At 37.4% G+C, this 68,586-nt stretch overlaps 9 protein-coding genes, 2 long non-coding RNA genes and 1 other non-coding gene across 21 annotated transcripts; 2 read left to right on the forward strand and 10 right to left on the reverse strand.

The window, feature by feature from the left end:
- Nucleotides 1-7,799: 7,799 nt before the first annotated feature.
- On the reverse strand, nt 7,800-9,502 carry LOC117618664. 4 transcript variants are annotated; one of them, XR_004584481.1, is made up of 5 exons: nt 9,181-9,502; nt 8,994-9,068; nt 8,808-8,902; nt 8,354-8,550; nt 7,800-8,249 (listed from the first exon to the last, which is right to left on the reverse strand). It is a non-coding gene; the product is annotated as an uncharacterized LOC117618664 (long non-coding RNA). The 4 variants fall into 4 exon arrangements; XR_004584483.1 differs by having other exon boundaries at nt 8,994-9,073; XR_004584484.1 differs by having other exon boundaries at nt 8,994-9,093.
- A 197-nt stretch (nt 9,503-9,699) lies between these two features.
- LOC117618157 (putative disease resistance protein RGA3) lies at nt 9,700-11,983 on the reverse strand. The gene is made up of 2 exons (XM_034347767.1): nt 9,842-11,983; nt 9,700-9,741 (listed from the first exon to the last, which is right to left on the reverse strand). The coding sequence occupies exons 1-2, from the start codon at nt 11,981-11,983 to the stop codon at nt 9,700-9,702; spliced, it is 2,184 nt and encodes a 727-aa protein (XP_034203658.1).
- A 381-nt stretch (nt 11,984-12,364) lies between these two features.
- Nucleotides 12,365-13,870, reverse strand: LOC117618665 (putative disease resistance protein RGA3). The gene is made up of 2 exons (XM_034348336.1): nt 12,492-13,870; nt 12,365-12,445 (listed from the first exon to the last, which is right to left on the reverse strand). Exon 1 carries the CDS (start codon nt 13,709-13,711, stop codon nt 12,503-12,505), a length of 1,209 nt encoding a protein of 402 aa, XP_034204227.1. The 5' UTR covers nt 13,712-13,870; the 3' UTR covers nt 12,365-12,445; nt 12,492-12,502.
- Nucleotides 13,871-15,954: 2,084 nt separating this feature from the next.
- Nucleotides 15,955-16,533, reverse strand: LOC117617949. The gene is made up of 2 exons (XR_004584460.1): nt 16,463-16,533; nt 15,955-16,396 (listed from the first exon to the last, which is right to left on the reverse strand). It is a non-coding gene; the product is annotated as an uncharacterized LOC117617949 (long non-coding RNA).
- Nucleotides 16,534-16,535: 2 nt separating this feature from the next.
- On the reverse strand, nt 16,536-22,888 carry LOC117617948 (putative disease resistance protein RGA3). 5 transcript variants are annotated; one of them, XM_034347586.1, is made up of 6 exons: nt 21,609-22,888; nt 18,545-21,037; nt 18,219-18,358; nt 18,031-18,105; nt 17,580-17,668; nt 16,536-16,709 (listed from the first exon to the last, which is right to left on the reverse strand). In XM_034347586.1, the coding sequence occupies exons 1-2, from the start codon at nt 22,746-22,748 to the stop codon at nt 19,763-19,765; spliced, it is 2,415 nt and encodes an 804-aa protein (XP_034203477.1). In that variant the 5' UTR covers nt 22,749-22,888; the 3' UTR covers nt 16,536-16,709; nt 17,580-17,668; nt 18,031-18,105; nt 18,219-18,358; nt 18,545-19,762. The 5 variants fall into 5 exon arrangements, with proteins under 5 accessions (XP_034203477.1, XP_034203479.1, XP_034203475.1 ...); XM_034347588.1 differs by having other exon boundaries at nt 18,031-18,110; XM_034347584.1 differs by lacking the exons at nt 16,536-16,709; nt 17,580-17,668 and adding an exon at nt 17,813-17,907 and having other exon boundaries at nt 18,219-18,339.
- LOC117618158 (putative disease resistance protein At4g19050) lies at nt 16,577-19,712 on the reverse strand. Its single transcript, XM_034347768.1, has 3 exons — nt 18,545-19,712; nt 18,031-18,110; nt 16,577-16,747 (listed from the first exon to the last, which is right to left on the reverse strand). The coding sequence occupies exons 1-3, from the start codon at nt 19,710-19,712 to the stop codon at nt 16,577-16,579; spliced, it is 1,419 nt and encodes a 472-aa protein (XP_034203659.1).
- A 5,293-nt stretch (nt 22,889-28,181) lies between the features above and the next one.
- Nucleotides 28,182-31,566, reverse strand: LOC117619951 (haloacid dehalogenase-like hydrolase domain-containing protein Sgpp). The gene is made up of 5 exons (XM_034350029.1): nt 31,281-31,566; nt 29,462-29,576; nt 29,222-29,376; nt 28,660-28,921; nt 28,182-28,555 (listed from the first exon to the last, which is right to left on the reverse strand). The coding sequence occupies exons 1-5, from the start codon at nt 31,448-31,450 to the stop codon at nt 28,382-28,384; spliced, it is 876 nt and encodes a 291-aa protein (XP_034205920.1). The 5' UTR covers nt 31,451-31,566; the 3' UTR covers nt 28,182-28,381.
- A 1,046-nt stretch (nt 31,567-32,612) lies between these two features.
- Nucleotides 32,613-35,502, reverse strand: LOC117618159 (endoglucanase 14-like). The gene is made up of 6 exons (XM_034347769.1): nt 35,299-35,502; nt 34,671-35,084; nt 34,272-34,358; nt 33,970-34,122; nt 33,503-33,784; nt 32,613-32,940 (listed from the first exon to the last, which is right to left on the reverse strand). Exons 1-6 carry the CDS (start codon nt 35,500-35,502, stop codon nt 32,623-32,625), a joined length of 1,458 nt encoding a protein of 485 aa, XP_034203660.1. The 3' UTR covers nt 32,613-32,622.
- Nucleotides 35,503-37,245: 1,743 nt separating this feature from the next.
- Nucleotides 37,246-37,319, forward strand: TRNAV-CAC. The gene has a single exon. It is a non-coding gene; the product is annotated as a tRNA-Val (tRNA).
- A 54-nt stretch (nt 37,320-37,373) lies between these two features.
- LOC117619948 (riboflavin biosynthesis protein PYRD, chloroplastic) lies at nt 37,374-40,597 on the forward strand. 2 transcript variants are annotated; one of them, XM_034350025.1, is made up of 4 exons: nt 37,374-37,526; nt 38,043-38,587; nt 39,190-39,488; nt 39,724-40,597. In XM_034350025.1, the coding sequence occupies exons 2-4, from the start codon at nt 38,219-38,221 to the stop codon at nt 40,334-40,336; spliced, it is 1,281 nt and encodes a 426-aa protein (XP_034205916.1). In that variant the 5' UTR covers nt 37,374-37,526; nt 38,043-38,218; the 3' UTR covers nt 40,337-40,597. The 2 variants fall into 2 exon arrangements, with proteins under 2 accessions (XP_034205916.1, XP_034205917.1); XM_034350026.1 differs by having other exon boundaries at nt 39,727-40,597.
- A 561-nt stretch (nt 40,598-41,158) lies between these two features.
- Nucleotides 41,159-53,234, reverse strand: LOC117619952 (DNA replication ATP-dependent helicase/nuclease JHS1). The gene is made up of 34 exons (XM_034350030.1): nt 52,708-53,234; nt 52,283-52,450; nt 51,983-52,207; nt 51,582-51,644; nt 51,147-51,311; nt 51,011-51,052; nt 50,866-50,927; nt 50,080-50,212; nt 49,879-49,989; nt 49,655-49,751; nt 49,382-49,464; nt 49,185-49,250; nt 48,603-48,758; nt 48,036-48,091; nt 47,872-47,929; nt 47,647-47,757; nt 47,497-47,553; nt 47,242-47,376; nt 46,898-47,146; nt 45,803-45,877; nt 45,516-45,637; nt 45,326-45,398; nt 45,125-45,229; nt 44,811-44,978; nt 44,379-44,448; nt 44,144-44,295; nt 43,689-43,766; nt 43,497-43,589; nt 43,269-43,406; nt 42,587-42,626; nt 42,408-42,481; nt 42,136-42,273; nt 41,739-41,858; nt 41,159-41,417 (listed from the first exon to the last, which is right to left on the reverse strand). The coding sequence occupies exons 1-34, from the start codon at nt 53,164-53,166 to the stop codon at nt 41,259-41,261; spliced, it is 4,101 nt and encodes a 1,366-aa protein (XP_034205921.1). The 5' UTR covers nt 53,167-53,234; the 3' UTR covers nt 41,159-41,258.
- Nucleotides 53,235-59,581: 6,347 nt separating this feature from the next.
- Nucleotides 59,582-62,673, reverse strand: LOC117619949 (sister chromatid cohesion protein DCC1-like). 2 transcript variants are annotated; one of them, XM_034350028.1, is made up of 4 exons: nt 62,409-62,673; nt 60,974-61,163; nt 59,924-60,853; nt 59,582-59,807 (listed from the first exon to the last, which is right to left on the reverse strand). In XM_034350028.1, exons 2-4 carry the CDS (start codon nt 61,132-61,134, stop codon nt 59,705-59,707), a joined length of 1,194 nt encoding a protein of 397 aa, XP_034205919.1. In that variant the 5' UTR covers nt 61,135-61,163; nt 62,409-62,673; the 3' UTR covers nt 59,582-59,704. The 2 variants fall into 2 exon arrangements, with proteins under 2 accessions (XP_034205919.1, XP_034205918.1); XM_034350027.1 differs by having other exon boundaries at nt 60,974-61,397.
- Nucleotides 62,674-68,586: the final 5,913 nt, after the last annotated feature.

The raw sequence follows: 68,586 nt of genomic DNA on the forward strand, positions 1-68,586 counted from the left end.
AGCGTGTAATCTTTAATTTGCAGAGGGATGAGAGGCCATGTGTAACAGAAATCAACTATAGACTATTGCAATCTTGTACCGTCAGGTTCTTAAGAGATGTTGTGAGTAGCCCATCAGGCAAATAAGCAAGAATAGGACACTTGGAAATACGTACCGACTCAAGAAATGTACAAGAGCCAACTACATCAAGAGCAATATGAGTTAGCTCCTGACAATCTTCTATCTCCAAGTATGCAAGATTCTTGTTGTTTTTTAGCATCCCTTCTGGTAGAGAAATAAGTCCGCTTATCTTCTTTATTGTGAGCCAAGTAAGAGTGGTCAGCTTATTGCTTATGTTTGCTATTGGCATGCAGCTGCCCATGGAATCTATGACCAACTCCTTGAGAGATGGAAAATGGCTGGGAGCACTTCTCAATTTATCACAATTCCACAAATGCAGCTTCTCGAGGCAAGGAAACACCACTATCCCACTTTCCGACTATTCAGTTAGGTTCCTGGCATTAGAAATAGATAACCTTTTCAATGCAGGAAACGAACTACTCATGATCCATGATGGACATGAAGTTGGAAAAACTTAAAGCTTCTAGTTTACTAGGGTGTGGTTGAAGGCCTTCTAGTACCTCTTCATCATTGATGATGCTTGACCTGTCCTGCTCCCATGCAAACTTTAAATTGCGTACGTTTTGTTAGAGTTTTAGGATCTGAGTATGAGATTTTGAGAGAAGAGAGAAGAGAATGTATGAAGAACTGATGAAGAATATAACCGTTAGCACAGTACCAGCTGGATGCAATTCATCAAAGCAATCTCAGCCATTCACTATCTAACCAATCAAGCTAAGACACCTGGACTAAGTATAAAGAAATACAAATGAGCAGAAAAACAGAACTCTTAATCCTGAAATCAACTTAAGCACTTATAATTCAACACTCCCATTTAAGTCTTGAGGTGATTTCACTCCAAGCATGCCTCTGAGATAATTGAATCTGTCTTTGGCCAGAGATTTGGTAAAAATGTCAGCCAATTGTTCATTTGTGGGACAATATTCCAGATTGATTACTCCTTCTTGCAATGCATCCTTGATGAAGTGATACCTCCTGTCAATATGCTTTGTCTTCTGGTGGAATACAGGGTTTTTAGTGATTGCAATTGCTGAGATATTATCACAATGCAATGGAGTAGCTTCAGTTTGAAGCTCTCCAAAATCCTCTAGCACAAATCGAAGCCAAATAGCTTGAGTAGTAGCTTCAGCTGCACTGATGTACTCAGCTTCTGTAGTAGACAGTGCAACACAGTTCTGTTTCACTGAGGCCCAAGAAAATACCCCACTTCCAAAACTAAAAGCATACCCTGATGTGCTCTTGCAATCACCAACTGATCCTCCCCAATCACTGTCACAGTAGCCAATTAGAATTGAACTTTTGCCTTTCACATATTCAAGACCATAGTCCAGAGTTCCTTTGATGTATCTCAAAACTCTTTTAGCTGTTCCATAGTGTCTATTTGTAGGACAGTGCATGAATCTAGCTAGCAAACTTGAGGCATACATAATGTCTGGTCTTGTAGCAGTTAAGTACAGCAAGCTACCAACAATGCTTCTGTATTGTTCTTCATTTGCAGCTCCACTCCCATCATCCTTAGCTAGTTTCTCAGTGGCAACAAGAGGTGTTGTCACAGATTTGCACTCAGTCAAACCAAACTTGCTCAACAAGGTGCTAGCATATTTCTTTTGATGTAGAAATATACTAGACTCTGTCTGAACAACTCCCATGCCAAGGAAATGATGAAGTAAGCCCAAATCAGTCATCTCATACTTAGCCATCATGTCTTCTTTGAATTCAGCCAACAATGCTTGACTGCTCCCTGTGTACACTATGTCATCTACATAGATAGACACAATTAGAATCTCCTTATCTCCCCTCACTTTGGTATACAAGGTTGCTTCACTTAAGCTTTTCACAAAACCACATTGAGTGAAGTAGTTGTCATCTTTCCATACCAAGCCCTTGGGGCTTGCTTCAGACCATAAAGAGCTTTATGCAGACGATAAACCTTGTCTTCTTTGCCTTTAATTACAAAACCTTCAGGCTGATTGACATAAACTTCCTCTTGCAACACACCATTAAGGAAAGCAGATTTCACATCAAGCTGGAACAATTTCCAACCCTTTTTAGCTGCTAGAGCAATAAGTGTTCTAATGGTGTCCAATCTGGCTACAGGTGCATAAGTCTCATTATAATCCAGTCCAGGCTTCTGAGCATACCCCTTAGCCACTAATCTTGCTTTATTCTTTTGCACAGAGCCATCCAAATTCAGCTTTGTCTTGTACACCCACTTAACTCCAATCACTGGTTTTTCAGTTGGTCTATCTACCAATTCCCATGTTTCATTCTTTTCAATCATCTGCAGTTCATCTTCCATAGCCTTAAGCCAAGATTCATCCTGAGCAGCATCAGCATATTTTTCTGGTTCCATGATACACAAGTTACACTGAGCTAGAACATCATCTAGCCTTCTCCATTTTAGAGGGGTGTGATCATAAGCTTGAGTTCTCCTTTCTTCACTGCTTATATCACCTGGAGTTGATGAAGTGCTCTCTTGCATATCCAAAGTTTGAGGTGTACCAGTAGAGTTCTCATTAGAACTGTCAGATTTCAAATCCAAGTCTACTTGGTTTTCAATTGAGTATGTTGTCATAACTGAACCATTTTTGTCTGTCCAATGCCAAGCATTTTCTTCATCAAATGTCACATCCCTTGACAGTAAAAGCTTGTTAGAAACAGGATCAAAAACTCTATATCCTTTTTCACAAGTTGCATATCCCACAAACACTCCCTTTGTACTCTTAGGTTCCAGCTTGTGTCTCAATTCAGTTGGCACATGAACATAACACAGAGAACCAAACACTTTCAAGTGTGCAATTCCAGGCTTCCTTCCACTATATGCTTCGAATGGAGTAATGTTGTTGAGAGCTTTGGTAGGACATCTGTTCAGCAAATAGACAGCTGTATGCACAGCTTCTGTCCATAGGAAATAAGGCATTCCCTTCTCATGTAACATTGATTTTGCCATCTCAATGACAGTTCTATTCTTCCTCTCAACTACTCCATTCTGCTGAGGAGTATAGGCCATTGTAAGCTGCCTTTGAATGCCATTAGCTTCACAGAACTCCAAAAAATCAGTAGACAGAAACTCTCCACCCCTGTCACTTCTTATGCACTGCACCTTGTGTCCAGTTTGTAATTCAGTCATGGACTTGAACTTCTTGAAACAATAGAAGGCTTCTGACTTGTTTCTCAAGAAGTATACCCAAATCATTCTTGTGAAATCATCTATAATCAGCATGAAATATCTGTTCCTTGCAACAGACTCATTTCTCATGGGACCACAGAGATCCACATGTACTAGCTCTAGTACTTTGCTTGCTCTTTGAGCTTGATCTTTTGGAAAAACATTTCTGTGCTGTTTTCCAAATTGGCACCCTTCACACACACCACTTTGTTCTTCCAATTGTGGTAAACCATGTACCATTTCTTTATCCCTTAGCTGCTTCAATCCTCCAAAATTCAGATGACCAAGTCTCTTGTGCCAAATCCATGGGGATTGAAGAAAACTAGTCTTCATTAGTAACTGTTTTTCAGCTAGAAAAGAGACAGGATAGCATCTGTTACTCTTCATTTCCACCTTTGTGATGAGATAATCCATGGATGGGCTATCAAATACCCTGCACATTCCTTCTCCAAACACCAGACAGTACCCATGTTCATCCATCTGCCCAACACTTAGCAGATTTTCTTTCAATCCTGGCAGGTACATTACTTCTCTGATGTATTTCCTGCCCTTTGCTGTATCAATACTCAGTGAACCAATACCAGCTACACTCACTAGTGCACCAGTTGGCATTTGTACTCTCCCAGCTACATTAGTTCTCACATCAACCAGTAATTCTAAATTTCCTGTCATATGATTGCTGCAGCCACTATCAATATACCATTCATTGGCTTTGATCTCAGTGGTTGAGCAATTTGCATAAAACAGGTTTCCTGTTACCTCCATTTGATTTACACAATTAGCCTTCTGCACATTTTTGCTCACTGTACAGTCTCTAGCAAGATGTCCAAATCTGTCACAGTTATAGCATTTTGGTTTTCCCTTATACCTGCACTCACCAAAGTGATGCTTTGAACACACCTTGCATTGAGGCTTTGTGTTTTCCTGATTTGAGAACTGAGTTGAAGTGTGGTTCTGTGCAGAATAATTATTCTGCTGTGACTTGTCTTTTGCCTCCCATGACTTCCCTTTAGAATTCCAGCTTTTCTGTGACTTAGATGAACCAGATTGAGAAGTGTTTTTGTTCTGACCCTTTGCATTCACAGTGAATGAGGCAAATGCCTTCTCAGCTGTATCAACACTATGCATTTCAAGCCTTTGCTCCTGACTCTTCAAAATTGCAATTACTTCTTGCAAATCCACAGTTTCTAGTGTCTTTGTGTTTTCAATCACAATGCATATAGGGTCATACTTCTTACTTAGACTAATTAACACCTTCTGAACCTGCCTCTCGTTTGACAGAACTTCACCAAATGTTTTCATTTGGTTAATCAATTCAGTTAGTCTAGTAAGATATTCAGATAAGGTTTCACTATCACGCATCCTAGTGTATTCAAATTCACGTCTAAGATTTTGAAGCTTTACCGATCTAACATGCTCTCCACCATGATATTCTGAATATAGCAGATTCCAAGCCATCTTTGCAGAGTCAGCATTTGCAATTCTGGGAAAAATCTGATCAGAAACAGCATTTTGAATGATACCCAAGGCCTTCGCATCCTTCATGAGAATCGCAACCGTTTTCTCATCAATTTCTTCTTCTGAACAATCCTTAGATTCCTTCTTCGTTTGTGAATCTGGGATTAAAAAACCATTCTCTACCAAACCCCATAAACCATATGATCTGAATATGGTTACCATCTTAATCCTCCAAAATTCATAGTTCTCACCTCATAAAATAGGGATTCTAGCCTATGAACTTCCAGATCCAGCCATTACGAATTTCAGATTCACCTGAAACAAGATGTTTTCAGATTCGACCCTTAATCGAGCTCAGTCAGCTTCATGAGCTTAGAATGAGCTCACCTCGATCGAATTTCTTCACAGAACAACGCCCAGCTTTTAGATAATCAAACTAGCTCTGAGGCCATGTTAGAGTTTTAGGATCTGAGTATGAGATTTTGAGAGAAGAGAGAAGAGAGAAGAGAATGTATGAAGAACTGATGAAATCCAAGTCTGCTCTACTATACGTGTAGTAGAGAGAACATTCTCATTAGCTCAGTGATTAGTACAATAACACACTCCTGGTGTGAGAAGAATATAACCGTTAGCATAGTACCAACTGGATGCAATTCATCAAAGCAATCTCAGGCATTCACTATCAAACCAATCAAGCTATGACACCTGGACTAAGTATAAAGAAATACAAATGAGCAGAAAAACAGAACTCTTAATCCTGAAATCAACTTAAGCACTTATAATTCAACATATCCACTAATTTTGCTTTCTTGGCTTCTTCTCCATCTCTCACGTGCTCTAGGTTATAGATAGATAATTGGCCTTTTAACAGGTTTAAGCCAGCCAACTCCTCTATTCCACGACCTGTCTCCTTACCCACAACAAAAAATTTTAATGTTCGGAGATTAGTCAAACGCCCTATCCCAGCTGGAAATTTCCTACCAATATCCTGATAAAAATAAACATGTCTCAAGTTTATCAAATCTTGCAGTTCCTTTGGATACTCTTCGAGCTTAGCCATGTACAGTCATAGTGTTTGTAGATTATAAAGCTTTCCAATGGATTTGGGTAATGCCTTGATCTTTGTATTGGAAACATCCAAATACCTCAAGTGTTTCAACATTTCAATTGAAATGGGCAACTCCTCAATATCAGCTTTAGATAAGTTTAAGACACGCAAACCTCTAAAGTTCGATAAGATATCACCAAGACCTTCAACATCCAAGAAAAGTGAGCGTAATTTATGAGCACTTCTTTCTGGAACTCTTTGCAGCACTGAGGTAGGAATATGTGTCATATGTCGAGTCTCATTGGAGTTATTGCTCTTCAGTTTTGACACATGTTCTGCGAGATCATGCACAAGGTCGTGCATCTTGCACATTATAATTCTACCATCATCATACTTTTTAACATCTTGAAAGAAAGAGTTGTGCTATAGAATATTAAAATATTCATTTCCTATATCCTCCATCTCTAGATTACGTCTGTTGGGAGGAGAAGGGTAAAGCAATCCTTGAGCCATCCAAAGGTTGATCAAGTCATTCTTTTCAATTTGAAAATCTTTGACAAACAATGAGCAATATGCAAAATATTGTTTTAAAGATGGTGATTTCAATTCATCAAAACTCAACTTCAAAACCGACAAGATTCTTTCTTCTCCTTCCGATAAATCCCATATTCTACTTTCTAGAATTCACCGTCACCGTATGAAATAAAGCAATGTTTTGTTACAAATTGAAACGAAACAAAATTATAAGACAGTGTTTTAGTTATAAATACAGTGGCATATAGTAAGTATTACGGTACAAAACTATAAGTTATAAGTAGAGAATCCGAATTTTTTCCAACTGAATTATTTGTTAACACGAAAATCGAACTTGAAATCTTAATCCTTTACCTCAATTGGGTCTAATTTAATGCTTATTCAATGGTGAAAACACTTCTTGCTACTATAATAAAACTACTATATTAGAGCCAAAACTCATGCCTTAGGCCATCTTCAGTTATAGGGCTAAATGTCGTCTAGGGCTAAATATTTAGCCATCCAAAATATTAATTTTTTAAAGATAGTATAGGGCTAAAATTTTTCATCTCCAGCCATGCAGGGTAATATTTTAGGGTCCTTTATATTTTATTATTTTGAGAAAAACTATGGTACAACACTCATACATTCCACAACTATGTATTGTTTAATTTAATTAAACTACTATTTAGAGACAATATTCCATGACCAATAATTTTTTATAATTTTTTTTTAAACAACACTTGAAAACATTTAAAAAGGTGACCACATTTATTTATTATTATTTTTTAAAAGGATGAGTTTCAATGGTCTGACCTCTAACTATCACGACCAGTAATTTTTTATAATTTTTTTACAAATTGAAAATATTTGAAAAGGTGATCACATTTTTTTTTTTTTTAAAAGGTTGGGTTTCAATAATCTGACTTCCAATGGTTATGACCAATAATTTTTTTAAAATAATGTTTCTTAAACAACACGAATTGAAAACATTTAAAAAGGCTTTTAAAAATATATCGATGAAGTCATTGCTTTTATTGTTGGCTGTTGGATATGCATTCGCACGAGATGATTCGTGTTGTTGCCGACACTTAATAATTTATCTTCTTCAAAAGCACACACATGAACCCTAAAGCTGGGCCAAATGTGACCCAGTTGGAGGGCAAAATGGCTAAATTTGGCCAAAATTTTGTTTAGCCCATGATTGGAGATGAGTTTTGTATTATTTTGTAGTTATATTTGGGATATATAGGGCTAAATGTAATCTAGAACTAAATATTTAGCCCTTCAAATGAAAGGATGGTATAGTTGTTTTGTCCATTTGTGATTAACAAATGGTCTTTGTATATATGTCACCCAAATACATAAACTAAATGCAAGGGAATTGTATCATAACTGGTTAAAAATATTTATTCATAAATTGAAGGTATTAAGTTTAATTACACTTTTTTTAGAATCGCTTTGTATTAAAAAAAATATATATACATGAACTAAATGAGCGGTTTATCACGAGGATCTTAATTATTATCAAATTCCTGAATTTTACAAGAAACTTACATTGTGAATTTACTTTAACCACCAGGACCTGCAACTAAATATAATCCCATCCCACCTTGCTGCTTGCCAATTCCAAACAATCAATTTCACATTTGAAAAATTTTCTCGTTATGGCCCTCAATTTCACTAATTAAGCGTATTATCTCAAAATTTACAACGAACAAATAAATTCCACTGGGGGTGTCCGAATGACTAAGCAGTACAGGAACAGAAATAGAAAAGCTTATGTGATTGCCATTTCAAGTTGCAACTGTTGTTACTCCGCCTTCCTCTCAATCTCTTCCAGTGCTTCCCACAATTTTGGGTCCTCAAAGTCTCTTCAATAACGAAGGCCACTACTGGCATTCCAGCTGCTACTCCAGCTTTCACCCCTGAAACAGAATCCTTAACAACCAAAAACAGAACACAGATGAGTGCAAGGCATATCAAAAACTTACTGGAGAATGCTGTTGTTAGTATTGCAAAGCACACAGTTCTGAGAGCCGAACCTCAAATGCGAAAGGGTCAGGAAATGGTTTCGCTCCATCACATTCATCTCCAACAACAACAAATTCAAAAAAATTCAAGAGCTCCACCATTTGGCCTTGGAGCATTTGTCCCTGCAGTCTGTATCAAGCCTTGATTTTCAATCCATTGGTGCAACTTGTGGAGGTCCTTAACAGGTTCTACTTGTTCAGATGCCAATCTAATCTCATTGGATAAGAGAAAATGAAACAGATTAAGCTATTTTTGAATACCTTCACAACACAAAAGCAACCAACAACCTTACTTTTTCTAGACAGAATCAATCCTATAAAGCTGTTAGAAAGGGAGAGGATCTAGAATTAACTAATAAATTGAAAGAAAAACAAAAACAAAAAAAGCAGTTCTCATGAATTACTGCACCCTAATATAATATCTGAGCATCATCTTCAAAACAGAAAACCATCTGGTGGAAAGTACCTGGACTCTGTTTGTTCCCATTATAAAAAACGCTCCTTCAGGTAACAAATAAAAAACCCACCTCGAAATTATGCCAAAATAACGATAGACCCTACCTGCAGAAGCAACATCATAGACAGAGAGTAAACTTATGAGAAAAAAGAACAACAGAGGCTATACAACGACATAATAATATGAATTCCACACCTGTAGGCTGTAGGCTGCAGGCTGTAGGCTGTAGGGAAGGGACACCTTTTCTTCAATCAACTCTCCACACCAACACTTGTCTCAAGGGAAAAAGAAATGACTTGAGTTGAATGCCAGAGGAAAAGAAAATGTGATATATGGGAGAAAAGAGTTTTATTCTTTTTAGAGAATGAAAAAAGAATGATACCTTTAGAAGCAGAGTCACTCACTAACTTGAGTTGAGGATCATTTTCTCAACAACAATTCACACCACTTTCAACTATTTCGCATTTCAGGATGATATTTTCTCAGACTATTGAATCTGGTAGCTACAACTGTATGTAGTCAACTAGAGATTTAAACATAAATATTAGAAATCATTATGTCGTAACGGGGAAAGAATTAGGATCATTATGTCATAACATTCACTGTATGTTATGAAAAAAAGAAGAAAAAAGAAACATAACAAATAATTAAGTTAAATGTACAATTGATTTAAGAGCCAAAAACAATAAAAGGAAAAGGAAAAACATACCCTCTAGTGGAATATGAGAAATCTTGGGCCACTCTGAGCCGTTCTCCTTGTTGCATCTCTCTTTTAGAAGGGGACAATCCAAAATGAATATGTATTTTAATTTGGTGAGACATTGCATAGCTTCTAGTGTAGGTAGATACATCATATTCTCGCAACAACATATATCCAAGTACTCAAGAGATGTAAGGTTTCTCAACCACTCTGGAAGAGCCTCCGTTCCGTCAAAGCATTGCACTTGGAGACATGTTAGAGAAGTCAAGTGTTGAATTTGTTCGGGCAGAGACTTGAGCTTAGGCCAACCCCATAACTTCAATGTTTCAAGTTGTGATGTAACCTGAAAAGCAGGGAATGAATCAAGCTCCTTCCAAAAGCCACCGATTTCCAATGTCTTCAAGTGGGTGAGGCAGGATGTTATTGCTAACCCATTGGGTAGACTTTTCAATCCATCGCAACAAAATATCTTCAATTCATGGAGGTTTGTGAGGTTGTCTAAACTTGGAATAGATTCTACATTCGGCAACTTGCTTATTTTCAACACCTCAAGAGAAGAACAGGATTCTAGCCTTATTGGCAAACTTGTCAATCCGGGGGAATCTGCAATTATCAATTCACGAAGGCATGTGAAGTCGAGTAAACTTGGAACAGACTCTGGTTTCCTGTTGCAACAAAATATAGACAACTTCCGGAGTGATGGGGGGCTGTGAATCAAAACGGATGTTAGCATATCACAATTTGATATTGCCAACTCCTGAAGAGAGATATAATAATCTAACCCACTCGGTAGACTTGACAACTCCTGACAGCCTGTAATCTCTAATTTGCAGAGGGATGGGAGGGCCTGTGTAACTGGAAGCAACTGTATACCATTGCAATTTTGTACAACCAGTTTCTTAAGAGATGTTGTGAGTAGCCCATCCGGCAAATAAGCAAGAATAGGACAATTGGAAATACGCACTGACTCAAGAAGTGCGCAAGAGCAAACTACATCAGGAGAAGCAATACGAGTTAGCTCTTGACAATCTCCTATCCCCAAGTATGTAAGATTCTTGTTGTTTTTTAGCATCCCTTCTGGCAGAGAAACAAGTCCGCTTATCTTCCTTATTGTGAGCGAAGTAAGAGTGGTCAGCTTATTGCTTATGTTTGCTATTGGCATGCCGCTAACCATGGAATGTATCTCCAACGTCTTGAGAGATGGGAAATGGCTAGGAGCACTTCTCAATTTATCACAATTCTTCAAAACCAGCTCCTCGAGGCATGGGAAGACCACTATCCCACTTTCTAGCCATTCAGTTAGGTTCCTAGCATTGTAAATCTTTAAACTTTTCAATACAGGAAACGAACTACTCATGATCCATGATGGACATTTATCGCCCATGAAGTTGAAAAATTCTAACAATTCTAGTTTACTAGGGTGTGGTTGAAGGCCTTCTAGTACCTCTTCATCATTGGTTATGCTTGACCTATCCTCTGCCCACTGAAACGTTAACTTGCTTATGTTTGTCTTCTTCACTAATTTTGCTTTCTTGGCTTCTTCTCCATCCCTCACGCGCTCTAGATTATTGATACATAATAGGCCTTTTAACAGGTTTAACCTAGCCAGCTCCTCTATTCCACGACCTGTCTCCTTACCCACCGTGAAATATTGTAATGTTCGGAGATTGGTCAATCGCCCCATCCCTGCGGGAAATTTCATACCATGCGGATAAAAATAAATATGTCTCAAGTTTATCAAATTTTGCAGTTCTTTTGGAAGCTCTTCAAGGTTGACCCCTTCCATTCTTAATGTTTGTAGATTATAAAGCTTTCCAATGGATTTGGGGAGTGCTTTGATCTTTGTATAGGAAACATCAAGATACCTCAAGTGTTTCAACTTTCCAATAGCAATTGGCAACTCCTTAATATCAGCTAGATATAAATTTAAGACACGCAAACCTCTAAAGTTCGGTAAGAAATCACCAAGAACTTCTACATTCCAGAAAAGTGAGCGCAATTTATGAGCACCTCTTTCTAGAACTCCTTGTAGCACTGAGGTAGGAATATGTGCCATATGTCGAGTCTCATTGGAGTCATTACTCTTCGTTTTTGACACAAGTTCTGCGAGATCATGCACAAGGTCGTGCATTTTGCAACTTGTAATATTACCATACCAATCCTTTTCAACGTCTTGAAAGAAAGAGTTGTTCAATAGAATATTAAAATATTCATTTCCTATATCCTCCATCTCTAGATTACGTCTGTTGGGAGGAGAAGGGTAAAGCAATCCTTGAGCCATCCAAAGTTGGATCAAGTCATCCTTTTCAATTCTGAAATCTTTGACAAACATTGAGCAATATGCAAAACACTGTTTCAAATATGGTGATTTCAATTTATCAAAACTCAACTTCAAAACTGACAAGATTCTTTCTTCTCCTTCTGGTAAATCCCATATTCTACTTTCTAGAATTGACCGCCATCCATCAATATCTTGAGAACGCATCATATTTCCCAAAACCTAGTGTACATGAGTTTGAATTTGTATTAAATGATAATGAAGTAAATTAACAATAATAACATTATAAAACGGATCCTTAAAATAGTCATCATGCACCCCTCACTTAATATATTCTCAGCATATGCAATCAGTATTCCTATTAGGTCAGTTTAGTACATAATTAATATAAAGCTACCATAAAATTTCAATATATTTGTTCCATATACAAAAGAAAAAAAAATGATATAGATCTAATACTAATGCATGCATAAATCATGAAATTTCACTTAGAACCCCTGAATTTTAGGATAATAACAGCTAGAGCCACATGTTTCATTTATTGCAATCACACCCCCTAAATCTAATTAGATTAAAGAAAAAAAACCCCAACAAAATCAGGCACTACCCCCAACCAAACCCTTCAGCCACAACCCCATCCAAGCCCATCCTCAATCCATCCCCAACTAACCTCCCCGACCAAAAATCCCACCCAACCATTCCGGCGTACCACCAAGCTCTTGTGGGTTAGAGGTTTATAAATGAAGAACAGAAAAGAACAAGAAGAATGCATGCAAAAAGTACTTCAACACATACCTTTGCCACTAATGGTACACCTGCACACGTTTTGGCAATCTCCCTTCCGATTCTCTCTTGATCTTCAGTCAAAACAACACTCGTATCTAGAAACGCTTTATACTTCAATATGCACCAGCATTGATCCTCCGATAATTTTCCCAGAACACATGTAGGAAGTGTTTGTACAATTGATGAAACACTCACATTGCGAGTAGTGACAAGGATTTTGCTTGCTTTAGTGCTTGTAGCATTCAACAAGCAACTCATCAAATCGTCCCATTTGTTACGATCGTCGTTCCAAACATCGTCAAGCACGAGAAGATATGTCTTCCCTTTCAAATCTTCTTGCAGGTTTTCACATATTGTTGCTTTACCCTTTATCCCAGCTTTCTCTGGTTTAAGACATTCCAAGATCTCGCTTAAAATCTTTTTGACTTCAAAAGGAGTAGATACACATACCCATATTTTTTGATCGAAGTGTCTACCTATCTCAGGATTATTATATACGGATTTAGCCAAAGTTGTCTTGCCCAAGCCTCCCATCCCCACAATGGCCATAACAGAAAGACAATTCTCTTGGTTCTTGCCAGAGTTGATCAGGGTTGTAACTATGTCCGACGCAACCTCCTTCCTTCCAACAATGTACTTTTCATCTTGATCAAAGTTTGAGACGGTTTCCCTGTCAAGTCCTCCAATATCATGAGATGTTGCATTGACCAATGTTGACCTATCAACCAGTCCAATACTAGCTGCCTCATTCTTCAGGTTTGCCAAAGATGCATTGATGTTTTTAATTTTATGTGCCATTTTGCGACGAAATGCAATGGGATTGTGGCGTGAAAAGAAGTTGAGCACCTTTTTCTTGATCTGGTTTTGGATCTCCACTTTCCGCCGGAGAAGTTCGTATTCATATTCATCCAACACATCATCAGCTTCATGAGCTATGCCTTCCAGATCCTTCACCCACATCTCCACCCTCTCACCCCGAACTTGTAAATGTTGTGCATCTCTTAGCATGGCTTCCAACTTGAATAATGAGTCTCGTAGAGTTGTTAGCTCTCCTTTGAATCCCCAGAGAAGATTGAGTTCTTGCTCTGCAAGTGAAGCCACCCTCGTCAGAATTCCCTCAGCACCAAAAGTAAGAAACTCTGCAGCCATATTTTCTTTCAGTGTTGCTCAAGACAGAGAGCAGAATGCTTAGTTTGGGTTAGAAAAGTAGAGCAAAATTGAGGACGCAATGTATCTTTGAGAAGGTTGTGAGGGATTTGTAGACAAGAAGGTGCGCATATGGCTGGCGTAAAAAGCTATAATAATTGAGGAGAGCACCAAGTGCTGTCGGTTGGATTATCAGGGTTGTTTGGAATACTTTTGAAAAAATAATAATGAGAATCGGCACCAAGTCATTCTTTATCCCACTCCAGTCCAAAACCAAAAAGTCACAAGAAATTAAAAAATTTATAATGACGACGTGGCGGGGACCTCGGATTTGATGAGACATTAGGCTACTGCTAATTACTTTTCTTGTGTCCGTAGACGCTTTTTGATTAATCGATGACATTGTCGTTGTTGAGAAATAATCAAAGAAAGTTGTTAATAGCTCATCAAATTTGCACGTCATTAGGTTCCATGAGGAGCGCCTTGCCCTTAAACAATTATTAAAAGATGCTAAGTGCTTAATAATCTTTTTGAAGCAGTCAAAGTTGGACAAACATTATTTTAACTCTATGTTCAAGAGGGCCTTGGACAATTATTTTGAATTTCGATTCTTGAATAAAATTTTAATGCAAAGTCCTTTATAATGAATACACGTCAACGTATGAAATAAAGCAATGTTATGTTACAAATTGAAACGAAACAAAATTATAAGACAGTGTTTTAGTTATAAATACAGTGGCATATAGTAAGTATTACGGTACAAAACTATAAGTTATAAGTAGAGAATCCGAATTTTTTCCAACTGAATTATTTGTTAACACGAAAATCGAACTTGGAATCTTTATCCTTTACCTCAATTGGGTCTAATTTAATGCTTATTCAATGGTGAAAACACTTCTTGCTACTATAATAATACTACTATATTAGAGCCAAGACTCATGCCTTAGGCTATCTTCAGTTATAGGGCTAAATGTCGTCTAGGGCTAAATATTTAGCCCTCCAAAATATTAATTTTTTAAAGATAGTATAGGGCTAAATTTTTTCATCTCCAGCCATGCAGGGTAATATTTTAGGGTCCTTTATATTTTATTATTTTGAGAAAAACTATGGTACAACACTCATGCATTCCACAACTATGTATTGTTTAATTTAATTAAACTACTATTTAGAGACAATATTCCATGACCAATAATTTTTTATAATTTTTTTTTAAACAACACTTGAAAACATTTAAAAAGGTGAACACATTTATTTATTATTATTTTTTAAAAGGATGAGTTTCAATGGTCTGACCTCCAACGATCATGACCAGTAATTTTTTATAATTTTTTTACAAATTGAAAATATTTGAAAAGGTGATCACATTTTTAAAAAAAAAGAAAAAAAGATTGGGTTTCAATAGTCTGACTTCCAATGGTCATGACCAATAATTTTTTTAAATAAATGTTTCTTAAACAACACGAATTGAAAACATTTAAAAAGGCTTTTAAAAATATATCGATAAAGTCATCATTTTTATTGTTGGCTGTTGGATATGCATTTGCACGAGATGATTCGTGTTGTTGCCCACACTTAATAATTTATCTTCTTCAAAAGCACACATGAACCCTAAAGCTGGGCCAAATGTGACCCAGTTGGAGGGCAAAATGGCTAAATTTGGCCAAAATTTTGTTTTGCCCATGATTGGAGATGAGTTTTGCATTATTTTGTAGCTATATTTGGGATATATAGGGCTAAATGTAATCCATGAATAAATATTTAGCCCTCCAAAATATTAATTTTTTAAAAATAGTACAGGGATAAATTGAGATACTTAAATACAAATCGAATCTAAATTTAAAAACTAATAAAACGATTAATCCTAATAATAAATTAGGAGAGCGCCAAGTGCTGTCCGTTGGGCTACTGATCCCACGATGATTGTGTGGAATTATTGCATGTAATAATTGTGTGTGGAATACTTTTGAAAAAAAAAAAAAAAAATTGTGCATGGAATAATTGTGGATAGATATCCTTGTGCTTAGATTCTGGATAAGGTTGTGGACGGGCTTAAAATGAAAGGATGGTATAGTTGTTTTGTCCATTTGTGATTAACAAATGTTCTTTGTATATTGTCATCCAAATACATAAACTAAATGCAAGGGAATTGTATCATAACTGGTTAAAAATATCTATTCATAAATTGAAGGTATTAAGTTTAATTATACTTTTTTTAGAATCGCTTTGTATTTAAAAAAAAAAATACATGAACTAAATGAATGGTTTATCACGAGGATCTTAATTATGATCAAATTCCCGAATTTTACAGGAAACTTACATTGTGAATTTACTTTAACCACCAGGACCTACAACTAAGTATAATCTCATCCCACCTTGCTGCTTGCCAATTCCAAACAATCAATTTCACATCTGTAAAATTTTCTCGTTATGGCCCTCAATTTCACTAATTAAGCGTATTATCTCAAAATTTACAACGAACAAATAAATTCCACTGGGGGTGTCCGAATGACTAAGCAGTACAGGAACAGAAATAGAAAAGCTTATGTGATTGCCATTTCAAGTTGCAACTGTTGTTACTCCGCCTTCCTCTCAATCTCTTCCAGTGCTTCCCACAATTTTGGGTCCTCAAAGTCTCTTCAATAACGAAGGCCACTACTGGCATTCCAGCTGCTACTCCAGCTTTCACCCCTGAAACAGAATCCTTAACAACCAAAAACAGAACACAGATGAGTGCAAGGCATATCAAAAACTTACTGGAGAATGCTGTTGTTAGTATTGCAAAGCACACAGTTCTGAGAGCCGAACCTCAAATGCCAAAGGGTCAGAAATGGTTTCGCTCCATCACATTCATCTCCAACAACAACAAATTCAAAAAAATTCAAGAGCTCCACCATTTGGCCTTGGAGCATTTGTCCCTGCAGTCTGTATCAAGCCTTGATTTTCAATCCATTGGTGCAACTTGTGGAGGTCCTTAACAGGTTCTACTTGTTCAGATGCCAATCTAATCTCATTGGATAAGAGAAAATGAAACAGATTAAGCTGATAAGAAAAGCATATAATTGATATAATTGAAAAGCATTTTTTTTTTTTCCCCCAAAAACTGATACCACATTATGTCCAAATCAATGGGGTATGTGATTAATCTACTGATAAGAAAAGACGACCCCCTGTTATTAATACCACATTATGTCCAAATCAATGGGGTGTGTGATTAATCTAAAACGTCACAAATTTTGTCTAGCTTAAAACAAAATAAAAAAGCTTCTGATTTTGTTGCATAGCAGTTTACTTGAGTTGCACATTCTAAAACAAGAAATTCTTAGCAATCTGATGTGTAACATAAATACGAAATACGTAAAAAATTAAAAATAAGAATAAAAAGAGTTGATTTTTCCACTTCTCTTTTGTTCACTTGGATGCTGATTCTTGGATTTACACTTTTAAAAAAACAAAATTGAAGTGGACAAAAAGGGAGTGCGAAAATCAGCAGCCAAAAAAAGGGAAAGAGAGTGGAGCAATGGGATAGGATGCTGGTTCTTGGGTTGTTGGGCTTGGTGCTTTAAATGTTAGGAAGCTCACACCCATGTTAAATTTTAAATAAATTTTTAGTTTTCTTTGGACACAGAATTTGACAAATTAAAATACAATATATAATGAATGTTTCCATTACTAATATGAAAATTCCACACTTATTAGGCTTTATAGGTTCCTTAAAAATTAGTGTTAGTCATAGTGGACCGGTGATCTGTTTCTTTGATCGGGCCTGAATTTCACATACGTAAAAGATGTTCCATAACAGCAAGCCTAAAGAGGAAACAAATTTGTGTATTCTTTTTCCTTAAAATTTAAAAATACAGAGTGGAACGTATACCTGTAGAAATTGGAGAGCTTTTGAATACCTTCACAACACAAGAGCAACCAACAACCTTACTTTTTCTAGAAAGAATCAATCCTATAAAGCTGTTAGAAAGGGAGAGGATCTAGAATTAAATAATAAATTGAAAGAAAAACAAGAACAAAAAAAGCAGTTCTCATGAATTACTGCACCCTAATATAATATATGAGCATCATCTTCAACACAGAAAACCATCTGGTGGAAAGTACCTAGACTCTGTTTGCTCCCATTACAAAAAATGCTCCTTCAGGTAACAAATGAAAAACCCACCTCCAAATTATGCCAAAATAACAATAGACCCTACCTGCAGAAGCAACATCATAGACAGAGAGTAAACTTATGAGAAAAAAGAACAACAGAGGCTAGGGAGTTGCTTGTATCAAATACTAATTATAAATACAACGACATAATAATATGAATTCCACACCTGTAGGCTGTAGGCTGTAGGCTGTAGGCTGTGGGGAAGGGACACCTTTTCTTCAATCAACTCTCCACACCAACACTTGTCTAAAGGGAAAAAGCAACTGACTTGAGTTGAATGCCAGAGCAAAAGAAAATGTGATATATGGGAAAAAAGAGTTCTATTCTTTTTAGAGAATGAAAAAAGAATGATACCTTTAGAAGCAGAGTCACTCACTAACTTGAGTTGAGGATCATTTTCTCAACAACAATTCACACCACTTTCAACTATTTCGCATTTCAGGATGATACTTTCTCAGACTATTGAATCCGGTAGCTAAACGGTATGAGGTCAACTAGAGATTTAAACATAAATATTAGAAATCATTATGTCGTAACGGGGAAAGAATTAGGATCATTATGTCATAACATTCACTGTATGTTATGAAAAAAAGAAGAAAAAAGAAACATAACAAATAATTAAGTTAAATGTACAATTGATTTAAGAGCCAAAAACAATAAAAGGAAAAGGAAAAACATACCCTCTATTAGTGGAATATGAGAAATCTTGGGCCACTCTGAGCCGTTCTCCTTGTTGCATCTCTCTTTTAGAAGGGGACAAGCCAAAATGAATATGCGTTTTAATTTGGTGAGACATTGCATAGCTTCTAGTGTAGGTAGATACATCATATTCTTGCAACCACGTATATCCAAGTACTTAAGAGATGTAAGGTTTCTCAACCACTCTGGAAGAGCCTCCATTCCGTCAAAAGATTCCACTTCGAGACATGTTAGAGAAGTCAAGTGTTGAATTTGTTCGGGCAGAGACTTGAGCTTAGGCCAACCCCATAACTTCAATGTTTCAAGTTGTGATGTAACCTGAAAAGCAGGGAATGAATCAAGCTCCTTCCAAAAGCCACCGATTTCCAATGTCTTCAAGTGGGTGAGGCAGGATGTTATTGCTAACCCATTGGGTAGACTTTTCAATCCATCGCAACAAAATATCTTCAATTCATGGAGGTTTGTGAGGTTGTCTAAACTTGGAATAGATTCTACATTCGGCAACTTGCTTATTTTCAACACCTCAAGAGAAGAACAGGATTCTAGCCTTATTGGCAAACTTGTCAATCCGGGGGAATCTGCAATTATCAATTCACGAAGGCATGTGAAGTCGAGTAAACTTGGAACAGACTCTGGTTTCCTGTTGCAACAAAATATAGACAACTTCCGGAGTGATGGGGGGCTGTGAATCAAAACGGATGTTAGCATATCACAATTTGATATTGCCAACTCCTGAAGAGAGATATAATAATCTAACCCACTCGGTAGACTTGACAACTCCTGACAGCCTGTAATCTCTAATTTGCAGAGGGATGGGAGGGCCTGTGTAACTGGAAGCAACTGTATACCATTGCAATTTTGTACAACCAGTTTCTTAAGAGATGTTGTGAGTAGCCCATCCGGCAAATAAGCAAGAATAGGACAATTGGAAATACGCACTGACTCAAGAAGTGCGCAAGAGCAAACTACATCAGGAGAAGCAATACGAGTTAGCTCTTGACAATCTCCTATCCCCAAGTATGTAAGATTCTTGTTGTTTTTTAGCATCCCTTCTGGCAGAGAAACAAGTCCGCTTATCTTCCTTATTGTGAGCGAAGTAAGAGTGGTCAGCTTATTGCTTATGTTTGCTATTGGCATGCCGCTACCCATGGAATGTATCTTCAACGTCTTGAGAGATGGGAAATGGCTAGGAGCACTTCTCAATTTATCACAATTCTCAAAACCAGCTCCTCGAGGCAAGGAAAGACCACTATCCCACTTTCTAGCCATTCAGTTAGGTTCCTAGCATTGTAAATCTTTAACCTTTTCAATACAGGAAACGAACTACTCATGATCCATGATGGACATTTATCGCCCATGAAGTTGAAAAATTCTAAAAATTCTAGTTTACTAGGGTGTGGTTGAAGGCCTTCTAGTACCTCTTCATCATTGGTTATGCTTGACCTATCCCCTGCCCACTGAAACTTTAACTTGCTTATGTTTGTCTTCTTCACTAATTTTGCTTTCATGGCTTCTTCTCCATCCCTCACGCGCTCTAGATTATAGATACATAATAGGCCTTTTAACAGGTTTAACCTAGCCAGCTCCTCTATTCCACGACCTGTCTCCTTACCCACCGTGAAATATTGTAATGTTCGGAGATTGGTCAATCGCCCCATCCCTGCGGGAAATTTCATACCATGCGGATAAAAATAAATATGTCTCAAGTTTATCAAATTTTGCAGTTCTTTTGGAAACTCTTCAAGGTTGCCCCCTTCCATTCTTAATGTTTGTAGATTATAAAGCTTTCCAATGGATTTGGGGAGTGCTTTGATCTTTGTATAGGAAACATCCAGATATCTCAAGTGTTTCAGCTTTCCAATAGCAATTGGCAACTCCTCAATATCAGCTTCATATAATTTTAAGACACGCAAACCTCTAAAGTTCAGTAAGAAATCACCAAGAACTTCTACATTCAAGAAAAGTGAGCGCAATTTATGAGCACCTCTTTCTAGAACTCCTTGTAGCACTGAGGTAGGAATATGTGCCATATGTCGAGTCTCATTGGAGTCATTACTCTTCGTTTTTGACACAAGTTCTGCGAGATCATGCACAAGGTCGTGCATTTTGCAACTTGTAATATTACCATACCAATCCTTTTCAACGTCTTGAAAGAAAGAGTTGTTCAATAGAATATTAAAATATTCATTTCCTATATCCTCCATCTCTAGATTACGTCTGTTGGGAGGAGAAGGGTAAAGCAATCCTTGAGCCATCCAAAGTTGGATCAAGTCATCCTTTTCAATTTCGAAATCTTTGACAAACATTGAGCAATATGCAAAACATTGTTTCAAATATGGTGATTTCAATTTATCAAAACTCAACTTCAAAACTGACAAGATTCTTTCTTCTCCTTCTGGTAAATCCCATATTCTACTTTCTAGAATTGACCGCCATCCATCAATATCTTGAGAACGCATCATATTTCCCAAAACCTAGTGTACATGAGTTTGAATTTGTATTAAATGATAATGAAGTAAATTAACAATAATAACATTATAAAACGGATCCTTAAAATAGTCATCATGCACCCCTCACTTAATATATTCTCAGCATATGCAATCAGTATTCCTATTAGGTCAGTTTAGTACATAATTAATATAAAGCTACCATAAAATTTCAATATATTTGTTCCATATACAAAAGAAAAAAAATGATATAGATCTAATACTAATGCATGCATAAATCATGAAATTTTACTTAGAACCCCTGAATTTTAGCATAATTACAGCTAGAGCCACATGTTTCATTTATTGCAATCACACCCCCTAAATCTAATTAGATTAAAGAAAAAACCCCCAACAAAATCAGGCACTACCCCCAACCAAACCCTTCAGCCACAACCCCATCCAAGCCCATCCTCAATCCATCCCCACCTAACCTCCCCGACCAAAAATCCCACCCAACCACCCCGGCGTACCACCAAGCTCTTGTGGGTTAGAGGTTTATAAATGAAGAACAGAAAAGAACAAGAAGAATGCATGCAAAAAGTACTTCAACACATACCTTTGCCACTAATGGTACACCTGCACACGTTTTGGCAATCTCCCTTCCGATTCTCTCTTGATCTTCAGTCAAAACAACACTCGTATCTAGAAACGCTTTATACTTCAATATGCACCAGCATTCATCCTCCGATAATTTTCCCAGAACACATGTAGGAAGTGTTTGTACAATTGATGAAACACTCACATTGCGAGTAGTGACAAGGATTTTGCTTGCTTTAGTGCTTGTAGCATTCAACAAGCAACTCATCAAATCGTCCCATTTGTTACGATCGTCGTTCCAAACATCGTCAAGCACGAGAAGATATGTCTTCCCTTTCAAATCTTCTTGCAGGTTTTCACATATTGTTGCTTTACCCTTTATCCCAGCTTTCTCTGGTTTAAGACATTCCAAGATCTCGCTTAAAATCTTTTTGACTTCAAAAGGAGCAGATACACATACCCATATTTTTTGATCGAAGTGTCTACCTATCTCAGGATTATTATATACGGATTTAGCCAAAGTTGTCTTGCCCAAGCCTCCCATCCCCACAATGGCCATAACAGAAAGACAATTCTCTTGGTTCTTGCCAGAGTTGATCAGGGTTGTAACTATGTCCGACGCAACCTCCTTCCTTCCAACAATGTACTTTTCATCTTGATCAAAGTTTGAGACGGTTTCCCTGTCAAGTCCTCCAATATCATGAGATGTTGCATTGACCAATGTTGACCTATCAACCAGTCCTATACTAGCTGCCTCATTCTTCAGGTTTGCCAAAGATGCATTGATGTTTTTAATTTTATGTGCCATTTTGCGACGAAATGCAATGGGATTGTGGCGTGAAAAGAAGTTGAGCACCTTTTTCTTGATCTGGTTTTGGATCTCCACTTTCCGCCGGAGAAGTTCATATTCATATTCATCCAACACATCATCAGCTTCATGAGCTATGCCTTCCAGATCCTTCACCCACATCTCCACCCTCTCACCCCGAACTTGTAAATGTTGTGCATCTCTGAGCATAGCTTCCAACTTGAATAATGAGTCTCGTAGAGTTGTTAGCTCTCCTTTGAATCCCCAGAGAAGACTGAGTTCTTGCTCTGCAAGTGAAGCCACCCTCGTCAGAATTCCCTCAGCACCAAAAGTAAGAAACTCTGCAGCCATATTTTCTTTCAGTGTTGCTCAAAACTGAGAACGGAATGCTTAGTTTGGGTTAGAAAGGTAGAGTAAGATTGTATCTCTGAAAAGGTTGTGAGGGATTTTTGGACGGAAACGCGTGTGATTGGAGGAACTTATACAGAAATGTCATATGGCTGGCGTCAAAAGCTAACAATAATTTTATGGAATTATTGCATGTAATAAATGTGGATTGAATACTTTTTAAAAAAGGCTTTTTATCACAAATGGTCCTTCAGGTTTATAAAATTATCACAAATCGTCCTTCAAGTTTTTTTGTGACACTAATAGTCCTTCAGGTTATCATTTACCCATCAAAATGGTCATTCTGTCAGTTTCTGTCAAAACTGACGTTAAATTCATGTGCTCAGCTTGCTTTTGAAATGATAATCTCATCTTTTCCACTCAACCTTCAACCAAACTCAACTGTCAGAACCCTTTCCCTCTATTTCCTCATGGTCCTTCTAGTTTGGCGCCCCTGTAATATATAACCAATCTTAAAAAGTAAACTTTTGAAGAAATTGAAACAAACCATGCTCAAGAGCAAGACCAATGGAGAACTGCAGAGAAAGACCAAACTCATGGATCAATATGAAAAATATAAGTCCTGCAAATTCATTATCAATGGCACATCAAATACAGAGTCTTCAAAAAAGTATTGAACCACATCAGTACTCAAAAAACCAGTGCACCACATCAGTACTCAAAAAACCAGTGCACCACATCAGTACTCAAAAAACCAGTCCTAACACAATATATCAAAATGAACTTCCCAAATCCTAACACAATACATCGAAATGAACTTCCCACACAATACATCAAAATGAACTTCCCATAAATATATCAAAATGAACTTTCAAGTCCTAACTCAAACTCTCCATGGTCTTCCTCTTTTTGCTGGAGACTTAAGTCTTTTTTGCTGGGTTGGTGTCGTGCCTTAGTTTGATGAAGAAGGTTGTGAAAGAGGAGGCTGTGAACCCACTGTTGGTACCGATGCATGAGATTGTGCAGTTGTTATCCTGTTATGGCCTCCTCTTGCCACCTAAACATATTACTACACTAGTAAAACGCCAAAGAAAATGATATCATATTTTGACCATAGAAAATGACATATGAAAGTGAAAGAACCTTTAACTTTTGTTTCCTTTGCCTAATTGGCTTATCTTTGGGGTCTTTTCGGCCAATTTGAAGCTGCAAATAAAATCTCAACATTATTATGAATTATATATAAGGTCCCACCTGTTTATACCTTTTTATATTGGAATGAAATATGCAAAGGAATTTTATACCTGTTTGGTAGCTGCATTTGTGCTAGAGGTCCCACATGTTTTCTTATTGTGTCCGTCCTGGCCACATTTGCTGCATTTGAATCTGTCATAAACCCATTTTCTCAGTCTATTTCTTGATGTTGCAGTTGGTGGCTCTCCTTGCTCTCTGACACGTTTCTTTTTAGGTCTCCCAACTTGCTTCTTATATAAAGGAGGCAACAATGGGTTAGGATCATGTCTTTGCCATTGATCTATGCTGGGCATTGGTGATATAATAGGGTTATAAGACTTCAAATAAGCATTTTTTCTGTAACATTCATCTACATAGTCAAAAGGGTCTTGCCTTCTCCTACCAATGCAAGCGATTGCATGAGAACATGGGATCCCACAAAGATCTCATCTCATACAAGAGCATGATCTTGTTCCAAGATCTACAGCATATTGTCCCCCTTCCATATTTGTCACTTGGTACTTCATATCCCCAGATAATATTGGAATGCAGTACCCAGACTCAACCTTGTTTTTTTCAACAATTTTTTCAATCCTTGGTCCCACTGACTTTTTCCATTTAAATGCAGCAACCCTCATATTTGCCATTCTCACCATGAGATTGGTCCTTATACTCTCAAGCATTTGAAGAATTGGCTTGTACCTTGCCTTCACTATGGAAGAATTAAAGGCCTCACACAGGTTTTTTAACAACATATCACACTTATAATGGGCTTTAAAGTGTGATCTACTCCAGTGTTGGGCTGGCTTTGGATGCAGCCACTTCCAAGCTGCTTCACTTTCCATCTTCATCCTTTCCATTTGACATTTCCACCAAGGGATTGTTGTTGCCCTAGCTGCATCCCACAAAATTTGCTTCAATGTTAATCCAGGATGTGATCCCTTAAAGTTGTTGTAGAAATGCCTCACGCAGTGTCTATGTTCTGCATTGGGTATCAACTCAGCAATTGCAATGCTTAAACCTTTTTGTTTGTCCGATATAAAAGCGTAAGTATGGCCATTTTCAATCCTTAAATCCCTTATCAAATGTTGGATGAACCATACCCAAGTTTCCTTATTCTCAATCTCCACAATTGCATAAGCTATAGGAAACATTCCATTGTTCCCATCCAATCCAACTGCTGCCAATAATTGTCCAGGATGTGGTCCCTTAATAAAAGCTCCATCCATACCTATTAGAGGCCTACATCCTTCTATAAACCCTCTCTTGCAAGCATCCAAACATATGTACAGCCTATGAAATCTTCTTTGATCACCATCCATTTTTGTTTTAAGCACCACTGTGCTTCCTGGATTTGCTTTCTTCAATTCCTCACAATAGTCATGCAATTTGTGGAATTGATCCACAAAATCACACTTGTTCAATGTACATGCCTTCTTCCTAGCTCTATAGATTTGTTGGGAAGAAGGTTCTAACCCAAAATCCCTCTGAATTGCAGCTGTAAATCCCTTTACAGACCAATCAGGATCTGCCCTTAACTCATTGGAATATTTCTGAGCCATAAAGGTTGAATTCATCCAAAACAACTTCTGGTCAACTGAACAATCATGCTCCAAATTCATTGTTTTAATCACCAAGGTTGGTGACTCATCAATTCTTGATGCATATATTACAAATGGACATCCTTCCTCACATGCAGCCCTCACCCTATTCTTGTCATTCTTCTTAAACCAAAATTTTCTTCCTAACTTGCAACCATAATGAATCACAGCCTCTTTGAATTGACTTTTGTTGGGAAAGTGCATACCAATATCAAAGCTTGGATTCCTCAACATAGACTCTCTCCTCCATTGTCAATAGTTAGGAACTACTTTGGTCTTTTTCTTCTTGCTACTAACTTCATCATCCACATCAGATTCATCGTACCCATGTTTGCTATGAAAATCCTCAGAGTTTTCCACATGATCTGAAATCTCCCCTGCAAAACCCATCTCTTCAGGCTCCTCTTCAATCAAATTATCTATATTTTCCTCAAACATATTATTATCGATCTCAATCTCTCCAGCTTCTCCTATTTGCTCATAGTCATTGTCTATGAAGTCCATATCCAATGGATCTTCCTCATCTTCATCTTGTTCCTCTTCAACCTCACTGTCGTTTTGCCCCTCATATTGTACCTCAAAAGCCTCATTTTCCCCCTCAGTAGGTAGGTCCCCAAGCTGCCATTGATTTCTGCTTGAATTCTCTTGTTGTCTTTTAAAGGTATCAAGGTTGTCATCATTCCAATCAATAAACAAACCATCCCAATTCAAAGATTGGGCCACATGAATCTCTTGCACCAATGGTATTTCGTTATCAACAGTGTTTATAGGCATACAAGGTTGACTTGCTGGTTGTTGTCTAACTACATACAAAGGCATATTTCTACTCCTAGGCATGGCTGCAACCATCTTCAACACGTGCTCATCATTTTCTAGGATTTTAAAATCCTCATTGTCCACCTTGTAAAAAAAAAACTAACTCATTCCTTTCATATCCTAATTGTTCTACAATCCCCACAAGCTCAATCCATGACATTTTATTTCCATCTACGTGGTCAAGAAACACAACCTCTCCTCCTACATATTCATCAATGCCTTCCCCTTTAATCAGTTTGCCTCCATGGTGAATCTCAAGACTAAATTTATCAGGATCTGCCAAGAAGAAATAATTAATCAATGCCAAAAGCCTTCTTTTAACTTAATTATCTTTTATTTTTATTTTTAAAATCAGCATCACATACCTAAAAAAATAAGGTAAAAACAGACCTAACAATTAAGTAATAAATAATACATAACTCAACTACTATTAAACAAAGTAGTAGTACACGACATATTTCAACAATTCTCAAACCAATAAAACAAACATGGTCCACACCAAAGATAAAGCCAAACTGAAAAACATAAAGATATCATTGACAAATATAAAAAGTTTAAAAATATTGCACAATCAAAATACAACCACATGTTTCACAAAACAAAACAAAACAACCACATTTGCAGACAAGCTGTAGTTTACACTTTAACAAAGATTAAAAAACTAACCTGTATACTTTGGCTGTTTCCCCCCCTTTCGAAAGAACTCCTCGGACTCATCCATCTAGTCACTTTTGTAAGAAGAATAATGTGTATTTGACTCTTACGAACCCAGATATTTCTTTTGCAGACCCGCTTTATCAATTAAAAACCCAAAAACCTTAATTGTGTAAGGCCCCGAGGATGAAATGGAGGGAAAATGTTATATATGCAGTTTAGAGCGCCAAAATGGAAGGCCCGATGAAGAAATGGAGGGAAAGGGTTATGTCAATTGGGTTTGGTCGAAGGTTGAGTGGAATGATGCGATTATCATTTCAAACGGCAGGCTGAGCACGTGACTTTAACGTAAGTTTTGACAGAAACTAACAGAAGGACCATTTTGATGGGTAGATGTTAACCTAAAGGACTATTAGTGACACAAAAAAACCTGAAGGACGATTCGTGATAATTTTATAAACCTGAAGGACCATTTGTGATAAAAAGCCTTTAAAAAATTATAAAAAAATTTGTGTATAGAATAATTGTGGATAGATATCCTCGGTACTTTAGATTCTGGATAAGGTTGTAATAGTTATTTTGTCCATTCTTTTGTGATTAACGAATTTTCCTGGTACGTATGTCACCCATATATATAAACTAAATGTAAAGAGTTTATAGCCCAACTGATTAAAATATTTACATGCATTTAAGATTCTAAGTTTGATTATCCCTTCCTCAATATCACTTTGTATAAAAATTAAAATTAAAATTAACAAAAATATATAAACTAAATGAACAATTCATCGTGATAATCTTAATTATGACCAAATCGTGAATTTTACAGGTAACTTATCTTGTGATTTACTTTAACCACCATGACCTGCAACTAAATATAATCTCATCCCACCTTGCTGCCTGCCAGTTCCAAACAATCAATTTCACATCTGTAAAATCGGTGCTCTATAAATAATTGCTGCAACTGCCAACAAACAAATGGAAATGGGACCACCCGTAATAATTTTCTCGTTATGGCCCTCCTTGTAAATGTAAAGAATTCTTTTGGAAATCAAAAAATAAATAAGGGCAATTTTGTCTATTTTGGCTTCTTTTAAAAATTTTCTCTCTCCTTTGGTTTTTTCCAAAGTCTCCCTTAAGAGTATTATCTCAAAATTTACAACTAACAAAGAATAGGATAACAATTTCCACCGGGATGTCCAAATGCCTGAGCACTGCACAGGAACAGAAGTAGAAAATGGCTATTTATCTTGAAATTTACGATGGATTGCCATTTCACACCTTTTGCTACTTATTATTCTCATATGTGATTGCCATTTCAAGTTGCAACTGTTGTTACATTGCCTTCCTCTCAAACTCTTCCAGTGCTTCCCACAATTTTGGGTCCTCAAAGTCTTTAATAACAAAGGCTGCTCCGGCATTAATCAATGATATCTCAGGATTCCTTGTGCCTAAGGCCACTACTGGCATTCCAGCTGCTACACCCGCCTTCACCCCTGAAACAGAATCCTTAACAACCAAAAACAGAACACAGATGACTGCAAGGCATATCAAAATTTTCATGGAGAATGCTATTGCGAATGTTGGAAAGCACAGAATTCTGAGAGCCGAACCTCAAAGGCGAAAGCATGCTTGTGTGACACCTGAAGTGCTTGGAGAGCCTTCAAGTAAGGGTCAGGAAATGGTTTTGCTCGATCACATTCATCTCCAATAACAACAATTTCAAAAAAATTCGAGAGCTCCACCGTTGATATTAATAGCTCGCCATTTGGTCTTGGAGCATTTGTTACTGCAGCCCGTTTCAAGCCTTGATTTTCAATCCATTGGCGCAACTTGTGGAGGCCCTTAACAGGTTCTAAGTGTTCAGATGCCAATCTGCATATATCACTTAGTAAATCAAGATCAGACCTGGTCTCAATGGATAAGAGAAAATGAAACAGATCAAGCATTGTTTTTCAGAAATATAGGGTCGTCGCCCTGGTCCTTTCCATTCACAATTTGTATTGACAGAAAACTATACTGGAACACTTAAGATTGGGTATATAGTCAAAAACCATATTTCCAAAAATTGATAAGAAAACATAACCCCCTATTAGTAATACCACAGCACTATGTACTGACAATATGAAATGAAGCATACAGTTCCTTCAGTTCGTGACAGTTTTTAGAAGTTACCTTCGAAACATGGCTTCCTTATCTTCAAAAAAATTTATTGCTCTTTGGATATCCCACTCAGGAAAGAGGATACTACAAAGTTTCTCATTATGCATTCCACTTAAATTGTCACTGAAGAATTCCTCAGTGATAGGAACCCCACCATTAAAGCCTACCTGTGGTACACCAATGCATGAGTCTTGGAAGATGCTAAATGAGAGAGAGAGAGAGAGAGAGAGAGAGAGAGAGAGAGAGGTATACTTCTTGAAGCATTTCACGGAAAGCATAATAATGGAGCGGATCCGAATCACACAATGTTCCATCAATATCAAATAGAATTGCTTCAAGAGGAGCGAGAAAAGCTAGAGAAGATTTTCTGTCATCACATAATGGGAGATGATTAAGGCCAGAAATAGAAAAACAAGAATGAAAATATAAAGAAAATGAAATTAAGATGCTTGTCTAGTGGTTGGTGCAGAATGAGCAGCATTGCTTGGGGTACTAGTAAACATTCCTTTCTGTTTAGATATATTACAGTTAAAAAATTTTGAACTGCTCAATAAAGCAACCGTGAAATTTCTTGTAAATTATGTTGACATTTGAAAAAAATGCATCCACAAGTATCTCCAATACAATTATGACTATTGTACATAGGATAAAGGATAAAGGATATATGATATATGATATATGATATCAGGAGAGGCTAATAGTAAAATAAGGACGAAGAAGACCCAGTTTTAACAAAGATCATAAAGAGCTTTGGATCTTTTGTTCCACTCAACCTTTTCTCTAGTCTCTGGTCTCAGCTATACTCAACTTTTGCTATGTCTATGTCTAAGTTGGCAAAGTATAGCTCATAACAAAATGACCAGATAAAACACAACTTTTTTAAGTTAGGATTATGCCTTAGACCCAAGAGCAGAGTCTGAAGGGGTTACAATCCTATGAATGGCAAGAAGTGGACATCTTTGTTCAGACAGGATAAGGATCAAACTTCTTAAACTATCCACCATATCAATCATGTAATTTTATACATCCCAAGCCTCCCCATAGTGCAAAAAATAACTTCACATTTAAGGGTCTGCAGTTATACTTCAATTATATCAGTTTTGTGAGTCCAAAATATGATTAGGCAATAAGCACACTGCAACATTTATGCCAAATCTGAATCAAGGTCTCACTCGTGCTAGATCCATACATAACAAATGGAAAAAAAAAAAACATTGAGTTCAGAGATGGAAAACCTTTGAATTGCTTAAACAACACCATCCACAAAGAAAAAAGGGATGTTTTAGTCAGACAGAACTTTTCCTAAAGTTGAGAAGAGCACATTTCAATTTTAGATGCAGTTTGCAAATGCTGACAACAGTTTAAACACATAAAGGTCTACATTTTGTTCATCGCCTGCACTCATTTTGGCCAAGGAACATTGAAATCATTCATTTTTCAACTACACGTCAATTGATGTCTAGCTATGAAGACTATGATCAGCTACCTAAATATTGATGAGGCATGTGAGTCACCCTGGAAAAGGCTGATGCAACCTCTCCGCTAAGAAATTTGCCAATGTACCCCAATATATTATTCTGAAGAAAGAAAAAGGAAGGACTTTCATAAACATTAAATGCATACGAACAAGGCTATTCTCAACCATATCTGGTTTTTAAGATTGGAATTCAAACTAATTCATTCAAATTAAGCTCATCATAATCTAAGGCTACTAAGTCAAGGACGAACCTAGGGACCCCTTTTTGCCTAAAACAGCTAGAAAGGAAAAAGAAAACGAAATGTTAATAAATTATGAACAAGGACTGCAATGCTTCCCAAAAATTCACATTTTGCCCTCAACCCCTATCATTTGAATAATCAAGATTATTATTTTCCTATGCTGATGCATACGAACAAGACCATTCTCAAATTTCCTTGAAGAAAAAACAAGAGGGCCAGCAGATTATGCTTTGCAGAATAAATTTTGATAGCAGACAATTACCAATTGACAGTTTATATGTGCACTAAAGAACAATGAACATTGAAACGAACAAAATTCATTATGCCCAAGAAATTAAATCAAATTAAATACCTCTCAATTGGGTGAGCATTAGATGAAACGGAAGCCCTTGAAACAAAGGCAGAGCCTAATTGAGTGAGGTTTTGTCTGTGAACTGTAGATTTCTGCAAATGGGTTTTGGGGAAGTGGTCAGAGAAGAAGCGGCGATACTGAAGAAGATGAGAAGAAGCAAGAGTATGCATAGTACGGAATGTGGGCAGTGAGAGAGAAAAACGAGTGATGCTACTCTATGCGAATGTCTCTCTCTCTCTCTTGGAAATGGAATGGTCTGCTTTCTTTCGGCTATGCTGTGGCCTCTCCAGTTTTATATAAGATTTTAAGAAAAATTAGGTTTTAGTCATAATTAACTTTATTAATTAGTTTGTACGATATTGGATATTTTGGTTTTAGTTTTAATACCTAGGAAAAAACTACTATTTTGGATTAGCCCAAAGAGAGGCCCAGATTCGTTGGGCCAGATAAAAAATAACAACTGATAAGACAATTTTACCCTTCTGGTACAATTCTACAATGGCACATGAAGTAATTTTAGGGTTGTTGGATGTCCTTTTGGTAAAATTAGGTGGCTTTGGTTTTATATTAATTAAGCAAAATTAATTATCTTTCTTCCAAATTAGTTAAGTTTTTTATGGGTTAAAACTAAAGAGCCCAAGATTTTATTAATGTCATTTTCTCATATTTTTCTTTTTTCATACTTCCCAACCCAAATTTTTTTATCACAGGTTGTTACTCAACTTTTCAGAAGTTCTCATTTCAGTCCTATTAGAATCAATCAATAAGTCCTTATTAATTATTTTGGATGAATCTAGAGGTTACGTGTTCGCAATGGTATTAGAAATTATTCAAAAATAAACTATTTAATCAGCTTGTAGCCAAAAAATAAAATAAAAAGACTATTTGTCATAAAAAGCCAAAAAATAATTAAGTACATGGTGTTTTGTTTCTTGTTAGGTGTTTTTTTTTTTTTTTTTAATAAAATAATTAAGAACGTCAATATATAAAGGGTAATGATTTCCCCACTCCAATTTTATCCACTTACACTCCTTTTTTAGTTATAAAATGGAGTGTAAGTGGATAAAATTAGAGTGGGGAAATCACCACTCTATATAAAGTAAGTTATTAGAAAAGACGAGATGACACATGATATATGTGTCGGTATTAAGATGTTGGGAAACAAGTAACGGACATAAACCACACAAGATATAATTTAAGCCACAGGGCTTACATTGACGTGTAAAGTATTAGCCTAAAACCTTAAACTAAAATGTGGCATAAATATAAGATGCGTCTGTTTCAGTCTTTTACTTGGGCATATATATACAGACACACAAAATTTTAGTCGTATGTATTTGACTCAAGCGAGTTTAGCGAGAACGCCAACAAGTGGAGCTGTGGAAACAGTTGCTGGTTCAGCCATTTGGTAGTTTGATCTTGAATCTGTGTAAGCATCATTCTCGTCCGGGCCTCCGACAATTGCTCCATCCACTACATTAGGGTTTGGTGAGTTGTTGTTGAACCATGAGTCGAAGCCACCTTTGCATGAAACAGGAGCTGCATCTTTCTTGATGGAGACAATGGATGCTGCTCTGTGGTGCACTTGAGTTGGATATTTTGTCCCAAATCCAACCATGAAACTTATGCCACCGGGGTTTGAACCCAAGATATAGTCCACCTAGTAAAATGACGAAAATAATACAGTTAACTTAAGAATATACTATATGTGGGCCATGCTAATATAATCGGGATTCATTTGTATTAGAGAAGTGGTTAGTAATGTGGTCAGTAAATATAGTCAAAATAGAAGCACTCAATTCCTTTTTTCTTTTTATGTTTCATATTATTAGGGGCTGGTTTTTATGCTTGATTTCCTCTCATTATGATGGAAGATAATTGTACATAAAAAAAGAGATTATACCAAAACAAAAAGGAAGAAATAAATGCAATTTCTCTTTAGATGGAAGTAGAAAAGTAAATGCAAATCGTATTGACTTTTAAATGAGATCTATTACTGGAAATTAAATATACCTAAAAATCTGGACCCCAAAAAAAAAAAAACAAAACAACCCGTACACAACTGCATTATAGGAAGACGATCCACAAAAAAAATTCCTTAAAAAAATTAAAATCTTATATGAATTATGTTTATGAATGTATAAGTTGGAAATTAATTTTGTTCTACTTCAATTTGTAACTAGATAAATACTGTATAGAGTAGAAAGGAAGGATAATCATACCTGCGATTGGGCCAAGTCAATAAGATCTTTAGGCTGGACAATGCCGCCGGGGCATTGAATGAGGGCATGCTTGGCGTTCAAGTATTCAGAATAAGCAGTTGCGACGAACACAGCAGTTGAAGTGTACTGAAGATTGTTCCATGGCAAAAACCACAACAACCCGCCAGGGGTCTTCTTCACATTGCTGTTGCCCTTCTGAATGCAAGAGCAAATGAATTGCTCAGCCTGGCTCTTGTATTGGCTCCATGTGCCTGAAGACTCCACCTTGCCCTCCAACACAAGCTGTGAATATATAGATGTTAACAGTGCATATACCAATAGACGTCTATGGCCTATAGAGGAATGTTCTCTTGCCCGATTTATAAATGGAACACCGCAATCATTTATTCGGATTTTGATTCATAATGTCTAATTAATAGCATATCATATCAAACTATCTGACAAAAAAAATATTGTGATATATTCACCTTTGCAACAAGCACTTGTGCACCAATAAACTTGTCATCCCAAGAGAACACAGTTCTTGCACCACCAGTATTGCCTGCTTGACCAAGATAATCCAGATATGTTTTATCATCGGTAGCACGATGAAGCCAGGCAGCAGCCCACAATAGTTCATCCTGATCACAAAGAAAAAATAAACATTAATTTAATTCCCAAAATTTGGAGTTTAGTAAAATATTTGAACAAATAAGTTGATCGTTCACGACTTTTTAATTGATTAATTAGCTTTGTTATTTGCATAAACCCTTTCTCATATATAAATTACCTCATATCCACTGCTGGAGTAGAATTTCCCTGCTACATTAATGCTATTCTGATAAACACCAGAGTGATCACGAGCAAACTCGAATAGCTGCAAATTTTTATAATGAAACAACAGATACAAAAGTAAAATAAATCATTAGATATTGTTACACTGATTATATTTGAAAAGTAAAAGCACTGCATAAAAGATATGACATTTGTGAAGTGAAAAATAATAATTAAGTATCTCAAATGTCTTATAATGATCACTAGATATTAGGGAATGTTACACGTTGAAGTAAAATCTGACATGATATGTTATCAGACCATAAATGTCAACTTTTTGATCAAGTGAATTATTATGTACAAAGAGTAATAGAATGCACGATGTTTAATTTCGTAGAAGAGCTAGCAGTGTTACCTCTTTAGCATGGGTCAAAAGTTCAGACGCATACTTAGAGTCTTTATCCTTGAAAGCAATGGAAGCAGCAGCCAAAGCAGCAGCGGTTTCACCAGCAAGGTCAGCTCCCGGATGCTGCTCGTCGATCTTAAAGGTGGTCCGCGGAGTAGTCATGTCTTCGGGTCTCTGCCAGCATTCATGATCAGAATCACCATCGCCAATTTCGCCATAGAGGACATTTGGCGCAGCGTGTGCCTTGATCAAATAATCAGTGCCCCATTTGATGGCATCCAATGCATTTGAGAGCTCACTCTTGGCGTCAAGTTTGCTCCCGAATTCTATAGTACTCCATGAAAGCATTGTGATTGTGAATGCCATGGGAAATCCAAACTTGACATTGTCCCCAGCATCATAATATCCTCCCACAAGATCAACCTGTTATGTCAATAAATATATGGAAGGTGACTTTAGGTTTTCATGAATATGGTAAGGTAAGTATATTCAAAACCGGGATCTCAATATTATTAGAAAGAGAAATACCACTAAATTAACTATAAGAAAAAACATCGACATAGTAGCGTAGATGCCCGACAGTCGTTGATAATATGGTTTATAACAAATGGGAGAATCAAACTATGTGTTAACTTACACCAGCATCACTTCCATCTTTAAGCCCAGAATCTCCACGCCATTGCACCCTTTGGTTTGGAGGCAACTTTCCAGATCGTTGAGCCTCATAATACAACAAAGACTTGGTGAGAGCATCTCCATAGTCAAATGAAGCAAGCACTGAATTATGAGTCAATAGAAACACAGACAAGCAAAGCAAACCAAAGACTTTGCTGGAAGCCATGATGACTCTAGGGAAATATAATGATGAAGATATGAATGTAACTGCAAAGCTATATATGGACAAACAAGGTTTTCAAATCTCAAATTTATAGTAAAATTTTGGGTCCTTGAGGCCAATTAAAGATTGCTATGATTTTGATTTTGTGATATCTTTCCATAACAGAGCAGTCCCCGATTGTTACAAATATAACTGCAATAATTAAGGACAAAATGTGAGATTTGATATGGAACTTTCTTGAATATTTTACCAATGTCAATGAAATTATTACCCCCCAAAAAAAAAAAGTCAATGCAATTAGCTGACCTTTTTTGTGCAGAAATGGTTGATTTTTCAATCATTAACCTCAAATTAGTGGTCTAATATGAACCCTACGATTGGTGGGTCTGTTTTTCATTACAAAAAGAATATCAATTTTAATAAATTTTCATGCAACTGTACGGTTGAACATTTAAAACATGCGATCAATTTTTATTGCTAAATGGAGATTTCGGTTTTTAACAACAAAGTTCGTAAACATTAAAAAAAATTCACCATATGAAGGAGAAATTGAGAAGATTTGGAACTAATTAGGGAAATACCTTGCAATTGAATGCTTAAATTATTAAGACACGCAACTGATTTATTGAGAATATGACAATAAAATTGGATTATTCTAATGTTACAGAATCGATAGAAAATATCATACAATTGGAACATCTCCAAAAATTGCTATCTTGAGCCTCTACATTTAGATATCGGGTATTTATTCAGACCATTTAAATGATCTAATAATTTAGATTAAGCTAAAGGATAAGTTAGTAAACCAGTCTTCCATTTTCCACGTTGATTTTGGTTGCACTTATGCTAGGCGTCTCACATATCCTAATCTACTCTCTCAAACTCACTCAGGTGGTTTGATTATTAAGACTATTGAGATGTAATGAAATGCAAGTAAATGTACAATATCCAAATGAAGACAGGGGCGGAGGCACACTGGGACTAGAGTAATCCTCGGCCCCACTTAGTACTTATTATATCAAAAAAGTATTGTGTTATTATGCATTTTAATATATTCTATGACAATTTATCTATTCCTTTTGTTGCAATTGTGAACATTGAATTGATTGTCCAATTTGTTTCTATTTATAAATTGAGAAGATGTTTGTACTTGTTTCTATTTAAATTTGGTCCATCTATATTTTTCAGTTATTGAAATTTTTTTTCAAAAGAAAATCAAAGCTTGAGTTAGTGGATGAATGATTGTTTGGTTGCATATGTTGAAAAATAGTATAGATGACGAGGTTATTATGCAACAATTTCAAAATATGAAAATCAAGGTCAAAAATATCGATGATTTCGGAAATATAGGTGGTCCAAAAATATGAAAATTTCAATGAAAATATCGAAAAATTGACCAACACAATGTTTACAATTGCAACAAAAGGAATATACAATATGATTTTTGATATATGTGATATATATGATGTGATGAATTAAAATGCATATATGATTTTTGATACAATATAATTTTTGATATATGTGATATATATATATATATATATATATGATTGTGAATGATTTTGATGAATATACAATATGATTTTTTATATCTATGATATATATGATGTTTTGGTATGTATTGTGAGTTCAAATTTTCAACCAAAAAAAAAAACCCTTACTATTTTTTTTTCCCTAAACGTATGATAGTGTTTCTTTTTGCTAACATCTGTTAAAGAGATGAGATTACAAATTTGTTAGCAAGGTGTCTGGGTGGTGTAGTCGGTTATCACGCTAGTCTCACACACTAGAGGTCCCCGGTTCGAACCCGGGCTCAGACATTTTTTCAGTCTTCTAAATCTGGATATACCATTTTATCACGTCGTATCCTTATCTTGTCTGATTCTTTTTCCATTTCGTTAATTCCCAGGTTGGCTGCCAACAATCTTTTTTTCTTTTTCTTCTTTTTTTATAAAATTTTTAGTGAGGAACACAGAATTCTGATTGTTGCGGGAAGGATTGCAAGTTGCAACCACTTCAAATTTTTGGTAAAGGCTTTGCTGACTTTGTTCGCAACTCTTAGAATTTTATGAACTGCAGTGATTGGATGTGGGCATTGAATGGGATTTTGCATTTGACAGGCACAAATTCTTATTGCACGTGTTATTTTGTGTCTTGGGTTCTTCATATAGTGTACGCATATCCCAATTTTGTTGTTTGTGTGTTTGACAGTTTATGTTGAACGTTATGTGTTTGACGAAATGCATGTGTAAGTGTGTTGCCTTAAGAACATTGGAGTTTCTCTTTTGTTAGGGGACAAAAAGAAGAAAAGAAACACTCCTTTTGTTAATGTTGTGGTTTGGAGGCATTGTTTTGTAGTTATGATTGGGTTGAGATTGAGAAGCCTTCTTAAAACAAGTACCATTATCTATTATTAGAAGATATTGTCAGTGCACAAATGTTCATGCAGGAACCTTTTTCTGACAGGCTACTACTCCATAAAGATGTTGTTTATCTGGGTTTTAGTTTTTCTCTTTTGTTTTTGATTTATTTGCATTTGGCAGAAACACAATTTCTGAGAAAGTGAAACGAAGGTATCTTTACGCTGCTCGTCTCTTACAGTGAAAATGTAGGCATTAAAGAGTGGAAACAACCCGAGAATCGCTCAGGGAGTTGGAGTCACTTTTACAAAATTTGCCTAAATTGCAACACTGTGATCTGGGTTTTACAAACAAAAGAAATGCAAGTTCAAAGGCTTTCACTTCCAAGTTACACCCTCACTCCACCCAATGTCTCACCATCACAGCAACTCTCCTCCAAGATTTTGAGGTTGAATCCGAATTCCAAATCTGGGTTTTGTAATTCGCTCAAAATGGTGTTCAAATCACCAACTGGTTTGAGAAGCCATGGTGGTTCGGTGGTGGTCAGGTGTGGAGTGGCACAGCAAGAAGATACTGATGACGGCTTCTATATGAGGAGATGTGTGGAGCTTGCAAGAAAGGCTATCGGGTGTACCAGCCCAAATCCTATGGTGGGTTGTGTTATTGTCAAGGATGGCAAGGTTGTTGGTGAAGGCTTTCACCCTAAAGCTGGCCAGCCACATGCTGAAGTAAACTTCTTTTCCTTTTTGTATTTTCTTTGTTTTAATTTTCCTTCTGAAATGCGTCTATGCAAGTGATGAATTGTTGTGCTAGAATCTTCAGTCACATTACTCTTTCTTTGGTTGCGTAGAAGTTAACTGACAGTCTGGTTCGTTCAAGTTTGGTTCTGTTCATTCTAGTTTTTTTCCCTTTATTTTTGTTAAATTTCCACTGGTATTTTCTTTACAACCTAGTGGAACATTTAGTTGAATGGTTTGTAGAGATGGCATTCTTGAATTCTCTTCCTATTTCAGTTCTTGCTATTGATGGTTTTTTTGAAAATAATCTGAAGTTGTTTGTAGAGATGGCAGTCTTGAATTCTCTAAAAATAATCTGAAGTTTTGTGTGTGTGTGCGCGCTATGGATGGTTTTTTTGAAAATAATCAGAAGTTGTTTGTAGAGATGGCAGTGTTGAATTCTCTAAAAATAATCTGAAGTTTTGTGTGTGTGTGTGTGTGTCAGACTTATATAATTTATAGGTTTGATCATTATGAGGATCTATGCCAAATTTTCTTCTGTTTTACATGAACTTCATCTGTTAATGAAAATTATACCAAGTCAAATGTTTCAGGTTTTTGCTCTGAGGGATGCCGGGGATTTGGCTGAGAATGCAACAGCATATGTGAGCTTGGAACCATGTAATCACTATGGGAGAACTCCACCATGCAGTGAAGCCCTAATTAAAGCCAAAGTGAAAAGGGTGGTGGTCGGAATGGTGGATCCAAATCCAATCGTAGCATCAAAGGGGTTGGATAGATTAAGAGATGCGGGAATTGAAGTTACTACGGGTGTAGAAGAAGAATCATGCAAGAGGTTAAACGAAGCTTATATCCATCGTATGCTAACAGGGAATCCTTTTGTCACTATGAGGTAAATTTATTCTGTTTAGATTAGTCAATAATAAAAACACTATCTTTGAACATTAAAATGAGTGGAAATCCTGCCTTCATGTCTTTGACTGTTGAGATTTGATAGTTCATGAATGGATGTTATGCTATCTTTTCCTTAGAATTTGCTAGTCATTTGTTACCTAAAGAATTTTATGTTCATTTGCTGGTACTCTGAAGTTGACCATTATCATATTTAAACCTTTTTTTCTCATTAGCAGATACTCTATATCAGTCAACGGACACTTTCTAGATCAGCTTGGAGAAGGAGTTGCCAAGTCTGGTGGTTACTACTCACAATTGTTACAGGAATATGATGCAATTATTCTTTCTTCTTCCTCAATAATTGAGAACGCCTCTATTCCAGTATCCCAAGAAGCTGGAGCCAATCAACCACTCCAGATTATAATAGCTAGGAATAGTAGTTCTCCAATCCAAATCCCTGCTCTGACCATGGAACCAATTGGTAAGCTAATAATCTTTTCAGACAAAGAGACAACAGTAGAACTAGAAAGAGCTCACACAGGTATTGAAACGGTGGTGTTGGATCAGATAAATTTAGAAGCTATTTTGGAATTTTGTAACTCTCAAGGATTGTGTAGTGTTTTGTTGGATTTAAAAGGAAATATAGGCGATATCGAAGAGCTTCTCCAAGACGGTATTGAGAAGAATTTGTTGCAAAAAATCGTTATAGAAGTATTGCCCCTGTGGGAAGCAAATGATGGTGGGAACTTTCCTATTGCATTGAAGAGTCTAAGAAAAAGACTAGAAGTGAAGAATTTGAAGCCTAAGGTTTCAAGTGAGAATGTTGTGCTTGAGGGATATCTGTAATTTAAGTGACTAGAAACAGAAAATGAGATTTGACATCATCATTTACATGTGATGCTGGAAAGAGATGGCAGGATTCTTAGGGAAGAGGGGATGGAGACTTTGGAGGATAAAGTTCATTTTTGGTCTTCCTTACGGGTTTCAGTTTCTATACAATTTAGAGAATTACTATTGTTTGTTTTTGTTTTGTTCTCCCCTGCATGTTGGGGTTCGCCATAACCTAGAATGAAGGATGGTTATTGTATTGCAGTTTACATGCTTTAATGTGTACCTGTTAGGTCTGGTCGTCAGAAAAAAAGACACCCTGCCCTCTGCAGTAAAATTCTGGTTGTACTCATGTATTTGTTTTAATAAAATTTTGCTTCTTATTAAGAAAGAACCAAAAAAAAATCTTGTGTGAATTGTTATCAAAAGAGACCGAAATTGTCAATTAACTCTGCGAAATTGTACATATTTCGGCTTGGGGAGAGAGATCTCCTCGAGGGGAAGGGTGATTGCCATTACTTTCCCCTGTCCATTGGGTGAAAATAACACCTCATAACTGGTTGGTTTGATAGTTTACAGTTCAGAGAGTTGCACATTTGCTAAGTTTAGAGCCAATGCTAGATGGGAGATAAAATTCAAGAATATAAGTGGTATCTCTTTAATATAGTCGCATGTCACATTTGCACTAAACATGCAGTCAAATTAATCTTCATGTCATGAAAGCTTAAGAACTGACAGTTTAAAGGCATGTCTTCTCACCCCGCCCAGGCAATCCGTGTGTGTGTGTGTGTGTGTGTGTGTGTGTGTGAGAGAGAGAGAGAGAGAGAGAGAGAGAGAGAGAGAGAGAACTGTTCTTTTCTATACATCTTTCAAATATTCTACAGAAATAACCAACATATATGTACACTAACAAAAACAGGACCGGATCAAAAATTTACATTCATCTGGCCTGAGAGCATCTCTTTTGGTCTCTTTTAAAGTTGATATCCTTTTTGGATACATTTAGGATGCCGGATTGTTGGTCAACTTTCTCAATAAGAAGCTTCATTAGCAGAACCTTTGATAGGGTTTTGCATGATCCAACCATTATTAACTTTTTCTACAAAACAAATAATAGAAAACATGTTACTGAGATCACTCCAAAAAACATAGATGACAGCTTCAGACCCCCCTTTCTCTTAAATTTAAAAACTGAGATGCTCTCTATCCCCAGAAACAACACAAACTAAAAAACTGAGGATGCTAACTCTTTCCTCTTTTGTTCTCTTTAATCTCATAGTTTATTTTCATGATAAATCATCAAGCACAGAAAAGAAGACAAACTAAAAAACTAAAAATGCAACCACCATGTGCAAGATATGTTGAAATTTACGTGGGATGGGATTTTCTAATCGAGGCAGAACACCAATGTGATTCTTACCTTGGCACGAGTAAGAGCCACATTAATCCTATGCCAGTCTCCAAGCAGTGAAGAAGAACAATTCCTTGGATTTTCCGTTGACCTAACAAAAGACACTAGTATGCAATCCTTATCTCTTCCCTGGATAAACCAAAATTGCAAATAAGAGATAGTGGACTGATGATAATCGAAATTTTATCGTTTTGTCATTGTTCTTTAGGTTGCAAAGCCAAAAGCTAGAGCAAAATTACTAGGATACTGAATAGGCTCTTAAACTTTGTAGCTTTATTAAAGGCTACAACACTTCTGTACAGATTACCCCAATATGTATTATTATTTCATAAAAGTTCTGTGAATTTAATCAAATTTAGAGGAAAGCGATAAGACATCATTTTAGACATGAACCTGTCAACCTGACCTGGTATTTGTCAATGGTATGTATCTCCACAGAGGTATGATTGATGGAAAGCCGGATAATCTCTGCCTGAGAGTTATATGGGGTGATGACGCCAATATCTTCCTCCTTAATTCCACTGTTAACTAGTTCCTCCACAACCTATAAGCAAAATGAGGATTTTATTTCAGTACAATATACTTAAACGGTTTGCCTCACACAACTTAAAAGGAACAAACATATTTTCCTAAAGCAACGACCATTATTTGCATTATATATTCAAGCAAAGATCAAACCTGTACAATTATGTGAGCTTCCATCGGGTTATTCACAATCTTGTGATCCTTTGCCTCAAAAGCAGGTAAAGCATCTATGTTGTGAAAAGGGATGAATATTAGAAAAACCAAGGCACAAACCAATACTGTTTATTCAGTAGAAAGGATTATGGAAAGCAAACAAGAGTACTTCCACAAACCTGTATTAATAAATATAACTGGTTTGGTTGGATTTAACACCTGCAACCATGAAGATAAGAAATTGCTAAAGATATTGGAATTAAATGAGTTTTTCACACATGAAAACTGCAGTCAGTTTTCAAACCAAAACAACAATTTCATAGAACGAGTTTTTCAATTAGGGCAGAGTATCTAATGCATTCACTTGAAACTAATCCTTTCTATTTCACACAACTTGAAGGTCGTGGATGACAAGACACACTTTGCTCTACAAAATAAACAGATACCACCATTAAATTTCTTCAAGTGATATTTCTCATCTACCCGATCGGCTTGAACCTAATCCATTTCAAAATCACACCTTAATGAATTCCCTAAGCACAATCTGGGATTGAAACACGCTAAAAGGTTGTAATCAACATCATGTCATAACCCTTCGGCATGATATTTCATTAGTTTTCCATGCCCACAACACAATAAGGTAGAAAACATGGAAGGATGTATCTGAAACATAGAAGCAGAGGAAAGATGTACAAAGCTGTGTCAAAAGATTCTGATATCCGTATCCCTGTACTACTATTACCCCATATCAATGGGCCAAACAAGGTTCCAGGTATAATTTTTCATGCAAGCACACACCATGTATGGACATGACAACTTAATTCAATAGGAATATGGAATTGGTTTGCAAATCAATCAAACCTCCTGTATCCACGACGAACAAGACTTTGAACTTGAAAAGTTGAGTTTGGCATTAGCTATTTCAGGAGAGCCACAGCGCAATCTATCTCCATAAATCAAGGCATTTGACAGTTCCATAATGCCTTGACACATACGGTACTGGATGCAAACAGCTTGGTAAGTATCACTGCTACAGAAAGTGATACAAAAATTAAAATTGTATATCTTTAATTGTAAATGTATAATAACCTGGCTTTGCAAGGCTGAGATTGCCTGAGGATGCGCTTCTGAGAGCCTGCAAAACAAGCTTACCCCCATTCCATTTTCTCGAGCCTCTGTACTCTAGAGTAAAAAAAAAAAAAAGCACAGAGCATTTCATTGAACAAAATTAAGAGCATAACAACTAATTAGAACCCCACAAACACACACAAAGATATACACCTTGACCAGAGGAGGTAATTGATAATGATCGCCAACCAGAACAAACTTTGATGCAAACATCAAAGGCCCAAGAGATACCTGAGAGGAAAGAAAATTTCTCATGAATCCGTTAACTTTGAGATGGTTCTTGATAAACAGTGACTTCAACTTTCATCTAGACTAAAATAAATCCTAAAAAGAAACATTGAATAAACTCAATCCATTGCAACCCGTCTCCAACTAATGTAACATGAAAAACAAGCTGAGATGAAATTTTTTAAAATCTTTATTGTCAACAGGATAAATACTAACATAAAGTCTGAAGTGTTAACAACAGGAAAATAATCCTCAGCTGATATAAACTTTTGGGAAAGTGCACTGTCCAAAAGCATCTCATCTCTCCATATAAATCCTACTCCAGTTGAATTTATCTATAACTGCACTGTCTAGACATCCATCACTAAGTATATACGTACTGGAAGGGTGGTTTGTCCAGCTTCATCCATGATGCATACATCAAATCTCTTATTGGCAAGCAAGGGACTGGTGATCCCCAAGCATGTAACAGCTACCACCTTGACTTGGTCTAGTCTTAATTTAATGTCTTCCACACTTTGTATGTTCATTTCTGTCACGGAAACCACTGTTAAAACATTGAGAAGAAATAAAGAGATATATTGAGAAAATGCTCTCAATTATATAAAACCTGACCTGAAAAGCAATGCCCTCGAACTTCCTCATGCACAGCTTCATGTCTTCCAATGCGTAAAAAATCTATATTCTGCAATGCTTTAAATTAAATACAAAGAAACCCAATGTAGTGTTAGACACGAGATATGGCACAGAAACGGGTAAACCATACAGCCATAAATTTAAGGAGAGCACAAAAAGAAACATCAACTAAGATTAGTATCATGCCCAATAGTGCTAAGTGAGTAAGAATGGCCCCAGGTTAGAACGAATGGTAAAGAAAATTGGAGTAAATAGCAACAAGAAATTTGGTTTCAGGGCAGCATGTGTTTCCTGGACATAATGCATGGCATGAAAAGAAAGCACCCCCACCCAGCCCAAAAAACAAAAAACAAAGAAAACAAAGAAAACAAAAAACAAATATGCTATGAAAAGATGTGAAATAGAGATGACCTGAGCCTTTAATTTGACAAGTAGATTATCAACAGCAGAGTTTGTGTAGGACGTAAGCAAAATGGATGCACCTCTAATCAACAAGGCTTTCACAGCATGCACCATCGTAGATGTCTTGCCTGTTCCAGGCATTCCTAGTATAAGTGCGTAATCCTTTGCTGCAAGTATCTGGATAAATTTATTGAATTAGTGAATGTCCACATGCAATGGATATTGACAGATTAGTACCAACGACACTTAGGCTCAGGAAAACAGACTTTTTGAGAGAAAATCGAGATCATAAGTATTAGGAAACTAAAAAAATTATAGGAAACCTTAAGAATGGCTTGCCGCTGATCAACATTTAAATTTCTCTGGGACAAGACATAAGATATTGCTGGATCCTGGCTCAATATACGTCCCTTGTCAAATCTAGGAGCCTAAAAGGAATGCACAGATGCAGACCATCAGAAATGTGAGTTGGAGGTTAGCAAAAAGATGCTAAATTTTATGCAATACAAGTCACTCAACCTCACCTCTAAGTCAACAATCATTTTTCTCACGTGAGCAGCTCGTGCACTTTGAAGAAAAAGTTGAACAAGGTTCAACCTAGCAACAAAATCAAGCATGAATTTAGACATGGTACATGACATCTATATTATGACAGATAGTTTGGAAAAGGAAATTTCACAAAATAGTTGGGGCATAATTATAGTCATGCAATACCTCATTACTGAAAATGATGTCATGAATTCATCTTTGTCAACCCGCCAGATCTCCTGAAGGAGATGACTTGCCTCTGAAGATGGACTGCTCCCAGGAAGTCGTAAGAGCTTAGAGAAAGAAACCTAGAGTTTTGCAGAAGATATTAGAATTATAAAACTGATTCATTTGTTTAGGAGATTAACACTATAACATCCACTAGCTATAGAACATACATCTGCCAAAAGGGCAGGTAAGTACTAATAAGCCAGTTTTTCAGCTTACAGAAAGATGGCAGAAATTATCCTTACAGATACATGGGAGTGACTTATATCCGCTATAATCCCACTTGCGACAGGTAGATGACTAGATTCACTGCTAAGTATCTACACAATAAACAAAAAACCAATAATTTTTAAATTGTTAGTGAAGATAAATACGAACAACTACGCATTATGTAATAGCAAATTTTCCAGTATATAACATATGTGAAAAATTGTGTCCTGTTCTTTAATTCTCATCCATTAACATGAAAACAGGAGAGAACAGAAGTAGACTCGTAATAACTATCTTGCATAGAACAAGCATGCACGCATGCACAGCCCAACTGCAACTTCTTGGAATCCTTGATCATTACAGTTTATATAATATAGTTTCTTTTGAAGAAAAAAAATATGAACTCTTATATTTAATTAATTGGTTTATTTTACATGATTGAGTTCTTAGGGAATGACAGGAAAGCCAAACAAGTCTTGCAATATTATTATGCAGAACAAGAAACCCCATCCAAGAAAGAAAGAAAAATAACTTCAAAAGGCATAAATCTAATCAAGAAAATTGCAGGCAAGTAGTATCATATACATTTCCTTCTTCTCAACCCAAAAAAAAATGTATCAGATCAATTTTTATAGTTCCAAATTTTATTGTCAAAGTGTTTATGCATTTACTAAATTTTCTATTCAAAAAATATATATATATATATATATGTACCCCAAGATTGTCCAACAAGTATTACTACAATATTATCCAAATACTGATATGAGACAGATATGAATAGCTGATCAGAGAACAGAAATCATGCTTCACAGATACTTGCCCTGGACATCTTAACTAAAAATCTGAAGATCTCAATGAAAAGGAAATCATCTTACATATCTAACTCCATACAGCAATAAACTGGCATGCATCAAAATATGTACTAAGCTGAAAATACAAGATGACAGTGACGGTAAAAGATTCTTGAAAATGAATAATAAACATTACATGCTCTGTTATAGTTCAGATGACTCTACATAAACAAACTTGAGTGCGGAGAGTGCACACCTATTGTAAACCCTCTATGTCAAACTTGTACAAATAGCCTCATGTGAACTACGCAGAAACAACATTATGAAAATAAAGCATACCACAAAGTCACCACATCTTAGTGCGCAATCCACTTCTTTTGTTGGAGATGAAGCAGCATTCAAAAAATCTCCCTTAGATGTCCTCTCGCTGAGAGAAGGCAAACCATTACGCAGAAAATGATACACGAATCTGTTATCTTTTTTAGACTTCGAATATGGAAGCTTCCAATCAAGAACAACAGAAGAAAGGCAACCCGCGGCATAATCTCTCTTCGAATTATGTGACCGCCATATTTCGTTCTTTACAAGCTGAAGAAGGGAAAAAGGTGCTAGCATATCAAATAACAAAATTTGGAAGTTAAACCATTATTACACTATCAAAATAGTGACTTCAAAATTGGCACCTGCATCTCTTTAGCTTCCAAATCAATCAACCAATCCCACAGCCTTAGGAAAGCAGCATGAGCATTTGTTAGGTGATGTGTATTTGAATCAAATAAGTCTCCCAATCCACTGCTCCCTGAGCTTCCTCCATGTGCCTGTGGCATTAAAGGTGATGGCCAATAATAAACACTTCTTTTTTTTTCTTTTTTTTTTTTTGCACTGTTAGGAACGATTATTCATGCTAGACAGTACCTTTCACGAATAAATAGAATTACCTTGTGATAGATGGTACAAACATTTAGATGGCGACAACCTCTGCACATGCTCTGACTCTACAGCAGGAAAAGGAAAAAATGGAAGAATCAAAACGACAGTAAGTAAAGAGCTTCATGAAAACACGGCTGATCCTTTAGCAACCGCCATACCTTTAGCATCGGGGGCAGTACTTGTGTTCGTGATGCCTTAAGGACATCATTTGCAAGTTCATTACGTCGCATGATTATCCCGACCAGGTCAGATCTTCTAACCGCAACTCCCTGTTTTATTTTACTAAAAATTAATTAATTAATTCAACACGTGCAATCTTTTTTCCATCGATACGCCCTAAAAACCTAAAGAGAAATACATGATGCATGTGCACTTGACACTACCTGTGTCTGATCTGACTGCAGATAACATAGAAGACCAGTGTCAATATGCTTCTGGTACCTGAAGACAAGAGATAGAGAGCAAATGAATGAAAATCTTTATGAATGATAATAACTTGTACGAGGGGCCAGGGCTCTTTGGAAATCAAAATTGTGTGAATAAGAACCTGTCCGACATAAGAAGAGTGTACAATGCCACTTGTGCAGTATGCTCCATGGATGACTGCATACATAACAAGCATGAGCCAAAATAAAGAAATATATGTTTATATACAAGAACATTCAAGCACTAAATAATAAGTTAATCCAGTGCTAACCACTCATTTGGGCTCACTCCATACTGTAATCCTAGAATCCGGACCTTTCAATTTTTAGGTCCTCATTCAAGGATCTCCCTACAGAATTTCCCAAATCGGAAATCATTAAGCCATTTGATTCTTACCATGAATATTTTCACTGTTTATCAAAATATTGGGTTCATCTATTTATTTTATCATAGTTAGGTAACTAATGATTTTTAAATATAAACAATGAACAGTTTGGATCATACCATAAATTGTGGAATGGGTCCAACAATTGGTTAGTGCTATATTAAATTACTAATTGGTTAGGCCTTATGTATACAGCTGTATGAAAAGCTTTAAGCAACATAAGTTAATAGTACGGAATACATTACACAAGTTTAATATCATTTTAGACAAGTTTCAGTAAACAAGTGAAGAGACTATTCTTGCCTGGCCATTAGGTATTTTCCCACTTTTGAACTCTAAAGGCATAACCATCTCATGAGATTCATTTTTGTTAGATTCAACTTTCACTCTGACAGAAGCATCAATCATGCCTTTCAGACCATATTTCGGAGCCCAGGCCATCTCCTCAATATCAATTACCTACAGAAAATGGATCTAGTTCAGAGATGGCATAATGCTTCTGAAAAGAGTGCACATCATTATACAATAACACAAGAAAACATACAACAATCACAAATTAGAAACATGTTTACAAGCACAAACTTCGCATAACCAGGAATTCCTTCAACTGGCAAATACAAGTACAAGAAACCATTATAAAGTCAATTAGCATATGGATGCATATACATGCAAGGTGAATATATCCAGTATCAGGAAAACCAGTCAATTCTCAAACTCAGGAAGGTACCTAACTCATGCATGCTGCCAAATAAGTGGGTAAGTTGCATGAATTCCATGTACATGATCCATAAAGTTGTACATATGTGGAAACATATCCACAGATGCAACATTGTTAAAGGATAGACCAACGAATTACCTACAAATATACCAACTGTGATGCCTTACCTCAGATAATTTGACCTTTTTCATCCCATTGTCAGATCCAAAATCAACTGAAGGAACTTCTGAATTCTGCCACAATATCATTAGCCTCAGATTAAGAGTCTCTACACCCTACGGTTGCTTTAAGATGTGCAATTTAAAAAAATTCTTCACCTTAATTGTGAACACAGAAAATAAATAAATAAATAAAATGGGTGTACCTGGGTGTTTTTGAATAGGTTAACCCACTTCAATATTCTTGGGACGGCCTCAATCAACGTTTTGTACATGCCCTTTTCGTTCACTGCAAAGTACACATGAAAGAGGACAAGTTTTAATAAGATGATCCATAAAATTGACTAATCAAATTTTAACAAATTACTAACAAACCAATTTAAGAGGATAACAATCTACCACAAATATAGAAATTAACCTGAATGATGATGACAGAGAAATTAGAAATTATTTCAAAGTAACATCTTAAAAATTCCAACCTCCACAAGCATACAAGTTCTCAATGTTTTTCTGGAGCACAAATCTTGTGTGTTCCTCCAAGAAATTTATTGTAGGTGTCTCCTCCACAAGTGCAGCCTACAAAAACAAAGAACTTTTCCACATTATAGATGAACAAAGCTTAGTGGATATTTCATGGAAAAAAATACATAACCAAGTCTGTAGATATTTAAAAGTTTACAAAATCATAGGGTGGTTCTCAGACCTGAAAAACTTGGTGCAATATTGTACCACTTAGTGCTGCACTTGAATGCTCATTGCCTTTTAGCCTCTCATCCAGGACAGTTCGCCGCGGGCAACTGAAGCTAGCTGCAACCTAAAAGTGTTTCTATTTATTATAACTAAATAGGGCAACAACACTCACAAAATACATGTCCAGAATATTTGAACAAGCAGGCAGTAGTACCCTAGTTCCAGCCACTAGCACATCTGGATGAACAATTATAAAATTATGGTGATGATCCACATGACACTGTCCTTTGTCATCAAATTCACCAATAACGTTGACAGTATCTCCAGGTGCAATGACACTGTAAAACCTGAGAAAAATAGAATTGAAAAGAAGAATGACATTGTTACTAATCATATTTTGAACACATGATTTGAATTCTAATGTACTAGTCTTGTTTCCTACCAAGAGCATTCATTTTTATCCGAATGTGCAAAACTTTGAGATACTTTAAATTTACAAAACAAAGACCTTATGCTAAAATTCTAAAGTTACAGAAAAATGTTCTTAGCTGTTAACAAGAGATTGTCCACAATCCAAAATGAAGAATATTAAAAGGAATGTCTCTAAAGACAGGGGAAACTGATGCCCGTAAAGATGACTCATCCCCTAGCCTAACTTCAGAAATTGTAAACCCAAATTACAGCCAATACACCACACTTATACTTAAGTATGCTCGAGCATTATTACCTAAAGTGGATAACTATGGAGATGAGGCCAATGAAACCACGAAAAGCCTTTCAAGGTATATGCTAATACTATAAAAAATTCCCTATCAGGCTGGATCAAACTGAAATCACACAGAAAGCGCATTTCTATTTTGGCGTGAAATAATCAAACTCTGAAGGATACTCATAAGACAGAGTACCACATTATTGGGAAATGATTTCAGAAGAAACAATAGCATAAGTATTAAACTGCTTCGAAACAAGACATCGAAACAAGACATCATGAACTACTTACCACTCATCCTGTAAATAGACAGCATGCTCCTCTCCACATTGCTCATCCAGTAACCGAAGAACCTTAAAATCAATGGTACATCTTTATTATCATAAGTAATCATAGAACAGATTATTCAAATTTGATGATTTTGCCTACTAGAAACCTTATGAGCATCAGATGAGTCAGCAAGTCCACAGTCAGATACCTGTAGCAGAAAAAACAAAAAAGTTGCAGAATAACCAATCTTGAAGAAACTCTCTGTTCTTTCAACAAAGAGATGCTAAAGTAGTAAACCATACCTCCAATACAAGGAAATTACAATAGGAAGATTTCTGATGCAATTTGACATGCATATCATCACCTTTTCTATCTTTAAATTGAAATGGAGATTCCTCCACATCATTAGATACTGAATCTTCGACAGAAATAACATCTTCCACTTGATCTAACAGTTCAAGCAATGCCTAAAAGAATAGTCAAAAACCGAAGAGAAAAAATTAAATTTGCACCAGACCATGAGAAGATATAATTGACTCGTGCCTGCCACACAGCTCAGAAAAACCAGGCAGACTTGCAACTTTGAAAAATAACTGATTAATTGTTTTTTGAAGTATGATTCATGAGATAATCTATTAATTAAATCAGGAGAAAGAATATATATCATAAATATTGATTGATCTGAGAGCAACATGGTCCAGAATTTGGTCTCAAATAGATAATTTTTACATTCAAACCTTTTTATGCTGCCTTAACCCCGGCTGATCAGAACCTTCATTACATGCAACACCATTCGTAAGCTGCATTTCAGTTAAAGCACAATTAGAGAAAGATCATTCCATGACCTCTACTTAGCAGCTCCAAAGACAGAAAAGGGATATAGATATAGTATAGATATATTTTGAATCAAATAAAGAACAGAGGAAAATTAATTTAGAACATGACTGATGCAAACAAAACAAAGTATCAGATGCAGAAGATAAATATCTTTCTGTTCTTTTTGTTGTTTTCTCTTGGGCCCTGATCAAACCCCAGTCTAAGAGAATGTTCCCTTTCTCGTTTTCTCCATTTCCATGAATTGCAAAGTACAAACAAAGCCATAAATAATTAAATATGTTCACTGTGAAGTCATAATTACCTTATCATGGCAGTACGATAGAGAAGGTGGTGTTCGGAATGGACTCTGCCTACTAGCTCTTCCAGAGATAGTCATATCGCTCACATTTCCGTTACTATCCATATCCTGATCTGGGTTAACCCTCTTTACGCCAACCTTATTCAGGGATACCAAAGATCTTTCAGAAGTATTCAGTGTCTGTGAAGGAAGCCACTTCTCAACCTTTCCATCTTTAACCGGAGAAGTCTGTACATTTCATCATTGGTTAATCATCTGATAATAAAACCATTAAAAGAAAAAGAAATTAACAAATAAACATGCCTTCTTTTGCGAGCATTGGTTAATGGTGAAAGATTTAAGCCTTGAAGAGTCCGCCAGCACTCTAATAATCTCCGGCATGCGCTTTGAAACAGCTTGGAGTCTTTCATTTACCGGAGATATCCTCCATGTCACCTCATCACCTCCATCATCCTGGCTCTGCTTTATCAACTATCACCATGTTGACATTCCCAAAATCAAATTATAAAAGGAAAGAAAAGTTCGTTGAAATTAAAACACCAAAAGTCTTCCCAGGCATATAAATATCATAAAATTAGCATTGATTAGGCGTTCACACGTAAAACAAACAACAAATTGAGGCTAATTCCAGTAATACTATCAGTAAAACTCAAGCATTTCCATCAATGGTAGCATAAAGCTATGGAATATGAAAACTATATCATAAAACGTTGAAGCTAAAATTTTACCATTCCTGGCGAGAACTTGAAGCGCTTAAAAGATTTGGACTTTGAAATCTCCGGCGAAGCCTCATCTTCCATATTCTCCTCCTCACCAACAACTCCGACTGCCCTCAAATTCTCTGGAGGCGTATTGTGCGACATACTATTGTTACTACTTGACAGCAAATTCGACCGAATCTCATGACTTCCCGAAGCTAAAACGGCATTACCCGTATCAATATGCGCAGGGTTTTGGATCTCCGGAACCGATAGTGCCGGAGCAACGGTGGAAGAGGCGGGAGCTGGAAGGGGTTTAGGGTTCTGCTGAGAAGCAGAAACTGCTGATATTTTGGGGTTCTGAGAGTTCTGGGTGTGGCGCTCAAAGAAATGCTGGATGCCGAACTTGGACGGCTGAGGCTGAACTTTCGAGTTGGATTTCTTAGCAGACGTCGTGGAAGAAGAAAGGGGTTTCTTTCGTGGAGGCATTAGAGTAATGGTGTGGTAGCTTCCAGTTTCTGGTCTGCTGGTTCAAATTGAGGGAGAGAGAGATTGGAATTTGGGGGTTTCGGTGCTTATAAGCTGATTTGTGATTTTCCCGCCCAAACGAAGCATACGGCTCCAAAAGGAAAAATATAAAATGGCTGGAGTTGGGCTTACGGGTGAAGATGAACTGACCCGGCTCAATGGGCTTTAACGGGTTAGAGCCTGTAATTTATGTCATCACATTGGAAAGTCTATATTGAGGTGTTTAGAGTGAGAAGATTATTTGAGGAGCATTTTTAGTTTAACTCAAGATGTACTCTCAAAGTCCTTCTTAAACGTTGACACATGTCAATGGGTTTAACTATAGTTAATTCTTTATTTTTTATTTATTTGATGATATTATTATGAGAAAAAAATAATATTTTAATAAGATTTTTCTTGATTTACCCTTATCCTAATCTAGCAAACTTTCATTTTTCTAAATTAATTACCCATGAAGCTAACAACAACCCAAATAAATAATTGGCAAGGCAGTTTAATTGGCAATTGGCTTCACATGCTTTAATCTGAATTTCACAGGCTTTAATACGAATTGAACCTAACTACTTTTATCCACGCCCAAATACTTTTATCCGAATTGAAGACTTAACAACTCCAAGAGTTACGCTGCTTTTCAATTGCAGGCTTCCTCCATTTGTTCAAGTGAAAGATAGGTAACATTTATGCTGCTATTTTTTTTTTCTTTTTTCTAGTACTCTGTATTGCTTTATTATTTTTTATACTTTCGTGATTGCTCTGCATTATTTAGTTTTTTGAGTATCAAACCAAATTCGAATTTAACAATTCATGTCCTTTTTTTTAAAATCTGAATAAACTTCCATAAAAACCAAAAACAACAAGCAATATCGGATGTGAAGATTAAGTTTTTTCGTTAAGATTGGGATGCCAACAGTTTCATGGGAAGTGGAAGACCAATATTAGCTGTGAAGATTAAGTTTTTTATTTTATAAATTCTTTATGGATGTAGCATTCATTGAATATTCAATTTTTTTTGTTTGTTAATCATTGAGTATCAAGTAATATGATACATATACTGACAGGACCCGATCCCAATTTCACTTTGGAATTCGAGCCAAGTCCTGTGCGTGTCCGACACCTGGCGAATGTCGGGCACAAATGACCTTTTTACCCTTCCTGTTACAATTACTATTAAAACTTCCCTTAGACTCCAGCCGAAAATTCGGCAGAGTCTCCCCTGTATTTTGTCTAAACCCAAAATCTTCCACATGTTAAACAAGCAATTAATTTTCCACCAACTGCCAGAATAAATCCAATCAACCGTTCGCCAGTTCAGGTTTCTCACTAAAACTAGATATCATAGCATTTTCTAAAAAAATTTACAAGATTTCAAGGACTTTATAACAAAATCCTACGTTTCTTGGTGGCGCGGAAGCTAGGAGTGGCCCGGTGGTGGATGCCTGCGCACTTCTACATCCTGGGGGCGAAAAACAAGTTGAAAATGTGAGTGGACAAAAACAATGTTCTTGAAAACAGTTTATAACCATAATAACCCCCATGGTAAAAATAACTTGATCAGAAAAGCTAGAGTTCAATTGTGTTTAATATAAGGTATTCATCTAAATACATATATAAATGTATATATATAAATTCGTATAACTGAACAATTATATGGAGATGTAAAACATGTGCGAATATTGAGAAAACTAGTATAAAATGACTGAAAGCAATAGCTGTATAAAAATATTCAAATTCCTTTAAAATTACCACCTAATTGTACCCCTGTAAAATCCGTCAATTCCTCTGGCAAGTCTCGGCGACACAAAGTCTATCCGAGTCGCAAGCTGGCAGGATTCAGGGAACTATGATCAGCCTGATTTGCCGTCAGGTCTCGATGACACCAAGTCGACTCGAGCCGCTCTGGCAGGATGCAGGGGACCGTAGTCAGCCTGATCCGCAATCCTGGACGTCTTGGGGACATAGAGTCAGCCGAGCCGCAAATCCTGGCAAGTCTCGGGACACCAAGTCTGCCGAGCCGCAAATCCTGGCACTCACGGTCCGAGCGTCCCCGAAACTCGTGAGGCAAAGTTAAGTGCACTGACTGAACTGTAAACAGACTTGATGTCCACAGACATCGGTCCATCTGAGGGTAATCACCAAATAAAAGGCGGGTACATGGTGGTTCTAAAACAACTATTTTAGAAAAACCTGATAATTCTCTGTAATATGATAATTCTGAGTTAAGCTGCCATTTCTGTATCACAAATCTCAAGTCTGCTGCTCAACTAAGTAATATAAAAATAAAGATTTTTTACGCTACAATTCATGCTCGGAAAACATGCAATAACACTTATTCAAGATCAAATACTGAAATTTATTCAGATAAACTCATTTATAAAAACTTATTTATATAAAATCAATATAAAAACATTTATGTAAACTTATTTATATAAATCGTTTATATAACTCATTTATATAAAATCCTTTATGAAAGAAAGTCCACTCACTGCTGGTCCGAGCTAGCTGGACCTCTTGAAGGTCCCTCCTAGGCTCAGTCTGGCCTCTAATGCCTGATTAACCATAAATATTAAATTAATAAATTGCTCAATAAAATAATTAAATTAAACACCCTGCCCCAGGCTCCTAGAAATGCGTGCACTCATTTTTAAAGTCAATCCTATGCCCACTTAACCTTTTAGACAATTTGAATGGTCTTAAAAGATCCGAAATTGTTCTAAGCGATAAACTGTCAGACTGGCCGATCCGGAACCCCATGGGGTCCACGATCTCCGATGGCCAATCTGGGATTCTCTAAAGGTTTCTCACGGAGAAAGAACCATGTTCCGTGAATTTGGTCCGAAACGGACGGTCGGATTAGCCAAAATCGCGTTATCGCTTAAAATCCAAACCCTAGCCCCATGGTTCGCGATTTCGGAGTATCCGGGACTCCGATTCGCGATCCGTCGAATCCTACACGATCCTGAAATCATGTAGAACGACATATCTAAAATTGAGTGCGATCCGACAGCTCGACGACACTGCACCCCGGGATCGCGTAATATGGAAAATCCGTTCGGGGCTCAAACGGACTCCAAATCGAGATCTGTGAAATCCTACACGCTCGTGGCAACACTAGGATCGCAAAACTACACAGAATCACTTCACTACCCTCACCCACACGCCGCCACACGCGCGGGCAGATTGGGTGTCCAAAGCGATACCGGGTTGTCGGAAAAACTCGGAACCAAGACTCCAAACTCCTATCCTAGGTCCATTTGGAGTCACTTTTATTCTTGGACATACCCCAAAAAGTGGCCGAAAATGGCCGATCACGGCGACCGAAGTTCGGCCGATTTTCAAATTGAAAATCGAGTGATCTAAAGGTAAAATCGATCAAAACCCAGCCAACCATCAGTTAGAGCACGAAAAATAGCTGAGAATCCATACCTTACTCGAACGATTTGGTTGAGAATTGAGGGAGAACGAAGAGCTTGAAAATCGGATGAAAACCGCCGATTCTCCTCCAGTTTCCGGCGAGCTCCGGCCGGTGCAGGGGCGGCGACGGTTCATGGCGTGACGGCGGCGACGAGACGAAGCCGATGGTACTAACGCCGGAGATCAACGTGCCCTGTGGTGGCGACAGGAGGAGCTGGAAGGGGAGGAGGTGCACGGCCTGTGCGCGACGGGAGGAGAGAGAGAGAGAGGAGAGAGAATTTATGAGAGAGAAAGGAGAAAAGAGATAAAAATCTGACTTTTTGTCCAAATTACCGTTTTGCCGTTCGCGGTATTTTGACCGTGTTTTCTTCTTTACAACTCCGATTCGAGTCTACTCCGTGTCTACGGACTCGTGTCGCCGTGCTCTACGCAACGGCATGAGCGGAATTGCCAAATTCCTTCTCGGTCAAAAAGTCAACTTTTCCCTATTAAATAATACGAGGGCAAAATCGTCTTTTTGCTAGGATAAAGTAATCCTACTTTTTAGATATTTTGGTTTGGGTTATTACTTATACTGCTAGCGTCCTCATGGACCATGAAGAGGATAAATTTCATGCTACATATTCCAATTATGGTAGAGAACCTGTTCATTGTATACACTTAGATTATGATTCTGAAAGTCTTGATCTCTTGGATCATAATGAGCAAATTGAAGAGCTCACAACAAAATATGGTGACGTTCCAACACATTCCATGAGTTTTTATAATGAACAAGAGGCATATCAATATTACAATTCATATGTTAGAAGTGTTGGGTTTAGTGTGAGAAAACTTAGAGTAAATAAGGACAAGAATGGTGTAATACATAAAAGAGAATTTTGTTCAAGGGATCCCAAATCACCCACTTGGATACCAAGCTGTACATCCAATGTTGTCCAATTACTCACTTATACATCCATAGGTTTGTTATCTTAATTTATTCAATTCACTACACATAAAGTTTTCTATATTTTTGTTTTGTTTTAAGTTTTATTAGCATTATTTTAATTGTTTGATTAATTTACAGGAAAACATTCAACTAAGATCTGAAGGACCAGCTTATCAACTGGGTTTTTCACGTCTATCAACATCTTAGTCCAAATTTTTGCAGTGTAGAAAAGATAGTAAGAATGACATGAATGTTCTTTTTCGTCTGTCCAATGCTAAGACACAATGCATGACATATCTACCTCTATAATTTTCTTTGGAGTATTTTATTTTAAGAAAACCTTTCGGACCTAATATAAAATTATCATAATTTGCCCGTTGAAACTATGTTTTATGGTGTTATTCAAATTTGTTATAGCAAAATTATAATATTGTACTGATTTGATTTTGATAACTTATAACTTGTGTAGAAACTGTTGTTATGGCTGATGTTATTCAAATAAATGAATTATGGAACACACTATTTTTCACTTGGTATCCCATAGTAGTAAAGTTCATGAGTTCATATATGATGACCGGAAGTTTTCCTCTCTTTTTTTGGGTTCCTTCCATCAGTTTTTTTTAATTTTTTTATTGGTTAAGTGATCAAAGTATTTGATTTAGTTAGATTCAATTCGGATTAAAGGCTCGTATTAATCACAGGATTAAAGCCTCTTATTAATCACAAGATTAAAGCCTCTTATTAATCACAATATTAAAGCCTCTTAATTTTCCCTTTGATTTGTTTTCGTTGGATTATAAAGGAGGAGTTACGTCTTCCCTTTATTTTTTATTTTTTATTTTGTCAAAGTGTTCAACTGTCGAATGAATCAAAGGGAGCAAGCCTGCGTAAGCCCGTGAATTCAGATTCATATTAAAGCACATGAATAAAGCCAATTGCGAATTAAATTGCCTTACCAATTATTTATTCGGGTTGTTGTTAACTTCATGTGTAATTAATTTACAAAAGTGAAAAGTTTGCTAGGTTAGAATAAGGGTAAATTAGGAAAAATTGTTTCTCTCTCATAATAATATCATCAAATAAATAAAAAAATAAAGAATTAACTATAGTTAAACCCATAGACATGTGTCAACTTTTGATAAGGGTGGTGAGGGTACACCTTGAGTTAAAGTGGAACAAAAATGCTCCCACTTATTTGAGGGTTCAATCCCACCATCAACAAATGTGAGAAAATCAATAGATTTAAACCTTTTAAATGATTTGATGCTCATCACTCTAAACTCCTCATCTGCACTAAATCTCACTTTCTCCCCTGAATTTGCAACTGCTGAACGTGCCCCTATACTTTTGTTATGTGTTCAGGTTCAGGCTCTCCTGTCAATGTGCAACTAACTGAATTGACGAAACACGGGAACGCGGGACATGCAACAAAAGCCTAGGAGCCACATTGAGTCTATCGTAAATTAAAGGTAAGTGAGATTTAACGCAAAACATAAGGGGCAAATCAACAAATAAGCCACTTATTAAACATTACGGTTAGGCATATAGTCTGATTCAGCTTGTTTTATCTCTAAAATAAAAAATCGAACTAAATTGCATAACAAAAAATCGAACACTAGGGAGTGAACCTGTATTTTTCAAACGGGCAAAAGAGAAGCACGGTTGGAGCTCAATTTTTCCGATTATTGTTGCAAGTTAGCATCCTAGGTTGAAAAATGGAGAACCAAAGTGATCCAACCCAAAAATTAATTTTTCGATTTGGTTCAGTTTAGATCGTCTATAATGAACTTTGGACACCTGCAATTTTTATTTTTATTTTTATTTTTGTAGTAATAATGCTTACATCAACTTCAATCACATTTCTATTAACGTTCGCTCATGAGATAAAGAGAAATATGAAATAAATGAACGTTGTAAAATCTAATGAGAATAAACCAAATCACGAGCAGAGGTGGCAATTTGTGTTAATAAGTTGCGCTAAGCGGCCAGTTAGTTACTGCAATGCCAGCTTGCTCCGGATTTCTTTTATGCCAAAGATGAAAAGAAAATAAAGGATATATCTGAAAATATTATATCAGTTTCTTAACAAAATCAAGTAATCTTTTGATTAGGACACATGGAATAATATTATGCAGATGACAATTAACATATATTTTAACACTATCTTATGCTGAAAACGGGTTCTGCATCAGCAGTTGGTTGTGTTCTTCTAGTGTATTTGAGAAGCAAACCTTCGGCAGAAAGACCCGGCACTCTCAAGTCACTGAGAAGTAGATGCAGGCAAGGAAGAAGTACATTACTTTTGAGTAAAATCTAAGAAACAATAATGCAGGACAAGAGAAAAATAAAAAGGATGATCACAAGAATATATAAACTAACCTGATATAGGGCTTTAGTTCCATCCACTCCCATTTTGGACGCTCTTTAAAGAGGACGGAGAATCGCTCTGCAGGGTTGTAAGGTAGAGATGATACACTGAAGGCTCGAATCCATGTCTCAGCGCCAAGCTTCTCTATCAAAACTTCACCTTCCAACATGTCTAAACTTGCAGGCATCCTTTCGGGAACCTTACGCGCCCAGTCCTCCATGAACCTCTCCATCTTCCTATTCCCGTCTCTCAAGATTTCTCTTGCAAAATGCACACATACCTTCCTCTCATCCAACTTCCATATACTACTTGTGCTCACACCCTCAATCACCTTGCTACCATAAACATGCAAGCAGTGGTTTGCAAGTTTGTGGGGAAAGCCATCTGATTCCAATGCATTGACAACATCGTCTTCATTCAGACAAGACAATGACCAATCATTCAGCACTGAATTGTGCAAAAGCATCCTAAGAATTCTGTCCATGTACTTCTCATCCACAATTCTCCAATATCCATAAATCTCCACTGCCGAAAGAGCCTGCAACCCAGTCCTTAATTCATCATCACTAGCTTGAACTTTCTCAATAAGATCATCCCAGCTATACAGTCCTGTATTCTTTCCTTCCATCTCTTCCAGGTCCACCATTTCTACGTCCTCCTCAAATCTGTAAGGATTCTCAAAAAGTAGCGACCTTAGCTTGTCAAGTCTGGGGGCAACTTCAACAAGTTCCATGTTACCGGTTGCAATCTTAATGACAGAAGCAACACATTGCGGATCATGATAGTTCTCATCACAACATATTGGGCTTTCAAAATGATTAAATTGACTTGATGGGGGAATGAGGAAAACAGAATTTGATGTTCCAACGGATTTGATTGCATAAGTTTTTGACTCCGTGCAGAGGACTGCATCTTCATCAGGCTGTCCTCTAATAGTTACTCTAGAGAAAGAAAAAAAAAAAAACAAAAAAAAAAAACAAGAGGAAGCCTTAAACTAGATTCAATGCACGAGAAAAAATTGGAAATAAGACTCTAGAAACTAGAGTTAACTTATTCCTCACCTTTGGTGCAGGACATCAGGGAGAAGTTTCTGATCGAGCTCAAGGAGGATTAGATCATCGTGAGGACCAAAGAGAGGGTGATACGTAATAGGAATTGACGAGCTCGGTTGGAGATTTAGTACTGCTTCTGCACCGTTGCAGTCTGGAGATGGTGGTTCCATTCTCTCCCTCTACACACAGAGATGTGATTCTAAAGGACAAAATGAGAATGACAATTACATGAGAGTCCAACTTCCACTACCAAAAAATACTCAATAGTTGAGGCCAAGATGAGGAATTCCCGTTGGCCTTTGGATAGCCAGTCAATTGTGGCCTTGAGTTTTAATTTCTGAACTGAAGTTGCCTCGAGTTCTAATATCAATCATGAAACTTCATACATCCCTAGCCTCCCCATAGTGCAAAAAATAACTTCACAGTTAAGGGTCTGCAGTTATACTTCAATTATATCAGTTTTGTGAGTCCAAAATATGATTACGCAATAAGCATACTGCAACATATATGCCAAATCTGAATCAAGATCTCACTCATGTGCTAGATCCATACGTAACAAATGGAAGAAAAAAAAAATTGAGTTCAGAGATGGAAAACCTTTGAATTGCTTAAACAGACATCATCCCCCAACAACATCCCAAAGAAAAAGGGACGTTTTAGTCAGACCGAACTTTTCCTAAAGTTGAGAAGACCACATTTCAATTTTAAGATGCAGTTTGCAAATGCAGACAACAGTTTAAACACAGAAAGCTTTAACATAAAGGTCTACATTTTGTTCATCGCCTGCACTCATTTTGGCCAAGGAAACATTGAAATCACAAATTTTCAACTACACGTCAATCGATGTCTAGCTATGAAGACTATGATGAGGCATGTGAGTCACCCTGGAAAAGGCTGATGCATCCTCTCAGCTAAGAAATTTGCCAATGTACCCCCCAATATATTTTTCTGAAGAAAGAAAAAAGGAAGGACTTTGATAAACATTAAATGCATACGAACAAGGCTATTGTCAACCATATCTGGTTTTTAAGATTGGAATTCAAACTAATTCATTCAAATTAAGCTCATCATAATCTAAGGCTACTAAGTCAAGTACGAACCTAGGGACCCCTTTTTGCCTAAAACAGCTAGAAAGGAAAAAGAAAACGAAATGTTCATAAATTATGAACAAGGACTGCAATGCTTTCAAAAAATTCACATTTTATCCTCAACCACTATCATTTGAATCATCAAGTTTATTATTTTCCTATGCTGATGCATACGAACAAGACCATTCTCAAATTTCCTTGAACAAAAAAACAACAGGGCCAGGAGATTATGCTTTGCAGAAGAAATTTTGATAGCAGACAATTGCCAATTGACAGTTTATATGTGCACTAAAGAACAATAAACATTGAAACGAACAAAATTCATTATGCCCAAGAAATTAAATCCACCTAAATACCTCCAAATTGGGTGAGCATTAGATGAAACGGAAGCCCTGGAAACAAAGGCAGAGCCTAATTGAGTGAGGTTTTGTCTATAAACTGTAGATTTCTGCCAAATGGGTTTTGGGAAAGTGGTCAGAGAAGAGGCGGCGATACTGAAGAAGATGAGAAGAAGCAAGAGTTTACATAGTACGGAATGTGAGCAGTGAGAGAGAAAAAAGACGGATGCTACTCTATGCGAATGTCTCTTTCTCTCTCTTGGAAATGGAATGGTTGCTTTCTTTCGGCTATGCTGATGGCATCTCTAGTTTTATGGGGTTGTCATTTATAAGATTTTATTAATTGTTATAGAACTCGAATAATATGAATACCATTAAATATTGGAAGTATATTGAGTGTGGAATTATATTTGCTCTTTATGATGTTTATATTGATAGAATTTTTTCTCAGATAGAACTCACTCTCTCTTTTCTTCTCTGACTCTCACTCCCTTATCTTTTAATTGGTTGTGTATTTTACAACTTAAGATGAAACCTATTTATAGGCAATTAGAATGGCTTTCCGTGGATGCATCTTCAACATTTTCTCCCAACATCATAATTTTATCTTTTGACTAATACTCCCTTACTTTATTCATGTGGATTTCACTTCTTACTTTATAACACTCCCCCTTGAAGACTGTATGTCCCTAGATTGGTTACCTCATTAAAACCTTACTTGGAAAAACTCAGTGGAAAAAAACCTAAGCGAATGAAAAAGAGTACAACTTTATTTGGGACATAAGGGTAATGCGTTCATGTTGCCTCGTTAAAACCTTGCTAGGAAAAACCTGATGGGAAAAATCCTAGTCGAAGGAAAAAGAGTACAACGCGCATATGTCCTGTGTTAGAGGACTCTTGAATGCTCCCCCTGATTTTGCATGCTCCAACTTGATTGCTTGTAGAGTTGTCGTAATCCGATGTCATGCACTAACTTTTAGAATGTACATTTTGGCAATGATTTGGTGAAGAGATCTGCAAGGTTATCGCTTGAGTGGATTTGTCTGACTTTGATTTCTTGACTCTTCTAGAGCTCATGTGTGTAGAAAAACTTTGGTGATATGTGCTCACCCTTGATATACATTCTATGATCTGAGCAATACAAGCTACATTGTCCTCATTCAGGATTGTTGGAGTGTCTGTTGCTGAGGGTATGACACATGTGCTTTGGATGTGATGAATCACCGACCTTAACCAAACGCATTCACGACTGGCTTCATGGAGGGCAAGTATGTCTGAGTGATTGGAAGATGTGGTCATTAGCGTTTGTTTCGTTGAAGGCCATGAGATTGCAGTTCCTCCACATGTAAATACATACCCAGTGTGTGATCGTCCTTGATGTGGATCAGAGAGATATCCTGCATCAGCGTACCCAACAATACTCTGGGCGTTCTTCAGCGTTCTTCAGCCCTTCAGTTGTTCACCAGCCTTTGGTAGGTTGCTCTGGCGTTCTTCAGCCCAAAGGGCATGACTTTGTAGCAGTATGTACCTCTTTCGATGATGAAAGAGGTTTTAGCCTTGTCATCTTCATGCATCATGATTTGGTTGTAGTCGGAGTAGGCGTCCATGAAGCTTAGCAGTTGGTTGTCGGAAGTTGAATCGACGAGCTGATCAATTCTAGGCAGTGGAAAGTTGTCTTTAGGGCATGCCTTGTTGAGGTCGGTGTAGTCGACGCACACTCTCCACAGACCTTTATCTTTCTTTGCCACTAGAACAATGTTCGCCAGCCATTCTGCATATGAGACTTCTTTAATGAAACCAGCAGCTAGAAGCTTATCGATCTCGGCTTCAATGATGGCAACCCGCTCCGGGGCGAAGTTGCGTCTCTTCTGCGCTATAGGCTTGACAGCTAGGTTGACGTGTAGGCGATGGCATATGATCTGGGGATCGATGCCAAGCATGTCGAATGGCGAGATACAAATACGTCTTTGTTGTTCTGGAGGAAGGCTGCAATCTCTACCTTTTCCTCATGGCTTATGCGCGAGCCGATCGACACTTTTCTCTCTGGCTTGTCAGGATCAAGGGGTACTAGCTCAACGTCCTCTTTGGGCTTCCATCCTTCTTCAGGAGAGACCTCCGGACGGATTCCCTCGACTTGGCCCTGATTCTTTGATTGCTATTGGGGAGTAGCTATTCCCTTTCCTTTCTGGTATGCTCGGCTGTCATGAGCGGTATCTGCTTTCTCCTCTGCTTGTTCTACTCCTTTTAGATCTGCCTGATTCACAGGGAGCAATTGTGTTTGCTTGCCTTTCTTCAGACCTTGAGCTTTTCTCGCCATTGCCTAATCGCTGTTGATCTGGCCGATACCACCCCTAGGGATTGGGTAGCAAATCTTCTGATGTCTGGCAGAGGTGATGGTGTTGATCTGGCCGATCCATGGTCTGCTTAGAGTGCCATTGTATGGTGAGATTTCATCAATGACCATGAACGTTTGCGAGCTGATTACAGGTGGAGAGTAGACGTCGAGATCTATCGTGCCCATTGTAACCGTCGTTATGCGGTAGATCAAGGCCGATTAAGTCTTTCTTTTGGAAGCCGATCACGAGATCGTCTTCTACCAGTGAGAGGCTAGTTGAGACTTGGGAGATCATAGTAGCCTGTTTGATCTTCCTTTTCTTTTCTTTATTGGTCAGTCCAGACTCCTCGGAGTCGGCTAGGATTGTGTTAATCCTTATGACCTTCTGGGGTAACTCCTTGGCGGTATCGTGGTCTTCTATCTGCTGGATGGCCTGCTTCGCGATGAACTCCGTGCAGTGACCTTCTCTCACGAGTTCTTCGAGATGCTCTTTCCAAGCAAAGCAATTATTCTTATTGTGCCCATGTGTCGCATGGAAGGCACAATATTTTCTGGTATCCCTCTTGTCCAAATCTCATTTCAAGGGTGGCGGTCTTTTTACCCAAGATTTGTCCTTCACTTGGGCTAAAATTTGATGTATAGGGATGGAGAACTTGGTGTAGTTCTCTTTCGTCATGGCATCTCTTTGTGGGTCTGACCTGCGTTTGTCTTTGTCCCTGCTGCCAAGCCTGTTGCCTCTTTGTTCTGCCCGCTTAGCCGGTCGATCTTCCTGCTCAATGAACTTCTTCGCGGCGATTTGATCGTTATCCCAGAGTGCGTAGCGTTCCGCGGTCGCGAAGACCTCTACCAGAGTCTGGCTAGGAGTGATAGTCAGCTCGCGGTATAAGTCATGTTCTGCTGGAAGAGCTTTCTTGAATGCAGAGGATGCGATTTGGTCATCGCATCCTATGATATTGGCCTTTTCTGCTTTGAACTGCTTAATGTAATCTCGAAGGGATTCCTCGGGCTTCTTGCGCAGGTTGAACAGATGGTCAGGGTTCTTCTTGATCGTCCGATAAGAAGTGTATTCTTTAGTGAAAACGTAAGTAAGCCCATTGAAGCTGTTGATCGACTCGGATGGCAGGATATAGAACTAGTCCTGAGCTGCTCCTCGCAAAGTCATTGCAAACACCTTGCACATTTAGCACATCTTCGGCTTTGTAGAGGATCATAAGGCTCTTGAAATGCTTCAGATGACTTTCGGGGTCGGAATCGCCTTTGAAGCATGTGAAAGAGGGCGTTGAGAATCGTTTCGGGGGAGCAGCATGCTCGATTTTGACGATGAAAGGTGAGGAGTTTGCTCGGTCTACCTCAATGCATAGTGCATCTTCGAAATTTCCCCCAATCTTTAAGTCTCGAAGTCGGTTATTAACAAGCTTCTCAACGTCTTCTGCAGGTGGGGCTAGTCGGTCACGTTGATGACCTTCGCGATTTAGACGATGCTGATTGACGTCCTCATTGGTTTGCGATGCTGATTGACGTCCTCATTGGTGTAGGCGGTGTGTTGGTGGATTACGCTTGCAAGGGATTTCTAGTAGTTTGGCAACGAGAATTGGTTCTTCTAGAGCTAGTAGCGGAGCGCCTTTCTTCATGGTCCTCATTGTGATGATTGTCGAGTTGACCTCTCTGGGGGCCTATCATTTCATGAATGTCTTCCTGCGGGCCCATGCGAGCGTGGATGTCAGGTCTTGGGCCCAGCCTATCGCGCACGTTGGTCCTTAAATTCAATCTAGACGGGAAACTTAGTCTGCTTTGAGTGTGGCTTGCAGATACTTGCGACATGTCGGCGAGCTGATCGCGTTGTTGTGCATTTCCTTGTCCGCTTACTCCTGCTCGACCTGCTTGGTTCTTGCCGAACTGCCTATCGACGCGTTCGTTCATCCTTCTATCTTCGCCCTGTTGTCCAAGGCCAAGGTTTTGAGCCAAGTTTATTTGGTTGAGGAGCTGCCTCATCAAATTATTTTGGTCGTCCATTCTCTGAGTTAGCTGGTCAACTCTCATATTAAGGTCTACTTGACTTCGTGGATCGGGAGGAGAGAAATGTGTGGAGCCCAATTGCACACGAGCTATGGTTTCATTGGATGTGCACGTGGGAGCGTGCGTCGAGCGTGGAGGCAATAGAGGGAATGGTTGAAGTTGCTCCAAGATTGGGCCAAAGTCGAAGGTGGTAGTAAGCCCAACTAGATGTGAGGTTCCACCATGCTCAACGGTGGTGCTATGAAGGTGGCTAGGTCTGGCCATGGGGCCTTGAGATGGTATGACGGCGGCGGATGTCAGTGCGGTGGTCCTCACTGCGAGTCCGGCAGGTGGCACGGTGGTTCCAGTCACACGGGGTGGTTGCTGAGGGTTCATGGCGACAAGAGGTGGTGGAGCTGCCATGTCGATCATGGGATCGTAGGAGGAGTAGCTTTGGGCCATCATGGATTGAACCATAGCAGCGGTTTTGCTCCTCGTGCGCTTGCTTCCAACCATGGTTGTTTGGAAGGCTTCGGTGGATTGGAAAATAGGAGGAACGGATTCCTTGAGCACGCGTTGAGTATAACTCGTGCTCTCAATGAAAGCACCAAATGTTTGTGCAAATAATCTCGCGGGAGAATATTCGCTTCTAGATCCTTCAACCTTCGATCTTCCTTCTCTCTCTTCCTCGATTCCTGTAAAAAATATTGGAGTAAATAGACCACACCCGGGGGGTGTTGGCCAAAGGCCCTCCGATGCTTAAGTTAGTTTGAGTGTTTGTAGGAAAACAATAGCTAAGCAAAGGGTACGGAGTTGTATGTATGGTGTGAACCGGGCGGCCGGAGCCGTGTGGAGAAATATTGAGAGTGAAGAGGGGGAGAGAGCTTCTGGTATTTTTCTCGGGTATTAGGAGTAGGTTTAGATGTACCTTGAATGATGAATGAGGTCATCTATTTATAGGAGCCTCGGGGCTAGGGTTTCGTAGGGATCGAGTCGAACTTGATAATGTCCGAATTAATGATATTATCTATTAAAAAGATAATATTTAAATTAAATGATATTATCTTCTCTTTATTAGGATTATATCTGAATTAATGATATTATCTCTTTAGATAAAGATAATATCATATTAATTAAGATATTTATCCCAATTAATTAATTAGCCAGATAAACTAGTTTAATTAATTAATTTAAGAGATAATCTTCTTTTCTATGTTGCGTGCCCTGATTGGAGACGAAAATATATGCTCCCACATCAGTTTCTTAGCAAAATCAAGTAATCTCTTGATTATGACACATGGAATAATATTATGTAGATGACAATTAACATATATTTTAACACTATCTTATGCTGAAAACGGGTTCTGCATCAGCAGTTGGTTTGTGTTCTTCTTAGTGTATTTCAGAAGCAAACCTTTGGCAGAAAGACCCGGCACTCTAAAGTCCCTAAGAAGTAGAGGCAAGCAAGGAAGAAGTACATTACTTTTGAGTAAAATCTAAGAAACAATAATGCAGGACAGGAGAAAAAAATAAAAAGGATGATAACAAGAATATATAAACTAACCTGATATAGGGCTGTCGATCCTTCCACTCCCATTTTGGACGCTCTTTAAAGAGGACGGAGAATCGCTTTGCAAGGTTGTAGGGTAGAGATGATACGCTGAAGGCTTGAATCCCTGTCTCAGCACCAAGCTTCTGTATCAAAACTTCACCTTCCAACATGTCTAAACTTGCTGGCATCCCTTCGGGAACCTTACGCGTCCAGTGTTGATGTGTAAACCTTTAAGCTGAATGCCTTGGAGCCAAAGTCACAAAGTTCTGTCTATTTCTCAGTCTATAAGCTTTATTTTTTTCTTAATGTAATTT

The sequence above is a fragment of the Prunus dulcis genome, chromosome 2 (assembly GCF_902201215.1).
Source record: "Prunus dulcis chromosome 2, ALMONDv2, whole genome shotgun sequence".
NCBI classification, from domain to species: Eukaryota; Viridiplantae; Streptophyta; class Magnoliopsida; order Rosales; family Rosaceae; genus Prunus; species Prunus dulcis.

Coding starts and splice junctions, on each gene's coding strand:
- LOC117618158 (XM_034347768.1), bottom strand. CDS start 19,712: ATGGGTAGCGGCATGCCAATAGCAAACATAAGCAATAAGCTGACCACT. Junction 18,111..18,544: donor TCATATTCCACTAATAGAGG/GTATGTTTTTCC, acceptor TTTTCCCTTTAG/ACAAGTGTTGGTGTGGAGAG. Junction 16,748..18,030: donor CTACAGCCTACAGCCTACAG/GTGTGGAATTCA, acceptor TTTTCTTATCAG/CTTAATCTGTTTCATTTTCT.
- LOC117618157 (XM_034347767.1), bottom strand. CDS start 11,983: ATGCGTTCTCAAGATATTGATGGATGGCGGTCAATTCTAGAAAGTAGA. Junction 9,742..9,841: donor ATTCATTCCCTGCTTTTCAG/GTTACATCACAA, acceptor CATGTCTCCAAG/TGCAATGCTTTGACGGAACG.
- LOC117619948 (XM_034350025.1), top strand. CDS start 38,219: ATGCAAGTTCAAAGGCTTTCACTTCCAAGTTACACCCTCACTCCACCC. Junction 38,588..39,189: donor CTGGCCAGCCACATGCTGAA/GTAAACTTCTTT, acceptor CAAATGTTTCAG/GTTTTTGCTCTGAGGGATGC. Junction 39,489..39,723: donor AATCCTTTTGTCACTATGAG/GTAAATTTATTC, acceptor TTTTCTCATTAG/CAGATACTCTATATCAGTCA.
- LOC117619952 (XM_034350030.1), bottom strand. CDS start 53,166: ATGCCTCCACGAAAGAAACCCCTTTCTTCTTCCACGACGTCTGCTAAG. Junction 42,274..42,407: donor AAGCTCACATAATTGTACAG/GTTTGATCTTTG, acceptor TTTTGCTTATAG/GTTGTGGAGGAACTAGTTAA. Junction 41,859..42,135: donor ATACCATTGACAAATACCAG/GTCAGGTTGACA, acceptor TGGTTTATCCAG/GGAAGAGATAAGGATTGCAT.
- LOC117619949 (XM_034350028.1), bottom strand. CDS start 61,134: ATGGAACCACCATCTCCAGACTGCAACGGTGCAGAAGCAGTACTAAAT. Junction 60,854..60,973: donor CCTGATGTCCTGCACCAAAG/GTGAGGAATAAG, acceptor TTCTTTCTCTAG/AGTAACTATTAGAGGACAGC. Junction 59,808..59,923: donor GAACTAAAGCCCTATATCAG/GTTAGTTTATAT, acceptor TCTACTTCTCAG/TGACTTGAGAGTGCCGGGTC.
- LOC117619951 (XM_034350029.1), bottom strand. CDS start 31,450: ATGCATACTCTTGCTTCTTCTCATCTTCTTCAGTATCGCCGCTTCTTC. Junction 29,577..31,280: donor AATGCTCACCCAATTGAGAG/GTATTTAATTTG, acceptor ATGTGATGACAG/AAAATCTTCTCTAGCTTTTC. Junction 28,556..28,659: donor AGCATGCTTTCGCCTTTGAG/GTTCGGCTCTCA, acceptor TTGGTTGTTAAG/GATTCTGTTTCAGGGGTGAA.
- LOC117617948 (XM_034347586.1), bottom strand. CDS start 22,748: ATGGCTGCAGAGTTTCTTACTTTTGGTGCTGAGGGAATTCTGACGAGG. Junction 21,038..21,608: donor GTGTACCATTAGTGGCAAAG/GTATGTGTTGAA, acceptor CATGTACACTAG/GTTTTGGGAAATATGATGCG.
- LOC117618159 (XM_034347769.1), bottom strand. CDS start 35,502: ATGGCTTCCAGCAAAGTCTTTGGTTTGCTTTGCTTGTCTGTGTTTCTA. Junction 35,085..35,298: donor AAGATGGAAGTGATGCTGGT/GTAAGTTAACAC, acceptor TTGACATAACAG/GTTGATCTTGTGGGAGGATA. Junction 32,941..33,502: donor TTGACTTGGCCCAATCGCAG/GTATGATTATCC, acceptor TCATTTTACTAG/GTGGACTATATCTTGGGTTC.
- LOC117618665 (XM_034348336.1), bottom strand. CDS start 13,711: ATGGCTGCAGAGTTTCTTACTTTTGGTGCTGAGGGAATTCTGACGAGG.